This window comes from Zeugodacus cucurbitae, chromosome X, assembly GCF_028554725.1.
Source record: "Zeugodacus cucurbitae isolate PBARC_wt_2022May chromosome X, idZeuCucr1.2, whole genome shotgun sequence".
NCBI lineage: Eukaryota > Metazoa > Arthropoda > Insecta > Diptera > Tephritidae > Zeugodacus > Zeugodacus cucurbitae.
The window spans coordinates 18,179,797-18,249,518 of record NC_071672.1 but is presented as its reverse complement, the minus strand read 5'-3'; the positions used below and the strand labels follow the sequence as shown (position 1 = coordinate 18,249,518).

The window sequence follows — 69,722 nt, the reverse complement described above, 5'->3', positions numbered from 1 at the left end:
TCTTGTCTTGTCTTGTCATGTCGTGTGTTGTGTTGTTTTGTCTTGTCATGTCATGTCATGTCGTGTGTTGTGTTGTTTTGTCTTGTCTTGTTTTGTCTTGTCATGTCTTGTCTTGTCTTGTCTTGTCTTGTCTTGTCTTGTCTTGTCTTGTCTTGTCTTGTCTTGTCTTGTCTTGTCTTGTCTTGTCTTGTCTTGTCTTGTCTTCTCTTGTCTTGTCTTGTCTTGTCTTGCCTTGTCTTGTCTTGTCTTGTCTTTCTTGTCTTGTCTTGTCTTGTCTTGTCTTGTCTTGTCTTGTCTTGTCTTGTCTTGTCTTGTCTTGTCTTGTCTTGTCTTGTCTTGTCTTGTCTTGTCTTGTCTTGTCTTGTCTTGTTTTGTCTTGTCTTGTCTTGTTTTGTCTTGTCTTGTCTTGTCTTGTCTTGTCTTGTCTTGTCTTGTCTTGTTTTGTCATGTAATGTCATGTCGTGTGTTGTGTTGTTTTGTCTTGTCTTGTCTTCTCCTTGTCTTGTCTTGTCATGTCGTGTGTTGTGTTGTTTTGTCTTGTCATGTCTTATATTGTCTTGTCTTGTCTTGTCTTATCTTGTCTTGTCTTGTCTTGTCTTGTCTTGTCTTGTCTTGTCTTGTCTTGTCTTGTCTTGTCTTGTCTTGTCTTGTCTTGTCTTGTCTTGTCTTGTCTTGTCTTGTCTTGTCTTGTCTTGTCTTGTCTTGTCTTGTCTTGTCTTGTTTTGTCTTGTCTTGTCTTGTCTTGCCTTGTCTTGTCTTGCTTTTGTCTTGTCTTGTTTTGTCTTGTCTTGTCTTGTCTTGTCTTGTTTTGTCTTGTCTTGTCTTGTCTTGTCTTGTCATGTCGTGTGTTGTGTTGTTTTGTCTTGTCATGTCATGTCATGTCGTGTGTTGTGTTGTTTTGTCTTGTCTTGTTTTGTCTTGTCATGTCTTGTCTTGTCTTGTCTTGTCTTGTCTTGTCTTCTCTTGTCTTGTCTTGTCTTGTCTTGCCTTGTCTTGTCTTGTCTTGTCTTTCTTGTCTTGTCTTGTCTTGTCTTGTCTTGTCTTGTCATGTCATGTCATGTCATGTCATGTCGTGTGTTGTGTTGTTTAGTCTTGTCTTGTCTTGTTTTGTCTTGTCTTGTCTTGTCTTGTCTTGTCTTGTCTTGTCTTGTCTTGTCTTGTCTTGTCTTGTCTTGTCTTGTCTTGTCTTGTGATGTCATGTCGTGTGTTGTGTTGTTTTGTCTTGTCTTGTCTTGTCTTGCCTTGTCTTGTCTTGTCTTGTCTTTCTTGTCTTGTCTTGTCTTGTCTTGTCTTGTCTTGTCTTGTGATGTCATGTCGTGTGTTGTGTTGTTTTGTCTTGTCTTGTCTTGTCTTGTCTTGTCTTGTCTTGTCCTGTCATGTCTTGTCTTGTCTTGTCTTGTCTTGTCTTGTCTTGTCTTGTCTTGTCTTGTCTTGTCTTGCCTTGTCTTGTCTTGTCTTGTCTTGTCTTGTCTTGTCTTGTCTTGTCTTGTCTTGTCTTGTCTTCTCTTGTCTTGTCTTGTCTTGTCTTGCCTTGTCTTGTCTTGTCTTGTCTTTCTTGTCTTGTCTTGTCTTGTCTTGTCTTGTCTTGTCTTGTCTTGTCTTGTCTTGTCTTGTTTTGTCTTGTCTTGTATTGTCTTGTTTTCTCATGTAATGTCAGGTCGTGTGTTGTGTTGTTTTGTCTTGTGTTGTTTTGTCGTATCATGTCTTGTCTTGTCTTGTCCTGTCCTGTCGTATGTTGTGTTGTTTTGTCTTCTCTTGTCATGTCATGTCATGTCGTGTCTTGTGTTGCTTTGTCTTGTCTTGTCATGTCGTGTGTTGTGTTTTGTTTTGTCTTGTCTTGTTGTGTATTGTCATGTCTTATATTGTCTTGTCTTGTCTTGTCTTGTCTTGTCTTGTCTTGTCTTGTCTTGTCTTGTCTTGTCTTGTCTTGTCTTGTCTTGTCTTGTCTTGTCTTGTCTTGTCTTGTTTTGTCTTGTCTTGTCTTGTTTTGTCGTGTCTTGTCTTGTCTTGTCATGTCATGTCATGTCATGTCATGTCGTGTGTTGTGTTGTTTAGTCTTGTCTTGTCTTGTTTTGTCTTGTCTTGTCTTGTCTTGTCCTGTCTTGTCTTGTCTTGTCTTGTCTTGTCTTGTCTTGTCTTGTCTTGTTTTGTCTTGTCTTGTCTTGTTTTGTCTTGTCTTGTTTTGTCATGTAATGTCATGTCGTGTGTTGTGTTGTTTTGTCTTTTCTTGTCTTCTCCTGTCTTCTCCTTGTCTTGTCTTGTCATGTCGTGTGTTGTGTTGTTTTGTCTTGTCTTGTCTTCTCCTTGTCTTGTCTTGTCATGTCGTGTGTTGTGTTGTTTTGTCTTGTCATTTCTTATATTCTCTTGTCTTGTCTTGTCTTGTCTTGTCTTGTTTTGTCATGTAATGTCATGTCGTGTGTTGTGTTGTTTTGTCTTGTCTTGTCTTCTCCTTGTCTTGTCTTGTCATGTCGTGTGTTGTGTTGTTTTGTCTTGTCATGTCTTATATTGTCTTGTCTTGTCTTGTCTTGTGATGTCATGTCGTGTGTTGTGTTGTTTTGTCTTGTCTTGTCTTGTCTTGTGTTGTCTTGTCCTGTCATGTCTTGTCTTGTCTTGTCTTGTCTTGTCTTGTTTTGTCTTGTCATGTCTTGTCTTGTCTTGTCTTGTCTTGTCTTGTCTTGTCTTGTCTTGTCTTGTCTTGTCTTGTCTTGTCTTGTCTTGTCTTGTCTTGTCTTGTTTTGTCTTGTCTTGTCTTCTCCTTGCCTTGTCTTGTCATGTCGTGTGTTGTGTTGTTTTGTCTTGTCATGTCTTATATTGTCTTGTCTTGCCTTGTGATGTCATGTCGTGTGTTGTGTTGTTTTGTCTTGTCTTGTCTTGTCTTGTCTTGTCTTGTCTTGTCTTGTCTTGTCTTGTCTTGTCTTATCTTGTCTTGTCTTGTCTTGTCTTGTCTTGTCTTGTCTTGTCTTGTCTTGTCTTGTCTTGTCTTGTCTTGTCTTGTCTTGTCTTGTCCTGTCCTGACGTGTGTTGTGTTGTTTTGTCTTGTCTTGTCTTGTCTTGTCTTGTTTTGTCTTGTCTTGTATTGTCTTGTTTTCTCATGTAATGTCATGTCGTGTGTTGTGTTGTTTTGTCTTGTGTTGTTTTGACGTATTATGTCTTGTCTTGTCTTGTCTTGTCTTGTCTTGTCTTGTCTTCTCCTTGTCTTGTCTTGTCATGTCGTGTGTTGTGTTGTTTTGTCTTGTCATGTCTTATATTGTCTTGTCTTGTCTTGTGATGTCATGTCGTGTGTTGTGTTGTTTTGTCTTGTCTTGTCTTGTCTTGTCTTGTCTTGTCTTGTCTTGTCTTGTCTTGTCTTGTCTTGTCTTGTCTTGTCTTGTCTTGTCTTGTCCTGTCCTGACGTGTGTTGTGTTGTTTTGTCTTGTCTTGTCATGTCTTGTCTTGTTTTGTCTTGTCTTGTATTGTCTTGCTTTCTCATGTAATGTCATGTCGTGTCTTGTGTTGTTTTGTCGTGTCATGTCTTGTCTTGTCTTGTCCTGTCCTGTCGTGTGTTGTTTTGTCTTGTCTTGTCATGTCATGTCTTGTCCTGTCTTGTCTTGTCTTGTATTGTCTTGTCTTGTCATGTCATGTCTTGTCTTGTCTTGTCTTGTGATGTCATGTCGTGTGTTGTGTTGTTTTGTATTGTCTTGCTTTGTCTTATCATGTCTTATCTTGTCTTGTCTTGTCTTGTTTTGTCTTGTCTTGTCTTGTCTTGTCTTGTCATGTCGTGTGTTGTGTTGTTTTGTCTTGTCATGTCTTATATTGTCTTGTCTTGTCTTGTGATGTCATGTCGTGTGTTGTGTTGTTTTGTATTGTCTTGCTTTGTCTTATCATGTCTTATCTTGTCTTGTCTTGTCTTGTCTTGTCTTGTCTTGTCTTGTCTTGTCTTGTCTTGTCTTGTCTTGTCTTGTCTTGTCTTGTCTTGTCTTGTCTTGTCTTGTCTTGTCTTGTCTTGTCTTGTCTTGTCTTGTCTTGTCTTGTCTTGTCTTGTCTTGTCTTGTCCTGTCCTGTCTTGTCTTGTCTTGTCATATTTTGTCTTGTCTTGTCTTGTCTTGTCTTGCTTTGTCTTGCCATGTCTTATCTTGTCTTGTCTTGTCTTGTCTTGTCTTGTCCTGTCCTGTCGTGTGTTGTTTTGTTTTGTTTTGTCTTGTCTTGTGTTGTTTTGTCGTGTCATGTCTTGTCTTGTCTTGTCTTGTCTTGTCTTGTCTTGTCTTGTCTTGTCCTGTCTTGTCTTGTCTTGTCATATTTTGTCTTGTCTTGTCTTGTCTTGTCTTGCTTTGTCTTGCCATGTCTTATCTTGTCTTGTCTTGTCTTGTCTTGTCCTGTCCTGTCGTGTGTTGTTTTGTTTTGTCTTGTCTTGTGTTGTTTTGTCGTGTCATGTCTTGTCTTGTCTTGTCCTGTCCTGTCGTGTGTTGTGTTGTTTTGTCTTGTCTTGTCTTGTCTTGTCATGTCATGTCATGTCGTGTCTTGTGTTGCTTTGTCTTGTCTTGTCTTGTCTTGTCTTGTTTTGTCTTGTCTTGTCTTGTCTTGTCTTGTCATGTCGTTTGTTGTGTTGTTTTGTCTTGTCATGTCATGTCATGTCGTGTGTTGTGTTGTTTTGTCTTGTCTTGTTTTGTCTTGTCATGTCTTGTCTTGTCTTGTCTTGTCTTGTCTTGTCTTGTCTTGTCTTGTCTTGTCTTGTCTTGTCTTGTCTTGTCATGTCTTGTCTTGTCTTGTCTTGTATTGTCTTGTCTTGTTTTGTCTTGTCTTGTCTGGTCTTGTCTTGTCTTGTCTTGTCTTGTCATGTCATGTCATGTCATATCGTGTGTTGTGTTTTTTTGTCTTGTCTTGTGTTGTTTTGTCGTGTCATGTCTTGTCTTGTCTTGTCTTGTCCTGTCCTGTCTTGTCTTGTCTTGTCCTGTCCTGTCTTGTCTTGTCTTGTCATATTTTGTCGTGTCATGTCTTATCTTGTCGTGTCTTGTCTTGTCTTGTCTTGTCTTGTCTTGTCTTGTCTTGTCTTGTCTTGTCTTGTCTTGTCTTGTCTTGTCTTGTCTTGTCTTGTCTTGTCTTGTCTTGTCTTGTCTTGTTTTGTCTTGTCTTGTCTTCTCCTTGTCTTGTCTTGTCATGTCGTGTGTTGTGTTGTTTTGTCTTGTCATGTCTTATATTGTCTTGTCTTGTCTTGTGATGTCATGTCGTGTGTTGTGTTGTTTTGTCTTGTCTTGTCTTGTCTTGTCTTGTCTTGTCTTGTCTTGTCTTGTCTTGTCTTGTCTTGTCTTGTCTTGTCTTGTCTTGTCTTGTCTTGTCTTGTCTTGTCTTGTCTTGTCTTGTCTTGTTTTGTCTTGTCTTGTATTGTCTTGTTTTCTCATGTAATGTCATGTCGTGTGTTGTGTTGTTTTGTCTTGTCATGTCTTATATTGTCTTGTCTTGTCTTGTCTTGTGATGTCATGTCGTGTGTTGTGTTGTTTTGTCTTGTCTTGTCTTGTCTTGTCTTGTCTTGTCTTGTCCTGTCCTGTCCTGTCCTGTCCTGTCTTGTCTTGTCTTGTCTTGTCTTGTCTTGTCTCGTCTTGTCTTGTCTTCTCCTGTCCTGACGTGTGTTGTGTTGTTTTGTCTTGTCTTGTTTTGTCTTGTCTTGCTTTGTCTTGTCATGTCTTATCTTGTCTTGTCTTGTCTTGTCTTGTCCTGTCCTGTCGTGTGTTGTGTTGTTTTGTCTTGTCTTGTCTTGTCTTGTCATGTCGTGTGTTGTGTTGTTTTGTCTTGTCATGTCTTGTCTTGTCATGTCCTGTCGTGTGTTGTGTTGCTTTGTCTTGTCTTGTCTTGTCTTGTCTTGTCATGTCGTGTGTTGTGTTGTTTTGTCTTGTCTTGTGTTGTTTTGTCGTGTCATGTCTTGTCTTGTCTTGTCCTGTCGTGTGTTGTGTTGTTTTGTCATGTCTTGTCGTATCTTGTGTTGCTTTGTCTTGTCTTGTCATGTCGTGTGTTGTGTTGTTTTGTCTTGTCATGTCTTGTCTTGTCATGTCATGTCATGTCGTGTGTTGTGTTGTTTTGTCTTGTCTTGTTTTGTCTTGTCATGTCTTGTCTTGTCTTGACTTGTCTTGTCTTGTCATGTCTTGTCTTGTCTTGTCTTGTCTTGTCATGTCTTGTCTTGTCTTGTATTGTCTTTTCTTGTTTTGTTTTGTTTTGTTTTGTCTTTTCTTGTCTTGTCTTGTCTTGTCTTGTCATGTCATGCCATGTCATACGTGTGTTGTGTTGTTTTGTCTTGTCTTATTTTGTCTTGTCATGTCTTATCTTGTCTTGTCTTATCTTGTCTTCTATTGTCTTGTCTTTTCTTGTCTTGTCTTGTCTTGTCTTGTCGTGTCTTGTCTTGTCTTGTCTTGTCTTGTCTTGTCTTGTCCTGTCCTGTCCTGTCTTGTCTTGTCTTGTCTTGTCATGTCGTGTGTTGTGTTGTTTTGTCTTGTCTTGTTGTGTATTGTCATGTCTTATATTGTCTTGTCTTGTCTTGTCATGTCATGTCATGTCGTGTGTTGTGTTGTGTTGTCTTGTTTTGTCTTGTCATGTCATGTCATGTCTTGTCTTGTCTTGTCTTGTCTTGTTTTGTCTGGTCATGTCTTGTCTTGTCTTGTCTTGTTTTTTCTTGTCATGTCTTGTCTTGACTTGTCTTGTCTTGTCTTGTCTTGTCTTGTCTTGTCTTGTCATGTAATGTCATGTCGTGTGTTGTGTTGTTTTGTCTTGTCTTGTCTTCTCCTTGTCTTGTCTTGTCATGTCGTGTGTTGTGTTGTTTTGTCTTGTCTTGTCTTATATTGTCTTGTCTTGTCTTGTGATGTCATGTCGTGTGTTGTGTTGTTTTGTCTTGTCTTGTTTTGTCTTGTCCTGTCTTGGCTTGTCATGTCATGTCATGTGTTGTGTTGTGTTGTTTTGTCTTGTCTTGTCTTGTCTTGTCTTGTCTTGTCTTGTCTTGTCTTGTCTTGTCTTGTCTTGTCTTGCCTTATCTTGCCTTGTCTGGTCTTGTCTTGTCTTGTCTTGTCTTGTCATGTCTTGTCTTGTCTTGTTTTGTCTTGTCTTGTATTGTCTTGTTTTCTCATGTAATGTCATGTCGTGTGTTGTGTTGTTTTGTCTTGTCTTGTGTTGTTTTGTCGTGTCATGTCTTGTCTTGTCTTGTCCTGTCCTGTCGTGTGTTGTGTTGTTTTGTCTTGTCTTGTCATGTCATGTCATGTCGTGTCTTGTGTTGCTTTGTCTTGTCTTGTCTTGTCATGTCGTGTGTTGTGTTGTTTCGTCTTGTCTTGTTGTGTATTGTCATGTCTTTTATTTTCTTGTCTTGTCTTGTCTTGTCATGTCATGTAATGTCATGTCGTGTGTTGTGTTGTTTTGTCTTGTCTTGTGTTCTCCTTGTCTTGTCTAGTCTTGTCTTGTCTTGTCTTGTCTTGTCTTGTCTTGTCTTGTCATGTCGTGTGTTGTGTTGTTTTGTCTTGTCTTGTTGTGTATTGTCATGTCTTTTATTGTCTTGTCTTGTCTTGGTTTGTCATGTAATGTCATGTCGTGTGTTGTGTTGTTTTGTCTTGTCTTGTCTTCTCCTTGTCTTGTCTAGTCTTGTCTTGTCTCTTCTTGTCTTGTCTTGTGTTGCTTTGTCTTGTCTTGTCATGTCGTGTGTTGTGTTGTTTTGTCTTGTCTTGTTGTGTATTGTCATGTCTTTTATTGTCTTGTATTGTCTTGTCATGTCATGTAATGTCATGTCGTGTATTATGTTGTTTTGTCTTGTCCTGTCTTCTCCTTGTCTTGTCTTGTCATGTCGTGTGTTGTGTTGTTTTGTCTTGTCTTGTCTTATATTGTCTTGTCTTGTCTTGTGATGTCATGTCATGTCGTGTCTTGTGTTGCTTTGTCTTGTCTTGTCATGTCTTATATTGTCTTGTCTTGTCTTGTCTTGTGATGTCATGTCGTGTGTTGTGTTGTTTTGTCTTGTATTGTCTTGTCTTGTCTAGTCTTGTTTTGTCTTGTCTTGTCTTGTCTTGTCTTGTCTTGTCTTGTCTTGTCTTGTCTTGTCTTGTCATGTCATGTCATGTCATACGTTTGTTGTGTTGTTTTGTCTTGTCTTATTTTGTCTTGTCATGTCTTATCTTGTCTCGTCTTGTCTTGTCTTGTATTGTCTTGTCTTTTCTTGTCTTGTCTTGTCTTGTCGTGTCTTGTCTTGTCTTGTCTTGTCTTGTCTTGTCTTGTCCTGTCCTGTCCTGTCCTGTCCTGTCCTGTCTTGTCTTGTCTTGTCATGTCATGTCATGTCATACGTGTGTTGTGTTGTTTTGTCTTGTCTTGTATTGTCTTTTCTTTTCTTGTCTTGTCTTGTCTTGTCTTGTCGTGTCTTGTCTTGTCTTGTCTTGTCTTGTCTTGTCTTGTCTTGTCTTGTGATGTCATGTCGTGTGTTGTGTTGTTTTGTCTTGTCTTGTTTTGTCTTGTCTTGCTTTGTCTTGTCATGTCTTATCTTGTCTTGTCTTGTCTTGTCCTGTCCTGTCGTGTGTTGTGTTGTTTTGTCTTGTCTTATGTTGTTTTGTCGTGTCATGTCTTGTCTTGTCTTGTCCTGTCCTGTCGTGTGTTGTGTTGTTTTGTCTTGTCTTGTCTTGTCATGTCATGTTATGTCGTGTCTTGTGTTGCTTTGTCTTGTCTTGTCTTGTCTTGTCTTGTCTTGTCATGTCGTGTGTTGTGTTGTTTTGTCTTGTCTTGTATTGTCTTGTCTTGTCTTGTTTTGTCTTGTCTTGTCTTGTCTTGTCATGTCGTGTGTTGTGTTGTTTTGTCTTGTCATGTCTTATATTGTCTTGTCTTGTCTTGTCTTGTGATGTCATGTCGTGTGTTGTGTTGTTTTGTCTTGTATTGTCTTGTCTTGTCTAGTCTTGTTTTGTCTTGTCTTGTCTTGTCTTGTCTTGTCTTGTCTTGTCTTGTCTTGTCTTGTCTTGTCATGTCATGTCATACGTGTGTTGTGTTGTTTTGTCTTGTCATGTCTTATCTTGTCTTGTCTTATCTTGTCTTCTATTGTCTTGTCTTTTCTTGTCTTGTCTTGTCTTGTCGTGTCTTGTCTTGTCTTGTCATGTCTTGTCTTGTCTTGTATTGTCTTGTCTTGTTTTGTTTTGTTTTGTCTTGTCTTGTCTTGTCTTGTCATGTCATGCCATGTCATACGTGTGTTGTGTTGTTTTGTCTTGTCATGTCTTATCTTGTCTTGTCTTATCTTGTCTTCTATTGTCTTGTCTTTTCTTGTCTTGTCTTGTCTTGTCGTGTCTTGTCTTGTCTTGTCATGTCTTGTCATGTCTTGTCTTGTCTTGTATTGTCTTGTCTTGTTTTGTTTTTTTTTGTCTTGTCTTGTCTTGTATTGTCTTGTCTTGTTTTGTTTTGTTTTGTCTTTTCTTGTCTTGTCTTGTCTTGTCGTGTCGTGTCTTGTCTTGTCTTGTCTTGTCTTGTCTTGTCCAGTCCTGTCCTGTCTTGTCTTGTCTTGGCATGTCATGTCATGTCATGTCGTGTGTTGTGTTGTCTTGTCTTGTTTTGTCATGTCTTATCTTGTCTTGTCATGTCATGTCTTGTCTTGTCTTGTCTTGTCTTGTCTTGTCATGTCGTGTGTTGTCTTGTCTTGTCTTGTGATGTCGTGTGTTGTGTTGTTTTGTCTTGTCTTGTCTTATATTGTCTTGTCTTGTCTTGTGATGTCATGTCATGTCGTGTCTTGTCATGTCTTGTCTTGTCTTGTCATGTCGTGTTTTGTGTTGTTTTGTCTTGTCATGTCTTATATTGTCTTGTCTTGTCTTGTCTTGTGATGTCATGTCGTGTGTTGTGTTGTTTTGTCTTGTATTGTCTTGTCTTGTCTAGTCTTGTTTTGTTTTGTCTTGTCTTGTCTTGTCTTGTCTTGTCTTGTCATGTCATGTCATGTCATACGTGTGTTGTGTTGTTTTGTCTTGTCTTATTTTGTCTTGTCATGTCTTATCTTGTCTCGTCTTGTCTGTCCTGTCCTGTCTTGTCTTGTCATGTCATGTCATGTCATGTCATGTCGTGTGTTGTGTTGTGTTGTTTTGTCTTGTCTTGTCTTGTCTTGTCCTGTCCTGTCCTGTCTTGTCTTGTCTTGTCTTGTCTTGTCTTGTCTCGTCTTGTCTTGTCTTGTCTTCTCCTGTCCTGACGTGTGTTGTGTTGTTTTGTCTTGTCTTGTTTTGTCTTGTCTTGCTTTGTCTTGTCATGTCTTATCTTGTCTTGTCTTGTCTTGTCCTGTCCTGTCGTGTGTTGTGTTGTTTTGTCGTGTCATGTCTTGTCTTGTCTTGTCCTGTCCTGTCGTGTGTTGTGTTGTTTTGTCTTGTCTTGTCTTGTCATGTCATGTCATGTCGTGTCTTGTGTTGCTTTGTCTTGTCTTGTCTTGTCTTGTCTTGTCTTGTCTTGTCTTGTCTTGTCTTGTCATGTCGTGTGTTGTGTTGTTTTGTCTTGTCTTGTATTGTCTTGTCTTGTCTTGTTTTGTCTTGTCTTGTCTTGTCTTGTCTTGTCATGTCATGCCATGTCATACGTGTGTTGTGTTGTTTTGTCTTGTCTTATTTTGTCTTGGTATGTCTTATCTTGTCTTGTCTTGTCTTGTCTTGTCTTGTCATGTCGTGTCTTGTGTTGTTTTGTCTTGTCTTGTATTGTCTTGTCTTGTCTTGTTTTGTCTTGTCTTGTCTTGTCTTGTCATGTCATGCCATGTCATACGTGTGTTGTGTTGTTTTGTCTTGTCTTGTCTTGTCTTGTCCTGTCCTATCGTGTGTTGTGTTGTTTTGTCTTGTCTTGTCTTGTCCTGTCCTGTCCTGTCTTGTCTTGTCTTGTCATGTCATGTCATGTCATGTCATGTCGTGTGTTGTGTTGTCTTGTTTTGTCATGTCTTATCTTGTCTTGTCTTGTCATGTCATGTCATGTGTTGTGTTGTGTTGTTTTGTCTTGTCTTGTCTTGTCATGTCTTGTCTTGTCTTGTGTTGTGATGTCATGTCGTGTGTTGTGTTGTTTTGTCTTGTCTTGTCTTGTCTTGTCTTGTCTTGTCTTGTCTTGTCTTGTCTTGTCTTGTCTTGTCTTGTCTTGTCTTGTCTTGTCTTGTCTTGTCTTGTCTTGTCTTATCTTGTCTTGTCTTGTCTTGTCTTTTCTTGTCTTGTCGTGTCTTGTCTTGTCTTGTGTTGTGATGTCATGTCGTGTGTTGTGTTGTTTTGTCTTGTCTTGTCTTGTCTTGTCTTGTCTTGTCTTGTCTTGACTTGTCTTGTCTTGTCTTGTCTTGTCTTGTCTTGTCTTGACTTGTCTTGTCTTGTCTTGTCTTGTCTTGTCTTGTCTTGTCTTGTCTTGTCTTGTCTTGTCTTGTCTTGTCTTGTCTTGTCTTGTCTTGTTTTGTCATGTCTTATCTTGTCTTGTCTTGTCTTGTCTTGTCTTGTCTTGTCTTGTCTTGTCTTGACTTGTCTTGTCTTGTCTTGTCTTGTCTTGTCTTGTCTTGTCTTGTCTTGTCTTGCCTTGTCTTGTCATGTCATGTCATGTCGTGTATTGTGTTGTTTTGTCTTGTCTTGTCTTGTCATGTCATGTCATGTGTTGTAAACGTTCTGGTTGATATCCTCATCCTAAAATTAAAAATAAAGTAGGAATTAAACTACTTTCAAAAAATAAATAAAATATAAATAAATTTATACTTCTAAAAGTCAAAACTAAAAAAATCAATAAAATTAATACATTAAACAAAAATAATCTTTTATAATTATTATATTTATTAACAGACTCACTAGCTGTCAACATTAATGTACAAATTCAAAAACTTAATAAAATTAATCCATAAGAAATTACATCAAATCCTAAAAAATAAGAAATATTTACAAAATAATTAGTACAATAATTTAATATAATGAAAATAAAAGTAACAACAAATAATAAATTTTGTACCATTCAAAACAACCCATTAATAAAACAAATAGGACTAATAAAAAGTATTATAAAAATTAATTTTAACATTGTAAAATATTAAATGATTGAAAATAATCATTTCCATGAGTACGAATTATAGAAACTAAAATAGAAAGGCCTAAAGCACCTTCACACACTCTAAAGGTCAGAAATATTATACTAAAAAATCTTCTATAATCTATCAAATTTAAAAAAATAAATAAAAGAAAAAATAAATTTAGTACAATATACTCTAAACTCAAAAGTATTGATAATAAATGCTTACGATTAGAGACAAAAACAAAAATCCCTATTAAAAACAAAAAACAAGGTAGCCCTCAATATAAACTTATTAACATTAGTTTTAATAGTTTAATAAAAACATTGGTCTTGTAAACCAAAAATAAGATTAAGTCTTTTAAAACTTCAAGAGAAAAGAAATTACTTTATCATTAATCCCCAAAATTAATATTTTAATTAAACTACCTCCTGATATTATACAACTATTTTTATACACATCTACATTAATTTCAAGACTTATTTTTATTCAAATAAACCATCCTTTAGCTATAGGGTTAATATTATTAATCCAAACTTTACAAATTTGTTTATTAACAGGATTAATAGCAAAAAGATTTTGATTTTCTTATATTCTATTTCTAATCTTCCTGGGAGGAATACTAGTTTTATTTATTTATGTAACCTCTCTAGCTTCAAACGAAATATTTTCTTTATCTATAAAATTAACTACTATTTGTGTAATAGCTACAGCAACTCTTATACTAATCTCCGTATTTATAGATAAATCATCAACAACATGCTTTATACAAAATCTAGAAATACAACCGTTTAACCAAATAAAAAGTATTAAATCTACATAAACTATATAACTTCCCCACAAATATAATCACCATTCTATTAATAAACTACCTTTTAGTTACTTTAATTGCTGTAGTAAAAATTACTAAATTATTTTATGGTCCTCTTCGGCCAATAAACTAATGAACAAACCTTTACGAACCCAACACCCCTTATTTAAAATTGCAAATAATGCTTTAGTGGATCTACCAGCTCCTGTAAATATTTCAGCTTGATGAAATTTCGGCTCCCTACTAGGATTATGTTTAATTATTCAAATTATAACAGGATTATTCTTAGCTATACATTATACAGCTGATATTAATTTAGCTTTCAATAGAGTAAACCACATTTGTCGTGATGTAAATTATGGTTGATTATTACGAACCCTTCATGCTAATGGAGCATCATTTTTCTTTATTTGTATCTACCTACACGTTGGACGAGGTATTTATTACGGATCCTATTTATTCACACCTACTTGATTAGTAGGAGTACTAATTCTATTTTTAGTAATAGCAACAGCCTTTATAGGATATGTCTTACCTTGAGGACAAATATCATTCTGAGGGGCCACAGTTATTACTAACCTTTTATCAGCTATTCCATACTTAGGTATTGATTTAGTACAATGAGTATGGGGAGGATTCGCTGTTGACAACGCAACCCTTACTCGATTCTTCACCTTTCATTTTATTTTACCATTTATCGTACTAGCAATAACTTTAATTCATTTATTATTCTTACATCAAACAGGATCTAATAATCCAATTGGATTAAATTCTAATATTGATAAAATCCCCTTCCACCCATATTTCTCATTCAAGGATATCGTAGGATTCATCGTAATAATTGCAGCCCTTCTTCTTCTTACATTAATCAACCCTTACTTACTTGGAGACCCAGATAATTTCATCCCAGCAAATCCTTTAGTAACTCCAGTCCACATTCAACCCGAATGATACTTCCTTTTCGCTTATGCAATCTTACGTTCTATTCCTAACAAGCTTGGAGGAGTAATTGCATTAGTCTTATCAATTGCTATTTTAGCTATTTTGCCTTTTTATCATTTAAGAAAATTTCGGGGAATCCAATTCTATCCTATTAATAAAATCTTATTTTGATCTATAGTAGTGACAGTTATCCTATTAACATGAATTGGTGCTCGTCCAGTAGAAGATCCGTACGTCCTAGTAGGGCAAATTTTAACTATTATCTACTTCCTTTATTATATTATTAACCCACTAGTTAATAAATGATGAGATAATCTAATCAACTAGTTAATGAGCTTGAATAAGCATATGTTTTGAAAACATAAGATAGAAATCAAATTTTCTATTGACTTTACTAATTTTTATTAACCACATGTAACAAATTAATAATAGTTTAAATCCAATAATAAATAATAAAAAATTTAATGAAAAAGGTAAAAAACTCTTTCAAGCCAAATATATTAATTTATCATACCGAAACCGAGGTAAAGTACCACGAGCTCAAATAAATAAAAAAGAAATAAATGTTAACTTAACATAAAATATAATATTAAATAAATCACACCCTAAAAAAATTACACAAAACAATATTCTTATAAACAAAATACTAGCATATTCAGCCATAAAAATCAAAGCAAATCCCCCTCTTCTATATTCAATATTAAACCCAGATACTAATTCAGATTCTCCTTCAGCAAAATCAAAAGGAGTCCGATTAGTTTCTGCTAGACAAATACAAAACCAAACTAATCTAATAGGAAATAAAATAACCAAAAATCAAATTCTTTTTTGATAATAAAAAAAATCTAAAATATTATACCCCCCAATTAAAAAAACAAAAGACAATAAAACCAATGCTATACTAACTTCATAAGAAATTGTTTGAGCAACAGCCCGAAGTCCCCCTAATAAAGCATAGTTAGAATTAGAAGATCACCCAGCCACCATAACAGTATAAACACCTAAACTAGTACAACATAAAAAAAACAATAATCCTAAATTAAAAGAAAATACCTTTACAAATAAAGGAATACACAACCAAGCTACTAAAGAAAGAAATAAAGAAAAAATAGGAGAAAAATAATAAGAAATATAATTTGACAAAAGAGGATAAGTTTGTTCCTTAGTAAATAACTTAATCGCATCACAAAAGGGTTGAGGAATACCTATTAATCCAACCTTATTAGGTCCCTTACGAATTTGAATATAGCCTAATACTTTACGCTCCAAAAGAGTTAAAAAAGCAACTCTCACTAAAACACAGATTACTAAAATTAAGCTGCCAATAATTGATAAAATTAATTCTATAAAAAACAAGTACTATTTGTAATATAAACTACATAAATAAATTCTAAATTTATTGCACTAATCTGCCAAAATAGTTATTTAAATTAATCATATTCTAATTTTAAAATATAATTATTTTAATACCTGGTCCTTTCGTACTAAGGTATTACAACTTACTAAAGATAGAAACCAACCTGGCTTACGCCGGTCTGAACTCAGATCATGTAAGAATTTAAAAGTCGAACAGACTTAGCATTTAAGCGGCTACACCTAAAATTATATCTTAATCCAACATCGAGGTCGCAAACTTTTTTATCGATATGAACTCTCCAAAAAAATTACGCTGTTATCCCTAAAGTAACTTAATCTTATAATCACTACTAATGGATCAATAACTCATAAATTAATGATTTTTATAATTAAAAGTTCATTAAATTTTAACATCACCCCAACAAAATATTCTCCATTATAAAAATAAAATAAATCCAAAAAATTTAAATAAAAAAAAATATAAAGATTTATAGGGTCTTCTCGTCTTTTAATAATATTTTAGCTTTTTGACTAAAATATAAAATTCTATTATAAATTTATATGAAACAGCTTATACCTCGTCCAACCGTTCATACCAGCCTTCAATTAAAAGACTAATGATTATGCTACCTTTGCACAGTTAGAATACTGCGGCCATTTAAAAATTTCAGTGGGCAGGTCAGACTTTAAAAATAACTCAAAAAGACATGTTTTTGTTAAACAGGCGGGTAAAAAATTTGCCGAGTTCTTTATACAAACTTATCATACAAAATTACTTAAACATTAAATATACTAATTCTATCATTATTACTTTTTATAAATTATTAATAAAAAAATTTTTATAAATAAATTAAAATATAATAAATAATATAAACTATAAAATAATTTATAACAAACTTTATAATGATTGCTAATTCTAAGCATACATTTTATATTAAAATTATTAATTTTTAACAATTTATCTTAAAGCTTATCCCTTAAGATATTCAAATTAATAAATTTTTTAATTAAACAAATAACTAAAAAATTAAAAATTCGTAAATTAAATTTATTTCTAAAAAAACTAGATACCTTTATAAACGAATAACATTTCATTTCTAATAACTTATTTAAAATAATTTTGACACATTAACTTTCATAAATTATTAACTCTTATAAAATCGAGATTAATAAATAATTATTAATTATTTGATAAACCCTGATACACAAGGTACAATAAATAAAATTTTCTTTTAAAACAAAAATTTTTCAAAATATTTCAGTAATCTTTCACAATACTAATTAACTATTATTATTATTATTTTTTCATTAAAAATTACTAAAACATTAAATTATATAATTATTTTTAATAAATTAATTTTAAAACAAAAAAAATTAATAAACAAATATTGCTCAGTTTATATTGATTTGCACAAAAATCTTTTCAATGTAAATGAAACGCTTTACTAAATAAGCTTTAAACTGTCATTCTAGATACACCTTCCGGTACATCTACTATGTTACGACTTATCTTACCTTAATAGTAAGAGCGACGGGCGATGTGTGCATATTCTAGAGCTAAAATCAAATTCACAATCTTTAAAATTTTACTATCAAATCCACCTTCACTAAAAATATTTCATAATTAGATCCGTTTAAATATATTTATTGTAACCCATCTCTACTCAAATATAAGCTACACCTTGATCTGATATACATTCCTATTAAAATTATAGAAAATTATTATTCTAATAAAATATTCTGATAACGACGGTATATAAACTGAAAGACAAACTTAAGTAAGGTTCATCGTGGATTATCAATTACAGGACAGGTTCCTCTGAATAGACTAAAATACCGCCAAATTTTTTAAGTTTCAAGAACATAACTACTACTACCTTAGTGTTAACAATTACATTTTAAATAATAGGGTATCTAATCCTAGTTTATATCCAAAATTTACAAGCTTCAAAATCCTACAATTTAAAAATTACTAAATTTAAAATTTCACCTAATAAATTTAATTTTATTTTAAAATCAATCATCTTAACTCACACTGAACAAATTTTATTCGCATTATTTGTGTAACCGCGGCTGCTGGCACAAATTTAGCCAATACTTTATGAAATTACTATTTCCAAGTTTCCTTGATTAATAAAGCTATTTACTGAGATTATAATTAAAATTTATTTATTATTAAAATAAATAAAAATACACGCAAAAACTTACATATAAAATAAATCAATAATAAAATTCAAAGCTAAAATAAAACTTTAATATTAATTTATTAAAAAACTATACATATATTACCTAACAAACCATATTAAACCTTAATAACTAACTTAAAGTACAACTTTAATAAAGTAAAAATATACAAAAATAAAATAACTTAGTACTTCGGTCTGCATCAGTCATTACCCCCTAAGTAATTAACCGTTTTTCATTGTAAAAAATTAGATGAAAACAGCCTATTATAAAAAATTTCGTTTTCATTAAATTCAACTGGTAATAATTAATTGTTTATTATTAATTTAATAATAAAATATAATTATTACTTAATAACATAAAAAAATAAATTAATAATTGAAATAATAATTAAATAAGATAACAAAAAATTATCATATCTGTATAAAAAGATTTAGTAAATAATTAATTTTATACAAATTTTTTTTTTTTTTTTTTTAAATTATAAAATTTATAAAATATTAAAATTTAAAATAGATTTTCATTCAAAAATTTATTTTTATATAGTCTTAAAAATTTTAAAATATTAGTTAAAGATAAATTAACGATATACCAGTTAAGATTAATAAATATCTATATGTATATAAATATTTAATTAATTAATATATGCCTATTAATTATGTCAAAAAAAACCCTAGAATTCAGAGATCTATAACAATTAGATCAATTGATTAGTAGATAAAATCATCTGTAGTTAGACATTTGTATAAATAAATAATAAAAATAACTCTTTGTTATTCATCTATCTATTTATCTATGAGTTGTACTTTTAACTCTCGGAAATGTCTATATTGGAATTTACTGTTAACTACTAGTAAAAAATACAATTTAAATAAGTTTACTAATTTAACTTATTTAGATAAAATTAATTTATATATAATTATTTTATCTAACTTAATTAAAATTAACTATAGAAAAAAAAAAAAAAAAAAAATTAGATGAAAACAGCCTATTATAAATGAAATAAGCTGTTTTCATTGAATGAATTGCCTGACGAAAAGGGTTACCTTGATAGGGTAAATTATGTAATAATATTACATTCATTATATTTAATAGAATTAAACTATTTCTAAAAGTATCAAAAACTTTTGTGCATCATACACCAAAATATATCAATTATAAAAAGATAAGCTAATCAAGCTACTGGGTTCATACCCCATTTATAAAGGTCCTAATCCTTTTCTTTTTAATTTTTAATAATTCAGCTAAAATTATATTCTTCTTTATCTTAATTACAGGTACAATAATCACAGTATCATCTAATTCTTGATTGGGAGCTTGAATAGGTCTAGAAATTAATTTATTATCTTTTATCCCCCTAATAAATAGTAATAATTTAATATCTACAGAAGCCTCTCTTAAGTATTTCCTAACTCAAGCCTTAGCCTCAGCAGTATTATTATTTGCTATTATAATGAGATATTTAAACAATTTTCCTGTCACACAAGAAAATTCTTTATATAATGACTTAATTATTACATCATCACTATTATTAAAAAGAGGGGCAGCCCCCTTTCATTTCTGATTTCCAAATGTTATAGAAGGCTTATCGTGAATAAACGCTTTAACTTTAATAACCTGACAAAAAATTGCCCCTCTTATATTAATCTCCTACATTTCGCCAAACAATTTTATTCTTTTAGTAATCTTTACATCAACCATTGTAGGATCTTTAGGAGGATTAAATCAAACTTCCTTACGAAAGTTAATAGCCTTCTCCTCTATCAATCACCTAGGTTGAATATTAGCGGCTATACAAACTAGTGAATCCATATGATTAATTTATTTTTCATTTTATTCATTTTTATCCTTCAGTCTAACCTTCATATTCAACAATTTTAAAATATTCCACATCAATCAACTATTCGATTCATTTTTTAGATCAAAAATTTTAAAATTTATATTATTCCTTAATCTTCTATCCTTAGGTGGGCTACCTCCATTCATTGGGTTTCTACCTAAATGGTTGGTTATTCAGATATTAGTTCTAAAAAGACAATACATTTTAGTAACCATCATAACTGTAATAACTTTAATTACATTATTTTTTTATCTACGACTATGTTTTGCAGCTTTTATACTAAACTACTACGAAAATAATTGAACGGTAAATATATTCATCAACAATTTTTCTTTTAAAACTATACTTGTTTTATCTTTCATCTCTACATTTAGATTAGTACTAGTTTCCCTAGTCTACCTATTCTTGTAAATTTATAGAATAAGGCTTTAAGTTAAATAAACTAATAGCCTTCAAAGCTATAAATATAAGTATAGTCTTTTAAGCCTTAGTAAGTTTTTACTCCTTTAGAATTGCAGTCTAATGTCATTATTGACTATAAAGCCTTGATTAAAAAGAATAAATTCTTATAAATAGATTTACAGTCTATTGCCTAAACTTCAGCCATTTAATCGCGACAATGGCTATTTTCAACGAACCATAAAGATATCGGAACATTATATTTTATTTTCGGAGCTTGAGCAGGTATAGTGGGAACATCTCTTAGAATCTTAGTCCGGGCAGAACTGGGTCACCCAGGAGCTTTAATCGGAGATGATCAAATCTATAATGTCATCGTAACAGCTCATGCATTTGTTATGATTTTTTTCATAGTGATACCTATTATAATTGGAGGATTTGGAAATTGACTAGTACCCCTAATACTAGGAGCGCCAGATATAGCATTCCCTCGAATGAATAATATAAGATTTTGATTATTACCTCCCTCTCTTACATTACTTTTAGTGAGCAGTATAGTAGAAAACGGAGCTGGTACAGGTTGAACTGTTTATCCTCCCCTTTCATCAATTATCGCTCATGGTGGAGCCTCAGTTGATTTAGCTATTTTTTCTCTACATTTAGCTGGTATTTCATCAATTTTAGGGGCCGTAAATTTCATTACTACAGTAATTAATATGCGATCAACAGGAATCACATTTGACCGGATACCTTTATTCGTTTGAGCCGTAGTATTGACAGCTCTTCTTTTACTTCTATCTCTACCTGTATTAGCCGGAGCTATTACTATACTTTTAACAGACCGAAATTTAAACACCTCTTTCTTCGACCCGGCTGGTGGTGGAGACCCTATTTTATACCAACATTTATTTTGATTCTTTGGACACCCTGAAGTTTATATTTTAATTTTACCAGGATTCGGTATAATTTCTCATATTATTAGACAAGAATCGGGTAAAAAGGAAACATTTGGTTCCTTAGGGATAATTTACGCTATAATAGCAATTGGATTACTTGGATTTATTGTATGAGCCCACCATATATTTACAGTAGGTATAGATGTTGATACTCGAGCTTACTTCACTTCAGCTACAATAATTATTGCTGTTCCTACTGGAATTAAAATTTTCAGATGACTAGCCACTCTTCATGGAACACAATTAAATTATTCCCCAGCTATGCTATGAGCTTTAGGTTTTGTATTTTTATTCACAGTTGGGGGACTAACTGGAGTAGTATTAGCCAACTCTTCTGTTGATATTATTCTTCATGACACTTACTACGTAGTAGCTCATTTCCATTATGTTTTATCAATAGGAGCAGTATTTGCTATTATAGCTGGATTTGTACACTGATACCCATTATTTACTAGGTTAGTTTTAAACCCTAAGTGATTAAAAAGTCAATTTATTATTATATTTATTGGTGTAAACTTAACTTTCTTCCCTCAACACTTCTTAGGATTAGCGGGAATACCTCGACGTTACTCCGACTACCCAGATGCTTACACAACGTGAAACGTAGTTTCTACAATTGGTTCATCAATTTCTTTACTAGGAATTCTTTTCTTTTTATTTATTATTTGAGAAAGATTAGTTACTCAACGTCAAGTAATTTACCCAATGCAACTTAGTTCTTCAATTGAATGACTTCAAAATACACCACCTGCTGAACATAGTTATTCAGAATTACCTCTTTTAACTAATTTCTAATATGGCAGATTAGTGCAATGGATTTAAGCTCCATATATAAAGTATTTTACTTTTATTAGAAACTAATGACAACATGAGCTGCCCTTGGCCTTCAAGATAGTGCCTCTCCTCTTATAGAACAACTTACATTTTTTCATGATCATGCTCTTATAATTTTAGTAATAATTACAACTCTTGTAGGTTATTTAATATTTATATTGTTCTTCAATACTTACACAAACCGAAACCTCCTTCACGGTCAAACCATTGAAATAATTTGAACTATTCTTCCAGCAATTGTTCTGCTATTTATTGCTTTCCCCTCTCTACGCCTACTTTACTTATTGGATGAAATTAATGAACCTTCAGTAACTTTAAAGGCTATCGGACACCAATGATACTGAAGTTACGAATATTCAGATTTCATAAATGTAGAATTTGACTCATATATAATCCCTACTAATGAATTAGCTACAGATGGATTTCGTTTATTAGACGTAGATAACCGAGTAGTTTTACCTATAAATTCACAAATTCGAATTTTAGTGACAGCCGCAGATGTAATCCACTCTTGAACAATCCCATCGTTAGGAGTAAAAGTTGATGGAACTCCAGGTCGATTAAACCAAACTAATTTTTTAATAAACCGCCCAGGTTTATTCTATGGTCAATGTTCTGAAATTTGCGGAGCTAATCACAGTTTTATACCTATTGTAATCGAAAGAATCCCTGTTAATCATTTTATTAAATGAGTTACTAACAGAGCTAACTCATAATTTATCATTAGATGACTGAAAGCAAGTACTGGTCTCTTAAACCATTTTATAGTAAATTAGCACTTACTTCTAATGAAAAAAAATTAGTTAAAATATAACATTAGTATGTCAAACTGAAATTACTGAATTAATTAGTATTTTTTAATTCCACAAATAGCTCCTATCGGTTGATTAAGTTTATTTATTATCTTCTCAATTACTTTTATTTTGTTTAGTATAATAAATTATTATTCTGTACTTCCACAAACCCCTAAATCTCAAATCTCAAAGAAGTATTCATCTACACCCCTTAACTGAAAATGATAACAAATTTATTCTCTGTATTCGATCCCTCATCAAGCATTTTCAATTTATCATTAAATTGAATAAGAACATTCCTAGGATTATTGTTAATCCCATCAGCTTACTGATTAATACCATCACGATGACATATTTTTTGAAATTCTATTTTACTAACACTACATAAGGAATTCAAAACCTTACTAGGTCCCTCAGGTCATTCAGGTTCAACCTTCATTTTCGTTTCATTATTTTCTCTAATTCTATTTAATAATTTTATAGGTTTATTCCCTTATATCTTCACAAGTACAAGTCATTTAACATTGACCCTTACCTTGGCTCTTCCTCTATGATTATGTTTTATATTATACGGATGAATTAACCACACTCAACACATATTCGCCCATCTAGTGCCTCAAGGAACTCCAGCAGTACTAATACCATTCATGGTATGTATTGAAACTATTAGTAATATTATTCGGCCAGGAACTTTAGCTGTTCGACTAGCGGCTAATATAATCGCAGGACACTTATTATTAACCCTATTGGGAAATACTGGCCCTTCGTTATCTTACATTATTGTATCCTTTTTATTAATTGGACAAATTGCTTTATTAGTACTTGAATCAGCTGTAGCTATTATTCAGTCATATGTATTTGCTGTTTTAAGTACTTTATACTCTAGTGAAGTAAATTAATGTCAACACACTCAAATCACCCATTCCATTTAGTAGATTATAGCCCATGACCTTTAACAGGAGCTATCGGAGCTATAACATCAGTATCAGGTTTAGTTAAATGATTCCACCAATACGACATTTCGCTATTTCTATTAGGAAATGTAATTACTATCCTAACAGTCTATCAATGATGACGAGACGTCTCACGAGAAGGAACATTTCAAGGATTACATACCCTACCAGTTACATTAGGTCTTCGATGAGGAATAATTTTATTTATTTTATCAGAAGTCTTATTCTTTGTATCCTTCTTTTGAGCATTTTTCCATAGCAGACTATCACCTGCCATCGAATTAGGTGCTTCATGACCCCCTGCTGGTATTCAACCATTCAATCCATTCCAAATTCCTTTGTTAAATACAGCAATTCTTTTATCATCTGGAGTTACAGTAACTTGAGCTCACCATAGATTAATAGAGGGTAATCATTCTCAAGCCACACAAGGATTATTTTTTACAGTTTTATTAGGAGTTTACTTCACTATCCTACAAGCCTATGAATATATCGAAGCACCTTTTACTATTGCAGATTCAGTTTACGGTTCTACATTCTTTATAGCAACAGGCTTCCATGGAATTCACGTATTAATTGGGACAACTTTCCTTTTAGTCTGTTTAATCCGACATTTAAATAATCATTTTTCTAAAACTCATCATTTCGGATTTGAAGCAGCCGCATGATACTGACATTTCGTTGATATTGTATGATTATTCCTCTATATCTCAATTTATTGATGAGGAGGTTAATTAATTATCTGTATAGTATATAAGTATATTTGACTTCCAATCATAAGGTCTACTAATCAGTAGTATAGATAATCTTTTCAATCATTATTATAGGGTTAATTCTAATAACAATCACCAGAATTGTAATAATTTTAGCTTCAGTACTTTCAAAAAAAGCTCTTACAGATCGAGAAAAATGTTCTCCATTTGAATGTGGGTTTGATCCAAAGTCATCTTCACGCCTACCTTTTTCACTTCGATTCTTCCTAATCACTATTATTTTTCTAATTTTCGATGTAGAAATTGCTCTTATTTTACCTATAGTTCTAATTATCTCTACTTCAGACATCTTCATATGAACAATTACCTCAATTATTTTCATTATTATTCTAATTATTGGATTATATCATGAATGAAATCAAGGAATATTAAACTGATCAAACTAAACCTAGGGTTGTAGTTAATTATAACATTTGATTTGCATTCAAAAAGTATTGATATTCTCAATCTACCTTAAACAGAATATGAAGCGATTTATTGCAATTAGTTTCGACCTAATCTTAGGTATTTAATACCCTTATTCTCTAAATGTATAAAATTAATTATTTACTAAATCTTTTTAATTGAAGCCAAAAAGAGGCTTATCACTGTTAATGATAGAATTGAGGTTATTCTCCAATTAAGGAAGTATGACGTTCAAGAAAAAGCTGCTAACTTTTATCTTTTAATGGTTAAACTCCATTTGTACTTCTGTTTATATAGTTTAGCAAAAACATTACATTTTCATTGTAAAAACAAAATTTTACTATTTTTATAAATTACTAAAACTAATTCACTATATCCAAAAATTACATAATTACCCTAACATCTTCAGTGTTATGCTCTACATTTAAGCTATTTGAATAAAATATTAAAAAGAAAGAAAACAAGAAAGTAATTCATAAAACAAATAATAAAAGATAAATCTTCAAATTATTATTATGTATAACAAATATATGCTGAGAATATTTCCCTAATTCATTATATAAATTTTGACCCCCTAAAAATTCTGATCAACCCTGATCAAAAGATTTGCATACTCTTCCTCCTAAAATCAAAGGATAATTAATAATCCCATACGTAGAAATATAAGGTATAAATCATATAGAACCAAAAAAATAACTGCTAACATAATTACTTAAAGATTTATTAAAATAAAATAGAGAAACATTTGAAATTAAATAGCCTAATACACCTCCCACAATACAAACAAACAAAGTTAACAACTTCAAATAACTAGGCAAACAAATTATATATGGTGTAGGAAAAATCAATCAACTTAACATACTACCTCCCACAATTCTCATTACTAGTAAACCTCTCATCCCACGAAGCATAATTCATCCCTCATCTCTTAACATATTTAAAGAACCACAATTTAATTCACCTGTTATTGAATAATAGACCAATCGAAAAGAATAGCAAACAGTTAAACCAGTAGAAAAAAAATATAGAAAGAAAGAAAATAGATTAATATAACTTAAAGAAACAGTCTCAAGAATTATGTCCTTAGAATAAAACCCAGCTAAAAAAGGCATACCACACAACGCTAAATTAGCAACATTAAAACAACCAGATGTTAATGGTATATAAATACCAAGCCCTCCTATCAAACGAATATCTTGAGAATTATTCATATTATGAATAATAGCTCCAGCACATATAAATAAAAGAGCCTTAAATAAAGCATGAGTTAACAAATGAAAAAAAGCTAATTTATAAAATCCTATAGATAAAATTCTTATTATTAATCCTAATTGTCTTAAAGTAGATAGAGCAATAATCTTTTTTAGGTCAAATTCAAAATTAGCCCCCAATCCAGCTATAAATATAGTCAAACCAGATAATAATAATAATAAATCCCCTAATCATCTACCTCTCAACAAAATATTAAATCGAATTAATAAATAAACCCCAGCAGTCACCAAAGTAGAAGAATGAACTAAAGCAGAAACTGGTGTAGGAGCCGCTATAGCAGCAGGTAATCAAGATGAAAATGGAATCTGAGCACTCTTAGTTATAGCAGCTAATATAATCAAAGCCCCAATAATTTCCATTTCTACTCTATTTTTCATAACTTCTAAATAAAAAATATAGTTTCAACTCCCGTAATTTAACATTCAAGCAATAGCTAATAAAAATGCGACATCCCCAATCCGATTGGATAAAGCTGTCAATATACCAGCATTATATGACTTAACATTTTGAAAATAAATAACTAAACAATAAGATACTAACCCTAACCCATCTCATCCTAATAAAATTCTAATCAAATTTGGACTAATAATTAATAATATTATAGATATAACAAATATAAGAACTAATATAATAAAACGATTAATATTTAAATCACCTCTCATATACTCCTTTCTATAATAAATAACTAAAGAAGCAATTAATAGCACAAAAGATATAAATAATAAACTTATTCAATCAAATAAAAAGGTTATTACAATTCTAGTTGAATTTAAACTTACAACTTCTCACTCCAAAAAGATAGTATAATCATTTATTAAAAATAACAAACTAGACAAAAAAAAATTGATTCTAATAGAAATTAAAACCAAAAATCTAATTCTACAAATTGATAAATATTTCACGATCTAAAATGACTAACTCATATCATTGACACCACAAATCAATATTTTAAATAAACTATTTAGATTAATTAAAGTCAAAATAAACAAATATCTCTCTTTAAAATTAATAAATTTAAAGGAAACCAATGAAGAAATAATAACAAATATTCCCGAATCTTACCCCCTCTAAATGAATATACGCCAGAAAATACCTTACCATGTTGACTATAAGCATATAAATATAATGTATATGCAGCTCTAAAAAAAGATAGTAAAGATAAAGAAATTATAGTAACTCAAGATCAACTAACAATTCTATTCAATAAAGAAATTTCACCTAATAAATTCAACGAAGGAGGGGCCGCTATGTTACAAGCTCTTAGTAAAAATCACCATAATGTTATAGAAGGTATAAAATTTAATAACCCCTTATTAATTAATAAACTTCGACTCCCTAACCGTTCATAAGTAATATTGGCCAAACAAAACAACCCTGAAGAACATAATCCATGAGCAATTATCAAAGTATAAGATCCACAAAGACCTCAATAAGTTAAAGTTATAAGACCCCCTAATACAATACCTATATGAGCTACAGAAGAATAAGCAATAAGAGCCTTTAAATCAGTTTGACGTAAACAAACCAAACTAATCAATACCCCCCCTACTAATCTAATACTGACTCAAATATAATTATATTTAATGCCTCTCATTTGTATAAAAGAAAACACCCGTAATAGCCCATATCCTCCTAACTTCAATATAATGCCAGCTAAAATTATTGACCCTGAAACTGGAGCCTCTACATGAGCTTTAGGTAGCCATAAATGAACCAAAAATATTGGTATCTTAACTAAAAAGGCTAAAATTAAACTTAAATACAACAAATCATAATTAAATATATAATTACCCAATAAATAAAAATTTATAGTATTTAAAGTATTATATAAATAAAAAATCCCAACCAATATAGGTAAAGAAACTAATAAAGTGTAAAATAATAAATAAACACCAGCCTGTAAACGTTCTGGTTGATATCCTCATCCTAAAATTAAAAATAAAGTAGGAATTAAACTACTTTCAAAAAATAAATAAAATATAAATAAATTTATACTTCTAAAAGTCAAAACTAAAAAAATCAATAAAATTAATACATTAAACAAAAATAATCTTTTATAATTATTATATTTATTAACAGACTCACTAGCTGTCAACATTAATGTACAAATTCAAAAACTTAATAAAATTAATCCATAAGAAATTACATCAAATCCTAAAAAATAAGAAATATTTACAAAATAATTAGTACAATAATTTAATATAATGAAAATAAAAGTAACAACAAATAATAAATTTTGTACCATTCAAAACAACCCATTAATAAAACAAATAGGACTAATAAAAAGTATTATAAAAATTAATTTTAACATTGTAAAATATTAAATGATTGAAAATAATCATTTCCATGAGTACGAATTATAGAAACTAAAATAGAAAGGCCTAAAGCACCTTCACACACTCTAAAGGTCAGAAATATTATACTAAAAAATCTTCTATAATCTATCAAATTTAAAAAAATAAATAAAAGAAAAAATAAATTTAGTACAATATACTCTAAACTCAAAAGTATTGATAATAAATGCTTACGATTAGAGACAAAAACAAAAATCCCTATTAAAAACAAAAAACAAGGTAGCCCTCAATATAAACTTATTAACATTAGTTTTAATAGTTTAATAAAAACATTGGTCTTGTAAACCAAAAATAAGATTAAGTCTTTTAAAACTTCAAGAGAAAAGAAATTACTTTATCATTAATCCCCAAAATTAATATTTTAATTAAACTACCTCCTGATATTATACAACTATTTTTATACACATCTACATTAATTTCAAGACTTATTTTTATTCAAATAAACCATCCTTTAGCTATAGGGTTAATATTATTAATCCAAACTTTACAAATTTGTTTATTAACAGGATTAATAGCAAAAAGATTTTGATTTTCTTATATTCTATTTCTAATCTTCCTGGGAGGAATACTAGTTTTATTTATTTATGTAACCTCTCTAGCTTCAAACGAAATATTTTCTTTATCTATAAAATTAACTACTATTTGTGTAATAGCTACAGCAACTCTTATACTAATCTCCGTATTTATAGATAAATCATCAACAACATGCTTTATACAAAATCTAGAAATACAACCGTTTAACCAAATAAAAAGTATTCTTCCAGAAAACGCTCTAAATCTACATAAACTATATAACTTCCCCACAAATATAATCACCATTCTATTAATAAACTACCTTTTAGTTACTTTAATTGCTGTAGTAAAAATTACTAAATTATTTTATGGTCCTCTTCGGCCAATAAACTAATGAACAAACCTTTACGAACCCAACACCCCTTATTTAAAATTGCAAATAATGCTTTAGTGGATCTACCAGCTCCTGTAAATATTTCAGCTTGATGAAATTTCGGCTCCCTACTAGGATTATGTTTAATTATTCAAATTATAACAGGATTATTCTTAGCTATACATTATACAGCTGATATTAATTTAGCTTTCAATAGAGTAAACCACATTTGTCGTGATGTAAATTATGGTTGATTATTACGAACCCTTCATGCTAATGGAGCATCATTTTTCTTTATTTGTATCTACCTACACGTTGGACGAGGTATTTATTACGGATCCTATTTATTCACACCTACTTGATTAGTAGGAGTACTAATTCTATTTTTAGTAATAGCAACAGCCTTTATAGGATATGTCTTACCTTGAGGACAAATATCATTCTGAGGGGCCACAGTTATTACTAACCTTTTATCAGCTATTCCATACTTAGGTATTGATTTAGTACAATGAGTATGGGGAGGATTCGCTGTTGACAACGCAACCCTTACTCGATTCTTCACCTTTCATTTTATTTTACCATTTATCGTACTAGCAATAACTTTAATTCATTTATTATTCTTACATCAAACAGGATCTAATAATCCAATTGGATTAAATTCTAATATTGATAAAATCCCCTTCCACCCATATTTCTCATTCAAGGATATCGTAGGATTCATCGTAATAATTGCAGCCCTTCTTCTTCTTACATTAATCAACCCTTACTTACTTGGAGACCCAGATAATTTCATCCCAGCAAATCCTTTAGTAACTCCAGTCCACATTCAACCCGAATGATACTTCCTTTTCGCTTATGCAATCTTACGTTCTATTCCTAACAAGCTTGGAGGAGTAATTGCATTAGTCTTATCAATTGCTATTTTAGCTATTTTGCCTTTTTATCATTTAAGAAAATTTCGGGGAATCCAATTCTATCCTATTAATAAAATCTTATTTTGATCTATAGTAGTGACAGTTATCCTATTAACATGAATTGGTGCTCGTCCAGTAGAAGATCCGTACGTCCTAGTAGGGCAAATTTTAACTATTATCTACTTCCTTTATTATATTATTAACCCACTAGTTAATAAATGATGAGATAATCTAATCAACTAGTTAATGAGCTTGAATAAGCATATGTTTTGAAAACATAAGATAGAAATCAAATTTTCTATTGACTTTACTAATTTTTATTAACCACATGTAACAAATTAATAATAGTTTAAATCCAATAATAAATAATAAAAAATTTAATGAAAAAGGTAAAAAACTCTTTCAAGCCAAATATATTAATTTATCATACCGAAACCGAGGTAAAGTACCACGAGCTCAAATAAATAAAAAAGAAATAAATGTTAACTTAACATAAAATATAATATTAAATAAATCACACCCTAAAAAAATTACACAAAACAATATTCTTATAAACAAAATACTAGCATATTCAGCCATAAAAATCAAAGCAAATCCCCCTCTTCTATATTCAATATTAAACCCAGATACTAATTCAGATTCTCCTTCAGCAAAATCAAAAGGAGTCCGATTAGTTTCTGCTAGACAAATACAAAACCAAACTAATCTAATAGGAAATAAAATAACCAAAAATCAAATTCTTTTTTGATAATAAAAAAAATCTAAAATATTATACCCCCCAATTAAAAAAACAAAAGACAATAAAACCAATGCTATACTAACTTCATAAGAAATTGTTTGAGCAACAGCCCGAAGTCCCCCTAATAAAGCATAGTTAGAATTAGAAGATCACCCAGCCACCATAACAGTATAAACACCTAAACTAGTACAACATAAAAAAAACAATAATCCTAAATTAAAAGAAAATACCTTTACAAATAAAGGAATACACAACCAAGCTACTAAAGAAAGAAATAAAGAAAAAATAGGAGAAAAATAATAAGAAATATAATTTGACAAAAGAGGATAAGTTTGTTCCTTAGTAAATAACTTAATCGCATCACAAAAGGGTTGAGGAATACCTATTAATCCAACCTTATTAGGTCCCTTACGAATTTGAATATAGCCTAATACTTTACGCTCCAAAAGAGTTAAAAAAGCAACTCTCACTAAAACACAGATTACTAAAATTAAGCTGCCAATAATTGATAAAATTAATTCTATAAAAAACAAGTACTATTTGTAATATAAATTACATAAATAAATTCTAAATTTATTGCACTAATCTGCCAAAATAGTTATTTAAATTAATCATATTCTAATTTTAAAATATAATTATTTTAATACCTGGTCCTTTCGTACTAAGGTATTACAACTTACTAAAGATAGAAACCAACCTGGCTTACGCCGGTCTGAACTCAGATCATGTAAGAATTTAAAAGTCGAACAGACTTAGCATTTAAGCGGCTACACCTAAAATTATATCTTAATCCAACATCGAGGTCGCAAACTTTTTTATCGATATGAACTCTCCAAAAAAATTACGCTGTTATCCCTAAAGTAACTTAATCTTATAATCACTACTAATGGATCAATAACTCATAAATTAATGATTTTTATAATTAAAAGTTCATTAAATTTTAACATCACCCCAACAAAATATTCTCCATTATAAAAATAAAATAAATCCAAAAAATTTAAATAAAAAAAAATATAAAGATTTATAGGGTCTTCTCGTCTTTTAATAATATTTTAGCTTTTTGACTAAAATATAAAATTCTATTATAAATTTATATGAAACAGCTTATACCTCGTCCAACCGTTCATACCAGCCTTCAATTAAAAGACTAATGATTATGCTACCTTTGCACAGTTAGAATACTGCGGCCATTTAAAAATTTCAGTGGGCAGGTCAGACTTTAAAAATAACTCAAAAAGACATGTTTTTGTTAAACAGGCGGGTAAAAAATTTGCCGAGTTCTTTATACAAACTTATCATACAAAATTACTTAAACATTAAATATACTAATTCTATCATTATTACTTTTTATAAATTATTAATAAAAAAATTTTTATAAATAAATTAAAATATAATAAATAATATAAACTATAAAATAATTTATAACAAACTTTATAATGATTGCTAATTCTAAGCATACATTTTATATTAAAATTATTAATTTTTAACAATTTATCTTAAAGCTTATCCCTTAAGATATTCAAATTAATAAATTTTTTAATTAAACAAATAACTAAAAAATTAAAAATTCGTAAATTAAATTTATTTCTAAAAAAACTAGATACCTTTATAAACGAATAACATTTCATTTCTAATAACTTATTTAAAATAATTTTGACACATTAACTTTCATAAATTATTAACTCTTATAAAATCGAGATTAATAAATAATTATTAATTATTTGATAAACCCTGATACACAAGGTACAATAAATAAAATTTTCTTTTAAAACAAAAATTTTTCAAAATATTTCAGTAATCTTTCACAATACTAATTAACTATTATTATTATTATTTTTTCATTAAAAATTACTAAAACATTAAATTATATAATTATTTTTAATAAATTAATTTTAAAACAAAAAAAATTAATAAACAAATATTGCTCAGTTTATATTGATTTGCACAAAAATCTTTTCAATGTAAATGAAACGCTTTACTAAATAAGCTTTAAACTGTCATTCTAGATACACCTTCCGGTACATCTACTATGTTACGACTTATCTTACCTTAATAGTAAGAGCGACGGGCGATGTGTGCATATTCTAGAGCTAAAATCAAATTCACAATCTTTAAAATTTTACTATCAAATCCACCTTCACTAAAAATATTTCATAATTAGATCCGTTTAAATATATTTATTGTAACCCATCTCTACTCAAATATAAGCTACACCTTGATCTGATATACATTCCTATTAAAATTATAGAAAATTATTATTCTAATAAAATATTCTGATAACGACGGTATATAAACTGAAAGACAAACTTAAGTAAGGTTCATCGTGGATTATCAATTACAGGACAGGTTCCTCTGAATAGACTAAAATACCGCCAAATTTTTTAAGTTTCAAGAACATAACTACTACTACCTTAGTGTTAACAATTACATTTTAAATAATAGGGTATCTAATCCTAGTTTATATCCAAAATTTACAAGCTTCAAAATCCTACAATTTAAAAATTACTAAATTTAAAATTTCACCTAATAAATTTAATTTTATTTTAAAATCAATCATCTTAACTCACACTGAACAAATTTTATTCGCATTATTTGTGTAACCGCGGCTGCTGGCACAAATTTAGCCAATACTTTATGAAATTACTATTTCCAAGTTTCCTTGATTAATAAAGCTATTTACTGAGATTATAATTAAAATTTATTTATTATTAAAATAAATAAAAATACACGCAAAAACTTACATATAAAATAAATCAATAATAAAATTCAAAGCTAAAATAAAACTTTAATATTAATTTATTAAAAAACTATACATATATTACCTAACAAACCATATTAAACCTTAATAACTAACTTAAAGTACAACTTTAATAAAGTAAAAATATACAAAAATAAAATAACTTAGTACTTCGGTCTGCATCAGTCATTACCCCCTAAGTAATTAACCGTTTTTCATTGTAAAAAATTAGATGAAAACAGCCTATTATAAAAAATTTCGTTTTCATTAAATTCAACTGGTAATAATTAATTGTTTATTATTAATTTAATAATAAAATATAATTATTACTTAATAACATAAAAAAATAAATTAATAATTGAAATAATAATTAAATAAGATAACAAAAAATTATCATATCTGTATAAAAAGATTTAGTAAATAATTAATTTTATACAAATTTTTTTTTTTTTTTTTTTTAAATTATAAAATTTATAAAATATTAAAATTTAAAATAGATTTTCATTCAAAAATTTATTTTTATATAGTCTTAAAAATTTTAAAATATTAGTTAAAGATAAATTAACGATATACCAGTTAAGATTAATAAATATCTATATGTATATAAATATTTAATTAATTAATATATGCCTATTAATTATGTCAAAAAAACCCTAGAATTCAGAGATCTATAACAATTAGATCAATTGATTAGTAGATAAAATCATCTGTAGTTAGACATTTGTATAAATAAATAATAAAAATAACTCTTTGTTATTCATCTATCTATTTATCTATGAGTTGTACTTTTAACTCTCGGAAATGTCTATATTGGAATTTACTGTTAACTACTAGTAAAAAATACAATTTAAATAAGTTTACTAATTTAACTTATTTAGATAAAATTAATTTATATATAATTATTTTATCTAACTTAATTAAAATTAACTATAGAAAAAAAAAAAAAAAAAAAAATTAGATGAAAACAGCCTATTATAAATGAAATAAGCTGTTTTCATTGAATGAATTGCCTGACGAAAAGGGTTACCTTGATAGGGTAAATTATGTAATAATATTACATTCATTATATTTAATAGAATTAAACTATTTCTAAAAGTATCAAAAACTTTTGTGCATCATACACCAAAATATATCAATTATAAAAAGATAAGCTAATCAAGCTACTGGGTTCATACCCCATTTATAAAGGTCCTAATCCTTTTCTTTTTAATTTTTAATAATTCAGCTAAAATTATATTCTTCTTTATCTTAATTACAGGTACAATAATCACAGTATCATCTAATTCTTGATTGGGAGCTTGAATAGGTCTAGAAATTAATTTATTATCTTTTATCCCCCTAATAAATAGTAATAATTTAATATCTACAGAAGCCTCTCTTAAGTATTTCCTAACTCAAGCCTTAGCCTCAGCAGTATTATTATTTGCTATTATAATGAGATATTTAAACAATTTTCCTGTCACACAAGAAAATTCTTTATATAATGACTTAATTATTACATCATCACTATTATTAAAAAGAGGGGCAGCCCCCTTTCATTTCTGATTTCCAAATGTTATAGAAGGCTTATCGTGAATAAACGCTTTAACTTTAATAACCTGACAAAAAATTGCCCCTCTTATATTAATCTCCTACATTTCGCCAAACAATTTTATTCTTTTAGTAATCTTTACATCAACCATTGTAGGATCTTTAGGAGGATTAAATCAAACTTCCTTACGAAAGTTAATAGCCTTCTCCTCTATCAATCACCTAGGTTGAATATTAGCGGCTATACAAACTAGTGAATCCATATGATTAATTTATTTTTCATTTTATTCATTTTTATCCTTCAGTCTAACCTTCATATTCAACAATTTTAAAATATTCCACATCAATCAACTATTCGATTCATTTTTTAGATCAAAAATTTTAAAATTTATATTATTCCTTAATCTTCTATCCTTAGGTGGGCTACCTCCATTCATTGGGTTTCTACCTAAATGGTTGGTTATTCAGATATTAGTTCTAAAAAGACAATACATTTTAGTAACCATCATAACTGTAATAACTTTAATTACATTATTTTTTTATCTACGACTATGTTTTGCAGCCTTTATACTAAACTACTACGAAAATAATTGAACGGTAAATATATTCATCAACAATTTTTCTTTTAAAACTATACTTGTTTTATCTTTCATCTCTACATTTAGATTAGTACTAGTTTCCCTAGTCTACCTATTCTTGTAAATTTATAGAATAAGGCTTTAAGTTAAATAAACTAATAGCCTTCAAAGCTATAAATATAAGTATAGTCTTTTAAGCCTTAGTAAGTTTTTACTCCTTTAGAATTGCAGTCTAATGTCATTATTGACTATAAAGCCTTGATTAAAAAGAATAAATTCTTATAAATAGATTTACAGTCTATTGCCTAAACTTCAGCCATTTAATCGCGACAATGGCTATTTTCAACGAACCATAAAGATATCGGAACATTATATTTTATTTTCGGAGCTTGAGCAGGTATAGTGGGAACATCTCTTAGAATCTTAGTCCGGGCAGAACTGGGTCACCCAGGAGCTTTAATCGGAGATGATCAAATCTATAATGTCATCGTAACAGCTCATGCATTTGTTATGATTTTTTTCATAGTGATACCTATTATAATTGGAGGATTTGGAAATTGACTAGTACCCCTAATACTAGGAGCGCCAGATATAGCATTCCCTCGAATGAATAATATAAGATTTTGATTATTACCTCCCTCTCTTACATTACTTTTAGTGAGCAGTATAGTAGAAAACGGAGCTGGTACAGGTTGAACTGTTTATCCTCCCCTTTCATCAATTATCGCTCATGGTGGAGCCTCAGTTGATTTAGCTATTTTTTCTCTACATTTAGCTGGTATTTCATCAATTTTAGGGGCCGTAAATTTCATTACTACAGTAATTAATATGCGATCAACAGGAATCACATTTGACCGGATACCTTTATTCGTTTGAGCCGTAGTATTGACAGCTCTTCTTTTACTTCTATCTCTACCTGTATTAGCCGGAGCTATTACTATACTTTTAACAGACCGAAATTTAAACACCTCTTTCTTCGACCCGGCTGGTGGTGGAGACCCTATTTTATACCAACATTTATTTTGATTCTTTGGACACCCTGAAGTTTATATTTTAATTTTACCAGGATTCGGTATAATTTCTCATATTATTAGACAAGAATCGGGTAAAAAGGAAACATTTGGTTCCTTAGGGATAATTTACGCTATAATAGCAATTGGATTACTTGGATTTATTGTATGAGCCCACCATATATTTACAGTAGGTATAGATGTTGATACTCGAGCTTACTTCACTTCAGCTACAATAATTATTGCTGTTCCTACTGGAATTAAAATTTTCAGATGACTAGCCACTCTTCATGGAACACAATTAAATTATTCCCCAGCTATGCTATGAGCTTTAGGTTTTGTATTTTTATTCACAGTTGGGGGACTAACTGGAGTAGTATTAGCCAACTCTTCTGTTGATATTATTCTTCATGACACTTACTACGTAGTAGCTCATTTCCATTATGTTTTATCAATAGGAGCAGTATTTGCTATTATAGCTGGATTTGTACACTGATACCCATTATTTACTGGGTTAGTTTTAAACCCTAAGTGATTAAAAAGTCAATTTATTATTATATTTATTGGTGTAAACTTAACTTTCTTCCCTCAACACTTCTTAGGATTAGCGGGAATACCTCGACGTTACTCCGACTACCCAGATGCTTACACAACGTGAAACGTAGTTTCTACAATTGGTTCATCAATTTCTTTACTAGGAATTCTTTTCTTTTTATTTATTATTTGAGAAAGATTAGATTGTCTTGTCTTGTCATGTCGTGTGTTGTGTTGTTTTGTCTTGTCTTGTATTGTCTTGTCTTGTCTTGTTTTGTCTTGTCTTGTCTTGTCTTGTCTTGTCATGTCATGCCATGTCATACGTGTGTTGTGTTGTTTTGTCTTGTCTTATTTTGTCTTGGTATGTCTTATCTTGTCTTGTCTTGTCTTGTCTTGTCTTGTCATGTCGTGTCTTGTGTTGTTTTGTCTTGTCTTGTATTGTCTTGTCTTGTCTTGTTTTGTCTTGTCTTGTCTTGTCTTGTCATGTCATGCCATGTCATACGTGTGTTGTGTTGTTTTGTCTTGTCTTGTCTTGTCTTGTCCTGTCCTATCGTGTGTTGTGTTGTTTTGTCTTGTCTTGTCTTGTCCTGTCCTGTCCTGTCTTGTCTTGTCTTGTCATGTCATGTCATGTCATGTCATGTCGTGTGTTGTGTTGTCTTGTTTTGTCATGTCTTATCTTGTCTTGTCTTGTCATGTCATGTCATGTGTTGTGTTGTGTTGTTTTGTCTTGTCTTGTCTTGTCATGTCTTGTCTTGTCTTGTGTTGTGATGTCATGTCGTGTGTTGTGTTGTTTTGTCTTGTCTTGTCTTGTCTTGTCTTGTCTTGTCTTGTCTTGTCTTGTCTTGTCTTGTCTTGTCTTGTCTTGTCTTGTCTTGTCTTGTCTTGTCTTGTCTTGTCTTATCTTGTCTTGTCTTGTCTTGTCTTTTCTTGTCTTGTCTTTTCTTGTCTTGTCGTGTCTTGTCTTGTCTTGTGTTGTGATGTCATGTCGTGTGTTGTGTTGTTTTGTCTTGTCTTGTCTTGTCTTGTCTTGACTTGTCTTGTCTTGTCTTGTCTTGTCTTGACTTGTCTTGTCTTGTCTTGTCTTGTCTTGTCTTGTCTTGTCTTGTCTTGTCTTGTCTTGTCTTGTCTTGTCTTGTCTTGTTTTGTCATGTCTTATCTTGTCTTGTCTTGTCTTGTCTTGTCTTGTCTTGTCTTGTCTTGACTTGTCTTGTCTTGTCTTGTCTTGTCTTGTCTTGTCTTGTCTTGTCTTGTCTTGCCTTGTCTTGTCATGTCATGTCATGTCGTGTATTGTGTTGTTTTGTCTTGTCTTGTCTTGTCATGTCATGTCATGTGTTGTGTTGTTTTGTCTTGTCTTGTCTTGTCATGTCTTGTCTTGTCTTGTGTTGTGATGTCATGTCGTGTGTTGTGTTGTTTTGTCTTGTCTTGTCTTGTCTTGTCTTGTCTTGTCTTGTCTTGACTTGTCTTGTCTTGTCTTGTCTTGTCTTGTCTTGACTTGTCTTGTCTTGTCTTGTCTTGTCTTGTCTTGTCTTGTCTTGTCTTGTCTTGTCTTGTCTTGTCTTGTCTTGTCTTGTCTTGTCTTGTCTTGTTTTGTCATGTCTTATCTTGTCTTGTCTTGTCATGTCATGTCATGTGTTGTGTTGTGTTGTGTTGTTTTGTCTTGTCTTGTCTTGTCATGTCTTGTCTTGTCTTGTGTTGTGATGTCATGTCGTGTGTTGTGTTGTTTTGTCTTGTCTTGTCTTGTCTTGTCTTGTCTTGTCTTGTCTTGTCTTGTCTTGTCTTGTCTTGTCTTGTCTTGTCTTGTCTTGTCTTGTCTTGTCTTGTCTTGTCTTGTCATGTCATGTCATGTCGTGTATTGTGTTGTTTTGTCTTGTCTTGTTTTGTCTTGTCATGTCTTGTCTTGTCTTGACTTGTCTTGTCTTGTCTTGTCTTGTCTTGTCTTGTCTTGTCTTGTCTTGTCTTGTCTTGTCTTGTCATGTCTTGTCTTGTCTTGTATTGTCTTGTCTTGTCTTTTTTTGTTTTGTCTTGTCTTGTCTTGTCTTGTCTTGTCATGTCATGCCATGTCATACGTGTGTTGTGTTGTTTTGTCTTGTCTTATTTTGTCTTGTCATGTCTTATCTTGTCTTGTCTTGTCTTGTCTTTTCTTGTCTTGTCGTGTCTTGTCTTGTCTTGTCTTGTCTTGTCTTGTCTTGTCCTGTCCTGTCCTGTCTTGTCTTGTCTTGGCATGTCATGTCATGTCATGTCATGTTGTGTGTTGTGTTGTCTTGTCTTGCTTTGTCATGTCTTATCTTGTCTTGTCATGTCTTGTCTTGTCATGTCTTGTCTTGTCTTGTCTTGTCTTGTCTTGTCTTGTCTTGTCTTGTCATGTCTTGTCTTGTCTTGTCTTGTCATGTCTTGTCTTGTCTTGTCATGTCTTATATTGTCTTGTTTTGTCTTGTCTTGTCTTGTCTTGTCTTGTCTTGTCTTGTCTTGTCTTGTCTTGTCTTGTCTTGTCTTGTCTTGTCTTGTCTTGTCTTGTCTTGTCTTGTCTTGTCTTGTCTTGTCTTGTCTTTTCTTGTCTTGTCTTGTCTTGTCTTGTCTTGTCTTGTCTTGTCTTGTCTTGTCTTGTCTTGTCTTGTCTTGTCTTGTCTTGTCTTGTCTTGTCTTGTCTTGCCTTGTCTTGTCTTGCCTTGTCTTGTCTTGTCTTGTCTTGTCTTGTCTTGTCTTGTCTTGTCTTGTCTTGTCATGTCGTGTGTTGTGTTGTTTTGTCTTGTCTTGTTGTGTATTGTCATGTCTTATATTGTCTTGTCTTGTCTTGTCATGTCATGTCATGTCGTGTGTTGTGTTGTGTTGTCTTGTTTTGTCTTGTCATGTCATGTCATGTCTTGTCTTGTCTTGTCTTGTCTTGTCTTGTCTTGTTTTGTCTTGTCATGTCTTGTCTTGTCTTGACTTGTCTTGTCTTGTCTTGTCTTGTCTTGTCTTGTCATGTAATGTCATGTCGTGTGATGTGTTGTTTTGTCTTGTCTTGTCTTCTCCTTGTCTTGTCTTGTCATGTCGTGTGTTGTGTTGTTTTGTCTTGTCTTGTTGTGTATTGTCATGTCTTTTATTGTATTGTCTTGTCATGTCATGTCGTGTGTTATGTTGTTTTGTCTTGTCTTGTCTTCTCCTTGTCTTGTCTAGTCTTGTCTTGTCTTGTCTTGTCTTGTCTTGTCTTGTCTTGTCATGTCTTATATTGTCTTGTCTTGTCATGTCATGTCGTGTGTTGTGTTGTTTTGTCTTGTCTTGTTGTGTATTGTCATGTCTTATATTGTCTTGTCTTGTCTTGTCATGTCATGTCATGTCATGTCATGTCGTGTGTTGTGTTGTTTTGTCTTGTCTTGTCTTCTCCTTGTCTTGTCTAGTCTTGTCTTGTCTTGTCTTGTCTTGTTTTGTCTTGTCTTGTCTTGTCTTGTGTTGCTTTGTCTTGTCTTGTCATGTCATGTGTTGCGTTGTGTTGTTTTGTCTTGTCTTGTCTTGTCATGTCATGTCATGTCGTGTCTTGTTTTGCTTTGTCTTGTCTTGTCATGTCGTGTGTTGTGTTGTTTTGTCTTGTCATGTCTTATATTGTCTTGTCTTGTCTTGTCTTGTGATGTCATGTCGTGTGTTGTGTTGTTTTGTCTTGTATTTTCTTGTCTTGTCTTGTCTTGTCTTGTCTTGTTTTGTCTTGTCTTGTCTTGTCTTGTCTTGTCTTGTCTTGTCTTGTCTTGTCATGTCATGTCATGTCATACGTGTGTTGTGTTGTTTTGTCTTGTCTTATTTTGTCTTGTCATGTCTTGTCTTGTCTTGTCATGTCTTATATTGTCTTGTTTTGTCTTGTCTTGTCTTGTCTTGTCTTGTCTTGTCTTGTCTTGTCTTGTCTTGTCTTGTCTTGTCTTGTCTTGTCTTGTCTTGTCTTGTCTTGTCTTGTCTTGTCTTGTCTTGTCTTGTCTTGTCTTGTCTTGTCTTGTCTTGTCATGTCATGTCTTGCGTTGTGTTGTTTTGTCTTGTCTTGTCATGTCATGTCATGTCGTGTCTTGTGTTGCTTTGTCATGTCTTGTCATGTCGTGTGTTATGTTGTTTTGTCTTGTCTTGTCTTCTCCTTGTCTTGTCTAGTCTTGTCTTGTCTTGTCTTGTCTTGTCTTGTCTTGTCATGTCTTATATTGTCTTGTCATGTCGTGTGTTGTGTTGTTTTGTCTTGTCTTGTTGTGTATTGTCATGTCTTATATTGTCTTGTCTTGTCTTGTCATGTCGTGTGTTGTGTTGTTTTGTCTTGTCTTGTTGTGTATTGTCATGTCTTATATTGTCTTGTCTTGTCTTGTGATGTCATGTCGTGTGTTGTGTTGTTTTGTCTTGACTTGTCTTCTCCTTGTCTTGTCTAGTCTTGTCTTGTCTTGTCTTGTCTTGTCTTGTCATGTCATGTCTTGTCTTGTCTTGTCTTGTCTTGTCTTGTCATGTCGTGTGTTGTCTTGTCTTGTCTTGTGATGTCGTGTGTTGTGTTGTTTTGTCTTGTCTTGTCTTATATTGTCTTGTCTTGTCTTGTGATGTCATGTCATGTCGTGTCTTGTCATGTCTTGTCTTGTCTTGTCATGTCGTGTGTTGTGTTGTTTTGTCTTGTCATGTCTTATATTGTCTTGTCTTGTCTTGTCTTGTGATGTCATGTCGTGTGTTGTGTTGTTTTGTCTTGTATTGTCTTGTCTTGTCTAGTCTTGTTTTGTTTTGTCTTGTCTTGTCTTGTCTTGTCTTGTCTTGTCATGTCATGTCATGTCATACGTGTGTTGTGTTGTTTTGTCTTGTCTTATTTTGTCTTGTCATGTCTTATCTTGTCTCGTCTTGTCTTGTCTTGTATTGTCTTGTCTTTTCTTGTCTTGTCTTGTCGTGTCTTGTCTTGTCTTGTCTTGTCTTGTCTTGTCTTGTCCTGTCCTGTCCTGTCCTGTCCTGTCTTGTCTTGTCATGTCATGTCATGTCATGTCATGTCGTGTGTTGTGTTGTGTTGTTTTGTCTTGTCTTGTCTTGTCTTGTCCTGTCCTGTCCTGTCTTGTCTTGTCTTGTCTTGTCTTGTCTTGTCTCGTCTTGTCTTGTCTTGTCTTCTCCTGTCCTGACGTGTGTTGTGTTGTTTTGTCTTGTCTTGTTTTGTCTTGTCTTGCTTTGTCTTGTCATGTCTTATCTTGTCTTGTCTTGTCTTGTCCTGTCCTGTCGTGTGTTGTGTTGTTTTGTCGTGTCATGTCTTGTCTTGTCTTGTCCTGTCCTGTCGTGTGTTGTGTTGTTTTGTCTTGTCTTGTCATGTCATGTCATGTCGTGTCTTGTGTTGCTTTGTCTTGTCTTGTCTTGTCTTGTCTTGTCTTGTCTTGTCATGTCGTGTGTTGTGTTGTTTTGTCTTGTCTTATATTGTCTTGTCTTGTCTTGTTTTGTCTTGTCTTGTCTTGTCTTGTCTTGCCATGTCATGCCATGTCATACGTGTGTTGTGTTGTTTTGTCTTGTCTTATTTTGTCTTGGTATGTCTTATCTTGTCTTGTCTTGTCTTGTCTTGTCTTGTCTTGTCTTGTCATGTCGTGTCTTGTGTTGTTTTGTCTTGTCTTGTATTGTCTTGTCTTGTCTTGTTTTGTCTTGTCTTGTCTTGTCTTGTCATGTCATGCCATGTCATACGTGTGTTGTGTTGTTTTGTCTTGTCTTGTCTTGTCTTGTCCTGTCCTATCGTGTGTTGTGTTGTTTTGTCTTGTCTTGTCTTGTCCTGTCCTGTCCTGTCTTGTCTTGTCTTGTCATGTCATGTCATGTCATGTCATGTCATGTCGTGTGTTGTGTTGTCTTGTTTTGTCATGTCTTATCTTGTCTTGTCTTGTCTTGTCATGTCATGTCATGTGTTGTGTTGTGTTGTTTTGTCTTGTCTTGTCTTGTCATGTCTTGTCTTGTCTTGTGTTGTGATGTCATGTCGTGTGTTGTGTTGTTTTGTCTTGTCTTGTCTTGTCTTGTCTTGTCTTGTCTTGTCTTGTCTTGTCTTGTCTTGTCTTGTCTTGTCTTGTCTTGTCTTGTCTTGTCTTGTCTTGTCTTGTCTTGTCTTGTCTTGTCTTGTCTTGTCTTGTCTTGTCTTGTCTTGTCTTGTCTTGTCATGTCTTGTCTTGTGTTGTGATGTCATGTCGTGTGTTGTGTTGTTTTGTCTTGTCTTGTCTTGTCTTGTCTTGTCTTGTCTTGTCTTGACTTGTCTTGTCTTGTCTTGTCTTGTCTTGTCTTGTCTTGCCTTGTCTTGTCTTGTCTTGTCTTGTCTTGTCTTGTCTTGTCTTGTCTTGTCTTGTCTTGTCTTGTTTTGTCATGTCTTATCTTGTCTTGTCTTGTCTTGTCTTGTCTTGTCTTGTCTTGTCTTGACTTGTCTTGTCTTGTCTTGTCTTGTCTTGTCTTGTCTTGTCTTGTCTTGCCTTGTCTTGTCATGTCATGTCATGTCGTGTATTGTGTTGTTTTGTCTTGTCTTGTCTTGTCATGTCATGTCATGTGTTGTGTTGTGTTGTTTTGTCTTGTCTTGTCTTGTCATGTCTTGTCTTTTCTTGTGTTGTGATGTCATGTCGTGTGTTGTGTTGTTTTGTCTTGTCTTGTCTTGTCTTGTCTTGTCTTGTCTTGTCTTGACTTGTCTTGTCTTGTCTTGTCTTGTCTTGTCTTGTCTTGACTTGTCTTGTCTTGTCTTGTCTTGTCTTGTCTTGTCTTGTCTTGTCTTGTCTTGTCTTGTCTTGTCTTGTCTTGTCTTGTCTTGTCTTGTCTTGTCTTGTTTTGTCATGTCTTATCTTGTCTTGTCTTGTCATGTCATGTCATGTGTTGTGTTGTGTTGTGTTGTTTTGTCTTGTCTTGTCTTGTCATGTCTTGTCTTGTCTTGTGTTGTGATGTCATGTCGTGTGTTGTGTTGTTTTGTCTTGTCTTGTCTTGTCTTGTCTTGTCTTGTCTTGTCTTGTCTTGTCTTGTCTTGTCTTGTCTTGTCTTGTCTTGTCTTGTCTTGTCTTGTCTTGTCATGTCTTGTCTTGTCATGTCATGTCATGTCGTGTATTGTGTTGTTTTGTCTTGTCTTGTTTTGTCTTGTCATGTCTTGTCTTGTCTTGACTTGTCTTGTCTTGTCTTGTCTTGTCTTGTCTTGTCTTGTCTTGTCTTGTCTTGTCTTGTCTTGTCATGTCTTGTCTTGTCTTGTATTGTCTTGTCTTGTCTTTTTTTGTTTTGTCTTGTCTTGTCTTGTCTTGTCTTGTCATGTCATGCCATGTCATACGTGTGTTGTGTTGTTTTGTCTTGTCTTATTTTGTCTTGTCATGTCTTATCTTGTCTTGTCTTGTCTTGTCTTTTCTTGTCTTGTCGTGTCTTGTCTTGTCTTGTCTTGTCTTGTCTTGTCTTGTCTTGTCTTGCTTTGTCATGTCTTATCTTGTCTTGTCTTGTCTTGTCTTGTCTTGTCTTGTCTTGTCTTGTCTTGTCTTGTCTTGTCTTGTCTTGTCTTGTCTTGTCATGTCTTGTCTTGTCTTGTCTTGTCATGTCTTGTCTTGTCTTGTCATGTCTTATATTGTCTTGTTTTGTCTTGTCTTGTCTTGTCTTGTCTTGTCTTGTCTTGTCTTGTCTTGTCTTGTCTTGTCTTGTCTTGTCTTGTCTTGTCTTGTCTTGTCTTGTCTTGTCTTGTCTTGTCTTGTCTTGTCTTGTCTTGTCTTGTCTTGTCTTGTCTTGTCTTGTCTTGTCTTGTCTTGTCTTGTCTTGTCTTGTCTTGTCTTGTCTTGTCTTGTCTTGTCTTGTCTTGTCTTGTCTTGTCTTGTCTTGTCTTGTCTTGTCTTGTCTTGTCTTGCCTTGTCTTGTCTTGCCTTGTCTTGTCTTGTCTTGTCTTGTCTTGTCTTGTCTTGTCTTGTCATGTCGTGTGTTGTGTTGTTTTGTCTTGTCTTGTTGTGTATTGTCATGTCTTATATTGTCTTGTCTTGTCTTGTCATGTCATGTCATGTCGTGTGTTGTGTTGTGTTGTCTTGTTTTGTCTTGTCATGTCATGTCATGTCTTGCCTTGTCTTGTCTTGTCTTGTTTTGTCTTGTCATGTCTTGTCTTGTCTTGTCTTGTCTTGTCTTGTCTTGTTTTGTCTTGTCATGTCTTGTCTTGTCTTGACTTGTCTTGTCTTGTCTTGTCTTGTCTTGTCTTGTCATGTAATGTCATGTCGTGTGATGTGTTGTTTTGTCTTGTCTTGTCTTCTCCTTGTCTTGTCTTGTCATGTCGTGTGTTGTGTTGTTTTGTCTTGTCTTGTTGTGTATTGTCATGTCTTTTATTGTATTGTCTTGTCATGTCATGTAATGTCATGTCGTGTGTTATGTTGTTTTGTCTTGTCTTGTCTTCTCCTTGTCTTGTCTAGTCTTGTCTTGTCTTGTCTTGTCTTGTCTTGTCTTGTCTTGTCATGTCTTATATTGTCTTGTCTTGTCATGTCATGTCGTGTGTTGTGTTGTTTTGTCTTGTCTTGTTGTGTATTGTCATGTCTTATATTGTCTTGTCTTGTCTTGTCATGTCATGTCATGTCATGTCATGTCGTGTGTTGTGTTGTTTTGTCTTGTCTTGTCTTCTCCTTGTCTTGTCTAGTCTTGTCTTGTCTTGTCTTGTCTTGTTTTGTCTTGTCTTGTCTTGTCTTGTGTTGCTTTGTCTTGTCTTGTCATGTCATGTGTTGCGTTGTGTTGTTTTGTCTTGTCTTGTCTTGTCATGTCATGTCATGTCGTGTCTTGTTTTGCTTTGTCTTGTCTTGTCATGTCGTGTGTTGTGTTGTTTTGTCTTGTCATGTCTTCTATTGTCTTGTCTTGTCTTGTCTTGTGATGTCATGTCGTGTGTTGTGTTGTTTTGTCTTGTATTTTCTTGTCTTGTCTTGTCTTGTCTTGTCTTGTTTTGTCTTGTCTTGTCTTGTCTTGTCTTGTCTTGTCTTGTCTTGTCTTGTCTTGTCATGTCATGTCATGTCATACGTGTGTTGTGTTGTTTTGTCTTGTCTTATTTTGTCTTGTCATGTCTTGTCTTGTCTTGTCATGTCTTATATTGTCTTGTTTTGTCTTGTCTTGTCTTGTCTTGTCTTGTCTTGTCTTGTCTTGTCTTGTCTTGTCTTGTCTTGTCTTGTCTTGTCTTGTCTTGTCTTGTCTTGTCTTGTCTTGTCTTGTCTTGTCTTGTCTTGTCTTGTCTTGTCTTGTCTTGTCTTGTCTTGTCTTGTCTTGTCTTGTCTTGTCTTGTCTTGTCTTGTCTTGTCATGTCATGTCTTGCGTTGTGTTGTTTTGTCTTGTCTTGTCATGTCATGTCATGTCGTGTCTTGTGTTGCTTTGTCATGTCTTGTCATGTCGTGTGTTATGTTGTTTTGTCTTGTCTTGTCTTCTCCTTGTCTTGTCTAGACTTGTCTTGTCTTGTCTTGTCTTGTCTTGTCATGTCTTATATTGTCTTGTCATGTCGTGTGTTGTGTTGTTTTGTCTTGTCTTGTTGTGTATTGTCATGTCTTATATTGTCTTGTCTTGTCTTGTCATGTCGTGTGTTGTGTTGTTTTGTCTTGTCTTGTTGTGTATTGTCATGTCTTATATTGTCTTGTCTTGTCTTGTGATGTCATGTCGTGTGTTGTGTTGTTTTGTCTTGTCTTGTCTTCTCCTTGTCTTGTCTAGTCTTGTCTTGTCTTGTCTTGTCTTGTCTTGTCTTGTCATGTCTTGTCTTGTCTTGTCTTGTCATGTCTTGTCTTGTCTTGTCATGTCTTATATTGTCTTGTTTTGTCTTGTCTTGTCTTGTCTTGTCTTGTCTTGTCTTGTCTTGTCTTGTCTTGTCTTGTCTTGTCTTGTCTTGTCTTGTCTTGTCTTGTCTTGTCTTGTCTTGTCTTGTCTTGTCTTGCCTTGTCTTGCCTTGTCTTGTCTTGTCTTGTCTTGTCTTGTCTTGTCTTGTCTTGTCATGTCGTGTGTTGTGTTGTTTTGTCTTGTCTTGTTGTGTATTGTCATGTCTTATATTGTCTTGTCTTGTCTTGTCATGTCATGTCATGTCGTGTGTTGTGTTGTGTTGTCTTGTTTTGTCTTGTCATGTCATGTCATGTCTCGCCTTGTCTTGTCTGGTCTTGTTTTGTCTTGTCATGTTTTGTCTTGTCTTGTCTTGTCTTGTCTTGTTTTGTCTTGTCATGTCTTGTCTTGTCTTGACTTGTCTTGTCTTGTCTTGTCTTGTCTTGTCTTGTCATGTAATGTCATGTCGTGTGTTGTGTTGTTTTGTCTTGTCTTGTCTTCTCCTTGTCTTGTCTTGTAATGTCGTGTGTTGTGTTGTTTTGTCTTGTCTTGTTGTGTATTGTCATGTCTTTTATTGTATTGTCTTGTCATGTCATGTAATGTCATGTCGTGTGTTATGTTGTTTTGTCTTGTCTTGTCTTCTCCTTGTCTTGTCTAGTCTTGTCTTGTCTTGTCTTGTCTTGTCATGTCTTATATTGTCTTGTCTTGTCATGTCATGTCGTGTGTTGTGTTGTTTTGTCTTGTCTTGTTGTGTATTGTCATGTCTTATATTGTCTTGTCTTGTCTTGTGATGTCATGTCGTGTGTTGTGTTGTTTTGTCTTGTCTTGTCTTCTCCTTGTCTTGTCTAGTCTTGTCTTGTCTTGTCTTGTCTTGTCTTGTCTTGTCATGTCTTGTCTTGTCTTGTCTTGTCATGTCTTGTCTTGTCTTGTCATGTCTTATATTGTCTTGTCTTATATTGTCTTGTCTTGTCATGTCATGTCGTGTGTTGTGTTGTTTTGTCTTGTCTTGTTGTGTATTGTCATGTCTTATATTGTCTTGTCTTGTCCTGTCATGTCATGTCATGTCATGTCGTGTGTTGTGTTGTTTTGTCTTGTCTTGTCTTCTCCTTGTCTTGTCTAGTCTTGTCTTGTCTTGTCTTGTCTTGTCTTGTCTTGTTTTGTCTTGTCTTGTCTTGTCTTGTGTTGCTTTGTCTTGTCTTGTCATGTCATGTGTTGCGTTGTGTTGTTTTGTCTTGTCTTGTCATGTCATGTCATGTCGTGTCTTGTGTTGCTTTGTCTTGTCTTGTCATGTCTTATATTGTCTTGTCTTGTCTTGTCTTGTGATGTCATGTCGTGTGTTGTGTTGTTTTGTCTTGTATTTTCTTGTCTTGTCTTGTCTTGTCTTGTCTTGTCTTGTTTTGTCTTGTCTTGTCTTGTCTTGTCTTGTCTTGTCTTGTCTTGTCATGTCATGTCATGTCGTACGTGTGTTGTGTTGTTTTGTCTTGTCTTATTTTGTCTTGTCATGTCTTATCTTGTCTTGTCCTGTCCTGTCCTGTCTTGTCTTGTCATGTCATGTCATGTGTTGCGTTGTGTTGTTTTGTCTTGTCTTGTCATGTCATGTCATGTCGTGTCTTGTGTTGCTTTGTCTTGTCTTGTCATGTCGTGTGTTATGTTGTTTTGTCTTGTCTTGTCTTCTCCTTGTCTTGTCTAGTCTTGTCTTGTCTTGTCTTGTCTTGTCTTGTCTTGTCATGTCTTATATTGTCTTGTCTTGTCTTGTCATGTCGTGTGTTGTGTTGTTTTGTCTTGTCTTGTTGTGTATTGTCATGTCTTATATTGTCTTGTCTTGTCTTGTCATGTCATGTCATGTCATGTCGTGTGTTGTGTTGTTTTGTCTTGTCTTGTCTTCTCCTTGTCTTGTCTAGTCTTGTCTTGTCTTGTCTTGTCTTGTCTTGTCTTGTCTTGTCTTGTCTTGTCTTGTCTTGTCTTGTCTTGTCTTGTCTTGTCTTGTCTTGTCTTGTCTTGTCTTGTCTTGTCTTGTCTTGTCTTGTCTTGTCTTGTCTTGTCTTGTCTTGTCTTGTGTTGCTTTGTCTTGTCTTGTCATGTCATGTGTTGCGTTGTGTTGTTTTGTCTTGTCTTGTCATGTCATGTCATGTCGTGTCTTGTGTTGCTTTGTCTTGTCTTGTCATGTCGTGTGTTGTGTTGTTTTGTCTTGTCATGTCTTATATTGTCTTGTCTTGTCTTGTCTTGTGATGTCATGTCGTGTGTTGTGTTGTTTTGTCTTGTATTGTCTTGTCTTGTCTTGTCTTGTCTTGTCTTGTCTTGTCTTGTCTTGTCTTGTTTTGTCTTGTCTAGTCTTGTCTTGTCTTGTCTTGTCTTGTCTTGTCTTGTCTTGTCTTGTCATGTCGTGTGTTGTGTTGTTTTGTCTTGTCTTGTTGTGTATTGTCGTGTCTTTTATTGTCTTGTCTTGTCTTGTTTTGTCATGTAATGTCATGTCGTGTGTTGTGTTGTTTTGTCTTGTCTTGTCTTCTCCTTGTCTTGTCTAGTCTTGTCTTGTCTTGTCTTGTCTTGTCTTGTCATGTCTTATATTGTCTTGTCTTGTCTTGTCATGTCGTGTGTTGTGTTGTTTTGTCTTGTCGTGTCTTTTATTGTCTTGTCTTGTCTTGTTTTGTCATGTAATGTCATGTCGTGTGTTGTCTTGTCTTGTCTTGTCTTGTCTTGTCTTGTCTTGTTTTGTCTTGTCATGTCTTGTCTTGTCTTGTCTTGTCTTGTTGTGTATTGTCATGTCTTATATTGTCTTGTCTTGTCTTGTGATGTCATGTCGTGTGTTGTGTTGTTTTGTCTTGTCTTGTTTTGTCTTGTCCTGTCTTGTCTTGTCATGTCATGTCATGTGTTGTGTTGTGTTGTTTTGTCTTGTCTTGTCTTGTCTTGTCTTGTCTTGTCTTGTCTTGTCATGTCATGTCATGTCGTGTGTTGTGTTGTGTTGTCTTGTTTTGTCTTGTAATGTCATGTCATGTCTTGTCTTGTCTTGTCTTGTCTTGTCTTGTCTTGTCTTGTTTTGTCTTGTCATGTCTTGTCTTGTCTTGTCTTGTCTTGTTTTGTCTTGTCATGTCTTGTCTTGACTTGTCTTGTCTTGTCTTGTCTTGTCTTGTCTTGTCATGTAATGTCATGTCGTGTGTTGTGTTGTTTTGTCTTGTCTTGTCTTCTCCTTGTCTTGTCTTGTCATGTCGTGTGTTGTGTTGTTTTGTCTTGTCTTGTCTTATATTGTCTTGTCTTGTCTTGTGATGTCATGTCGTGTGTTGTGTTGTTTTGTCTTGTCTTGTTTTGTCTTGTCCTGTCTTGTCTTGTCATGTCATGTCATGTGTTGTGTTGTGTTGTTTTGTCTTGTCTTGTCTTGTCTTGTCTTGTCTTGCCTTATCTTGCCTTGTCTTGTCTTGTCTTGTCTGGTCTTGTCTTGTCTTGTCTTGTCATGTCTTGTCATGTCTTGTCTTGACTTGTCTTGTCTTGTCTTGTCTTGTCTTGTCTTGTCTTGTCTTGTCTTGTCATGTAATGTCATGTCGTGTGTTGTGTTGTTTTGTCTTGTCTTGTCTTCTCCTTGTCTTGTCTTGTCATGTCGTGTGTTGTGTTGTTTTGTCTTGTCTTGTCTTATATTGTCTTGTCTTGTCTTGTGATGTCATGTCGTGTGTTGTGTTGTTTTGTCTTGTCTTGTTTTGTCTTGTCCTGTCTTGTCTTGTCATGTCATGTCATGTGTTGTGTTGTGTTGTTTTGTCTTGTCTTGTCTTGTCTTGTCTTGTTTTGTCTTGCCTTATCTTGCCTTGTCTTGTCTTGTCTTGTCTGGTCTTGTCTTGTCTTGTCTTGTCATGTCTTGTCTTGTCTTGTTTTGTCTTGTCTTGTATTGTCTTGTTTTCTCATGTAATGTCATGTCGTGTGTTGTTTTGTCTTGTCTTGTGTTGTTTTGTCTTGTCTTGTCATGTCATGTCATGTCGTGTCTTGTGTTGCTTTGTCTTGTCTTGTCTTGTCTTGTCATGTCGTGTGTTGTGTTGTTTTGTCTTGTCTTGTTGTGTATTGTCATGTCTTATATTGTCTTGTCTTGTCTTGTCTTGTCATGTCATGTCATGTCGTGTGTTGTGTTGTTTTGTCTTGTCTTGTTTTGTCTTGTCATGTCTTGTCTTCTCTTGTCTTGTTTTGTCTTGTCATGTCTTGTCTTGTCCTGTCTTGTCTTGTCTTGTCTTGTCTTGTCTTGTCTTGTCTTGTCTTGTCTTGTCTTGTCTTGTCTAGTCTTGTCTTGTCTTGTCTTGTCTTGTCTTGTCTTGTCATGTCGTGTGTTGTGTTGTTTCGTCTTGTCTTGTTGTGTATTGTCATGTCTTTTATTGTCTTGTCTTGTCTTGTCTTGTCATGTCATGTAATGTCATGTCGTGTGTTGTGTTGTTTTGTCTTGTCTTGTCTTCTCCTTGTCTTGTCTAGTCTTGTCTTGTCTTGTCTTGTCTTGTCTTGTCTTGTCTTGTCTTGTCATGTCGTGTGTTGTGTTGTTTTGTCTTGTCTTGTTGTGTATTGTCATGTCTTTTATTGTCTTGTCTTGTCTTGTTTTGTCATGTAATGTCATGTCGTGTGTTGTGTTGTTTTGTCTTGTCTTGTCTTCTCCTTGTCTTGTCTAGTCTTGTCTTGTCTTGTCTTTTCTTGTCTTGTGTTGCTTTGTCTTGTCTTGTCATGTCGTGTGTTGTGTTGTTTTGTCTTGTCTTGTTGTGTATTGTCATGTCTTTTATTGTCTTGTCTTGTCTTGTCATGTCATGTAATGTCATGTCGTGTGTTATGTTGTTTTGTCTTGTCTTGTCTTCTCCTTGTCTTGTCTAGTCTTGTCTTGTCTTGTCTTGTCTTGTCTTGTCTTGTCTTGTCTTGTCTTGTCATGTCTTATATTGTCTTGTCTTGTCTTGTCATGTCGTGTGTTGTGTTGTTTAGTCTTGTCTTGTTGTGTATTGTCATGTCTTATATTGTCTTGTCTTGTCTTGTCATGTCATGTCATGTCATGTCGTGTGTTGTGTTGTTTTGTCTTGTCTTGTCTTCTCCTTGTCTTGTCTAGTCTTGTCTTGTCTTGTCTTGTCTTGTCTTGTCTTGTGTTGCCTTGTCTTGTCTTGTCATGTCATGTGTTGCGTTGTGTTGTTTTGTCTTGTCTTGTCTTGTCTTGTCCTGTCCTGTCCTGTCTTGTCTTGTCTTAGCATGTCATGTCATGTCATGTCATGTCGTGTGTTGTGTTGTCTTGTCTTGTTTTGTCATGTCTTATCTTGTCTTGTCATGTCATGTCTTGTCTTGTCTTGTTTTGTCTTGTCATGTCTTGTCTTGTCTTGTCATGTCTTATATTGTCTTGTCTTGTTTTGTCTTGTCTTGTCTTGTTTTGTCTTGTGTTGCTTTGTCTTGTCTTGTCATGTCGTGTGTTGTGTTGTTTTGTCTTGTCTTGTTGTGTATTGTCATGTCTTTTATTTTATTGTCTTGTCTTGTCTTGTCTTGTCATGTCATGTCATGTCGTGTGTTGTGTTGTTTTGTCTTGTCTTGTCTTCTCCTTGTCTTGTCTAGTCTTGTCTTGTCTTGTCTTGTCTTGTGTTGCTTTGTCTTGTCTTGTCATGTCATGTGTTGCGTTGTGTTGTTTTGTCTTGTCTTGTCATGTCATGTCATGTCGTGTCTTGTGTTGCTTTGTCTTGTCTTGTCATGTCGTGTGTTGTGTTGTTTTGTCTTGTCATGTCTTATATTGTCTTGTCTTGTCTTGTCTTGTGATGTCATGTCGTGTGTTGTGTTGTTTTGTCTTGTATTGTCTTGTCTTGTCTTGTCTTGTCTTGTTTTGTCTTGTCTTGTCTTGCCTTGTCTTGTCTTGTCTTGTCTTGTCATGTCATGTCATGTCATACGTGTGTTGTGTTGTTTTGTCTTGTCTTATTTTGTCTTGTCATGTCTTATCTTGTCTTGTCCCGTCCTGTCATGTCTTGTCATGTCATGTCATGTCATGTCATGTCGTGTGTTGTGTTGTCTTGTCTTGTTTTGTCATGTCTTATCTTGTCTTGTCTTGTCATGTCATGTCATGTGTTGTGTTGTGTTGTTTTGTCTTGTCTTGTCTTGTCATATCTTGTCTTGTCTTGTCTTGTCATGTCTTATATTGTCTTGTCTTGTCTTGTGTTGTGATGTCATGTCGTGTGTTGTGTTGTTTTGTCTTGTCTTGTCTTGTCTTGTCCTGTCCTGTCCTGTCCTGTCTTGTCTTGTCTTCTCCTGTCCTGACGTGTGTTGTGTTGTTTTGTCTTGTCTTGTTTTGTCTTGTCTTGCTTTGTCTTGTCATGTCTTATCTTGTCTTGTCTTGTCCTGTCCTGTCGTGTGTTGTGTTGTTTTGTTTTGTCGTGCCATGTCTTGTCTTGTCTTGTTTTGTCTTGTCTTGTCTTGTTTTGTCTTGTCATGTCTTGTCTTGTCTTGTCTTGTCATGTCTTGTCTTGTCTTGTCTTGTATTGTCTTGTCTTGTCTTCTCCTTGTCTTGTCTAGTCTTGTCTTGTCTTGTCTTGTCTTTTCTTGTCTTGTCATGTCGTGTGTTGTGTTGTTTTGTCTTGTCTTGTTGTGTATTGTCATGTCTTTTATTGTCTTGTCTTGTCTTGTTTTGTCTTGTCTTGTCTTGTCCTGTCCTGTCGTGTGTTGTGTTGTTTTGTCTTGTCTTGTCTTGTCATGTCATGTCATGTCGTGTCTTGTGTTGCTTTGTCTTGTCTTGTCTTGTCTTGTCTTGTCTTGTCATGTCTTGTCTTGTCTTGTATTGTCTTGTCTTGTCTTGTCTTGTTTTGTCTTGTCTTGTCTTGTCTTGTCTTGTCTTGTCATGTCTTGTCTTGTCTTGTATTGTCTTGTCTTGTCTTGTCTTGTCTTGTCTTGTCTTGTCTTGTCATGTCTTGTCTTGTCATGTCTTGTCTTGTCTTGTTTTGTCTTGTCTTGTATTGTCTTGTTTTCTCATGTAATGTCATGTCGTGTGTTGTGTTGTTTTGTCTTGTCTTGTGTTGTTTTGTCGTGTCATGTCTTGTCTTGTCTTGTCCTGTCTTGTCGTGTGTTGTGTTGTGTTGTTTTGTCTTGTCTTGTCATGTCATGTCATGTCGTGTCTTGTGTTGCTTTGTCTTGTCTTGTCTTGTCTTGTCATGTCGTGTGTTGTGTTGTTTTGTCTTGTCTTGTTGTGTATTGTCATGTCTTATATTGTCTTGTCTTGTCTTGTCTTGTCATGTCATGTCATGTCGTGTGTTGTGTTTTTTTGTCTTGTCTTGTTTTGTCTTGTCATGTCTTGTCTTGTCTTCTCTTGTCTTGTTTTGTCTTGTCATGTCTTGTCTTGTCTTGTCTTGTCTTGCCTTGTCTTGTCTTGTCTTGTCTTGTCTTGTCTTGTCTTGTCTTGTCTTGTCTTGTCTTGTCTTGTCTTGTCTTGTCTTGTCTTGTCTTGTCTTGTCTTGTCTTGTCTTGTCTTGTCTTGTCTTGTCTTGTCTTGTCTTGTCTTGTCTAGTCTTGTCTTGTCTTGTCTTGTCTTGTCTTGTCTTGCCTTGTCTTGTCTTGTCTTGTCTTGTGTTGCTTTGTCTTGTCTTGTCATGTCGTGTGTTGTGTTGTTTCGTCTTGTCTTGTTGTGTATTGTCATGTCTTTTATTGTCTTGTCTTGTCTTGTCTTGTCATGTCATGTAATGTCATGTCGTGTGTTGTGTTGTTTTGTCTTGTCTTGTCTTCTCCTTGTCTTGTCTAGTCTTGTCTTGTCTTGTCTTGTCTTGTCTTGTCTTGTCTTGTCATGTCGTGTGTTGTGTTGTTTTGTCTTGTTTTGTTGTGTATTGTCATGTCTTTTATTGTCTTGTCTTGTCTTGTTTTGTCATGTAATGTCATGTCGTGTGTTGTGTTGTTTTGTCTTGTCTTGTCTTCTCCTTGTCTTGTCTAGTCTTGTCTTGTCTTGTCTTTTCTTGTATTGTGTTGCTTTGTCTTGTCTTGTCATGTCGTGTGTTGTGTTGTTTTGTCTTGTCTTGTTGTGTATTGTCATGTCTTTTATTGTCTTGTCTTGTCTTGTCATGTCATGTAATGTCATGTCGTGTGTTATGTTGTTTTGTTTTGTCTTGTCTTCTCCTTGTCTTGTCTAGTCTTGTCTTGTCTTGTCTTGTCTTGTCTTGTCTTGTCTTGTCTTGTCTTGTCATGTCTTATATTGTCTTGTCTTGTCTTGTCATATCGTGTGTTGTGTTGTTTAGTCTTGTCTTGTTGTGTATTGTCATGTCTTATATTGTCTTGTCTTGTCTTGTCATGTCATGTCATGTCATGTCGTGTGTTGTGTTGTTTTGTCTTGTCTTGTCTTCTCCTTGTCTTGTCTAGTCTTGTCTTGTCTTGTCTTGTCTTGTCTTGTGTTGCTTTGTCTTGTCTTGTCATGTCATGTGTTGCGTTGTGTTGTTTTGTCTTGTCTTGTCTTGTCTTGTCTTGTCTTGTCTTGTCTTGTCTTGTCTTGTCTTGCCTTGTCTTGTCTTGCCTTGTCTTGTCTTGTCTTGTCTTGTCTTGTCTTGTCTTGTCTTGTCTTGTCTTGTCTTGTCATGTCGTGTGTTGTGTTGTTTTGTCTTGTCTTGTTGTGTATTGTCATGTCTTATATTGTCTTGTCTTGTCTTGTCATGTCATGTCATGTCGTGTGTTGTGTTGTGTTGTCTTGTTTTGTCTTGTCATGTCATGTCATGTCTTGCCTTGTCTTGTCTTGTCTTGTTTTGTCTTGTCATGTCTTGTCTTGTCTTGTCTTGTCTTGTCTTGTCTTGTTTTGTCTTGTCATGTCTTGTCTTGTCTTGACTTGTCTTGTCTTGTCTTGTCTTGTCTTGTCTTGTCATGTAATGTCATGTCGTGTGATGTGTTGTTTTGTCTTGTCTTGTCTTCTCCTTGTCTTGTCTTGTCATGTCGTGTGTTGTGTTGTTTTGTCTTGTCTTGTTGTGTATTGTCATGTCTTTTATTGTATTGTCTTGTCATGTCATGTAATGTCATGTCGTGTGTTATGTTGTTTTGTCTTGTCTTGTCTTCTCCTTGTCTTGTCTAGTCTTGCCTTGTCTTGTCTTGTCTTGTCTTGTCTTGTCATGTCTTATATTGTCTTGTCTTGTCATGTCATGTCGTGTGTTGTGTTGTTTTGTCTTGTCTTGTTGTGTATTGTCATGTCTTATATTGTCTTGTCTTGTCTTGTCATGTCATGTCATGTCATGTCATGTCGTGTGTTGTGTTGTTTTGTCTTGTCTTGTCTTCTCCTTGTCTTGTCTAGTCTTGTCTTGTCTTGTCTTGTCTTGTTTTGTCTTGTCTTGTCTTGTCTTGTGTTGCTTTGTCTTGTCTTGTCATGTCATGTCATGTCGTGTCTTGTTTTGCTTTGTCTTGTCTTGTCATGTCGTGTGTTGTGTTGTTTTGTCTTGTCATGTCTTATATTGTCTTGTCTTGTCTTGTCTTGTGATGTCATGTCGTGTGTTGTGTTGTTTTGTCTTGTATTTTCTTGTCTTGTCTTGTCTTGTCTTGTCTTGTTTTGTCTTGTCTTGTCTTGTCTTGTCTTGTCTTGTCTTGTCATGTCATGTCATGTCATACGTGTGTTGTGTTGTTTTGTCTTGTCTTATTTTGTCTTGTCATGTCTTGTCTTGTCTTGTCATGTCTTGTCTTGTCTTGTCATGTCTTATATTGTCTTGTCTTGTCTTGTCTTGTCTTGTCTTGTCTTGTCTTGTCTTGTCTTGTCTTGTCTTGTCTTGTCTTGTCTTGTCTTGTCTTGTCTTGTCTTGTCTTGTCTTGTCTTGTCTTGTCTTGTCTTGTCTTGTCTTGTCTTGTCTTGTCTTGTCTTGTCTTGTCTTGTCTTGTCTTGTCTTGTCATGTCATGTCTTGCGTTGTGTTGTTTTGTCTTGTCTTGTCATGTCATGTCATGTCGTGTCTTGTGTTGCTTTGTCATGTCTTGTCATGTCGTGTGTTATGTTGTTTTGTCTTGTCTTGTCTTCTCCTTGTCTTGTCTAGTCTTGTCTTGTCTTGTCTTGTCTTGTCTTGTCATGTCTTATATTGTCTTGTCATGTCGTGTGTTGTGTTGTTTTGTCTTGTCTTGTTGTGTATTGTCATGTCTTATATTGTCTTGTCTTGTCTTGTCATGTCGTGTGTTGTGTTGTTTTGTCTTGTCTTGTTGTGTATTGTCATGTCTTATATTGTCTTGTCTTGTCTTGTGATGTCATGTCGTGTGTTGTGTTGTTTTGTCTTGTCTTGTCTTCTCCTTGTCTTGTCTAGTCTTGTCTTGTCTTGTCTTGTCTTGTCTTGTCTTGTCTTGTCTTGTCTTGTCATGTCTTGTCTTGTCTTGTCTTGTCATGTCTTGTCTTGTCTTGTCATGTCTTATATTGTCTTGTTTTGTCTTGTCTTGTCTTGTCTTGTCTTGTCTTGTCTTGTCTTGTCTTGTCTTGTCTTGTCTTGTCTTGTCTTGTCTTGTCTTGTCTTGTCTTGTCTTGTCTTGTCTTGTCTTGTCTTGTCTTGTCTTGTCTTGTCTTGTCTTGCCTTGTCTTGCCTTGTCTTGTCTTGTCTTGTCTTGTCTTGTCTTGTCTTGTCTTGTCATGTCGTGTGTTGTGTTGTTTTGTCTTGTCTTGTTGTGTATTGTCATGTCTTATATTGTCTTGTCTTGTCTTGTCATGTCATGTCATGTCGTGTGTTGTGTTGTGTTGTCTTGTTTTGTCTTGTCATGTCATGTAATGTCTCGCCTTGTCTTGTCTGGTCTTGTTTTGTCTTGTCATGTTTTGTCTTGTCTTGTCTTGTCTTGTCTTGTTTTGTCTTGTCATGTCTTGTCTTGTCTTGACTTGTCTTGTCTTGTCTTGTCTTGTCTTGTCTTGTCATGTAATGTCATGTCGTGTGTTGTGTTGTTTTGTCTTGTCTTGTCTTCTCCTTGTCTTGTCTTGTAATGTCGTGTGTTGTGTTGTTTTGTCTTGTCTTGTTGTGTATTGTCATGTCTTTTATTGTATTGTCTTGTCATGTCATGTAATGTCATGTCGTGTGTTATGTTGTTTTGTCTTGTCTTGTCTTCTCCTTGTCTTGTCTAGTCTTGTCTTGTCTTGTCTTGTCATGTCTTATATTGTCTTGTCTTGTCATGTCATGTCGTGTGTTGTGTTGTTTTGTCTTGTCTTGTTGTGTATTGTCATGTCTTATATTGTCTTGTCTTGTCTTGTCATGTCATGTGATGTCATGTCGTGTGTTGTGTTGTTTTGTCTTGTCTTGTCTTCTCCTTGTCTTGTCTAGTCTTGTCTTGTCTTGTCTTGTCTTGTCTTGTTTTGTCTTGTCTTGTCTTGTCTTGTGTTGCTTTGTCTTGTCTTGTCATGTCATGTGTTGCGTTGTGTTGTTTTGTCTTGTCTTGTCATGTCATGTCATGTCGTGTCTTGTGTTGCTTTGTCTTGTCTTGTCATGTCTTATATTGTCTTGTCTTGTCTTGTCTTGTGATGTCATGTCGTGTGTTGTGTTGTTTTGTCTTGTATTTTCTTGTCTTGTCTTGTCTTGTCTTGTCTTGTCTTGTTTTGTCTTGTCTTGTCTTGTCTTGTCTTGTCTTGTCTTGTCTTGTCATGTCATGTCATGTCGTACGTGTGTTGTGTTGTTTTGTCTTGTCTTATTTTGTCTTGTCATGTCTTATCTTGGCTTGTCCTGTCCTGTCCTGTCTTGTCTTGTCATGTCATGTCATGTGTTGCGTTGTGTTGTTTTGTCTTGTCTTGTCATGTCATGTCATGTCGTGTCTTGTGTTGCTTTGTCTTGTCTTGTCATGTCGTGTGTTATGTTGTTTTGTCTTGTCTTGTCTTCTCCTTGTCTTGTCTAGTCTTGTCTTGTCTTGTCTTGTCTTGTCTTGTCTTGTCATGTCTTATATTGTCTTGTCTTGTCTTGTCATGTCGTGTGTTGTGTTGTTTTGTCTTGTCTTGTTGTGTATTGTCATGTCTTATATTGTCTTGTCTTGTCTTGTCATGTCATGTCATGTCATGTCGTGTGTTGTGTTGTTTTGTCTTGTCTTGTCTTCTCCTTGTCTTGTCTAGTCTTGTCTTGTCTTGTCTTGTCTTGTCTTGTCTTGTCTTGTCTTGTCTTGTCTTGTCTTGTCTTGTCTTGTCTTGTCTTGTCTTGTCTTGTCTTGTCTTGTCTTGTCTTGTCTTGTCTTGTCTTGTCTTGTCTTGTCTTGTCTTGTCTTGTCTTGTCTTGTCTTGTCTTGTCTTGTGTTGCTTTGTCTTGTCTTGTCATGTCATGTGTTGCGTTGTGTTGTTTTGTCTTGTCTTGTCATGTCATGTCATGTCGTGTCTTGTGTTGCTTTGTCTTGTCTTGTCATGTCGTGTGTTGTGTTGTTTTGTCTTGTCATGTCTTATATTGTCTTGTCTTGTCTTGTCTTGTGATGTCATGTCGTGTGTTGTGTTGTTTTGTCTTGTATTGTCTTGTCTTGTCTTGTCTTGTCTTGTCTTGTCTTGTCTTGTTTTGTCTTGTCTAGTCTTGTCTTGTCTTGTCTTGTCTTGTCTTGTCTTGTCTTGTCTTGTCATGTCGTGTGTTGTGTTGTTTTGTCTTGTCTTGTTGTGTATTGTCGTGTCTTTTATTGTCTTGTCTTGTCTTGTTTTGTCATGTAATGTCATGTCGTGTGTTGTGTTGTTTTGTCTTGTCTTGTCTTCTCCTTGTCTTGTCTAGTCTTGTCTTGTCTTGTCTTGTCTTGTCTTGTCATGTCTTATATTGTCTTGTCTTGTCTTGTCATGTCGTGTGTTGTGTTGTTTTGTCTTGTCGTGTCTTTTATTGTCTTGTCTTGTCTTGTTTTGTCATGTAATGTCATGTCGTGTGTTGTCTTGTCTTGTCTTGTCTTGTCTTGTCTTGTCTTGTCTTGTTTTGTCTTGTCATGTCTTGTCTTGTCTTGTCTTGTCTTGTTGTGTATTGTCATGTCTTATATTGTCTTGTCTTGTCTTGTGATGTCATGTCGTGTGTTGTGTTGTTTTGTCTTGTCTTGTTTTGTCTTGTCCTGTCTTGTCTTGTCATGTCATGTCATGTGTTGTGTTGTGTTGTTTTGTCTTGTCTTGTCTTGTCTTGTCTTGTCTTGTCTTGTCTTGTCATGTCATGTCATGTCGTGTGTTGTGTTGTGTTGTCTTGTTTTGTCTTGTAATGTCATGTCATGTCTTGTCTTGTCTTGTCTTGTCTTGTCTTGTCTTGTCTTGTTTTGTCTTGTCATGTCTTGTCTTGTCTTGTCTTGTCTTGTTTTGTCTTGTCATGTCTTGTCTTGACTTGTCTTGTCTTGTCTTGTCTTGTCTTGTCTTGTCATGTAATGTCATGTCGTGTGTTGTGTTGTTTTGTCTTGTCTTGTCTTCTCCTTGTCTTGTCTTGTCATGTCGTGTGTTGTGTTGTTTTGTCTTGTCTTGTCTTATATTGTCTTGTCTTGTCTTGTGATGTCATGTCGTGTGTTGTGTTGTTTTGTCTTGTCTTGTTTTGTCTTGTCCTGTCTTGTCTTGTCATGTCATGTCATGTGTTGTGTTGTGTTGTTTTGTCTTGTCTTGTCTTGTCTTGTCTTGTCTTGCCTTATCTTGCCTTGTCTTGTCTTGTCTTGTCTGGTCTTGTCTTGTCTTGTCTTGTCATGTCTTGTCATGTCTTGTCTTGACTTGTCTTGTCTTGTCTTGTCTTGTCTTGTCTTGTCATGTAATGTCATGTCGTGTGTTGTGTTGTTTTGTCTTGTCTTGTCTTCTCCTTGTCTTGTCTTGTCATGTCGTGTGTTGTGTTGTTTTGTCTTGTCTTGTCTTATATTGTCTTGTCTTGTCTTGTGATGTCATGTCGTGTGTTGTGTTGTTTTGTCTTGTCTTGTTTTGTCTTGTCCTGTCTTGTCTTGTCATGTCATGTCATGTGTTGTGTTGTGTTGTTTTGTCTTGTCTTGTCTTGTCTTGTCTTGTTTTGTCTTGCCTTATCTTGCCTTGTCTTGTCTTGTCTTGTCTGGTCTTGTCTTGTCTTGTCTTGTCATGTCTTGTCTTGTCTTGTTTTGTCTTGTCTTGTATTGTCTTGTTTTCTCATGTAATGTCATGTCGTGTGTTGTTTTGTCTTGTCTTGTGTTGTTTTGTCTTGTCTTGTCATGTCATGTCATGTCGTGTCTTGTGTTGCTTTGTCTTGTCTTGTCTTGTCTTGTCATGTCGTGTGTTGTGTTGTTTTGTCTTGTCTTGTTGTGTATTGTCATGTCTTATATTGTCTTGTCTTGTCTTGTCTTGTCATGTCATGTCATGTCGTGTGTTGTGTTGTTTTGTCTTGTCTTGTTTTGTCTTGTCATGTCTTGTCTTGTCTTCTCTTGTCTTGTTTTGTCTTGTCATGTCTTGTCTTGTCCTGTCTTGTCTTGTCTTGTCTTGTCTTGTCTTGTCTTGTCTTGTCTTGTCTTGTCTTGTCTAGTCTTGTCTTGTCTTGTCTTGTCTTGTCTTGTCTTGCCTTGTCTTGTCTTGTCTTGTCTTGTGTTGCTTTGTCTTGTCTTGTCATGTCGTGTGTTGTGTTGTTTCGTCTTGTCTTGTTGTGTATTGTCATGTCTTTTATTGTCTTGTCTTGTCTTGTCTTGTCATGTCATGTAATGTCATGTCGTGTGTTGTGTTGTTTTGTCTTGTCTTGTCTTCTCCTTGTCTTGTCTAGTCTTGTCTTGTCTTGTCTTGTCTTGTCTTGTCTTGTCTTGTCTTGTCATGTCGTGTGTTGTGTTGTTTTGTCTTGTCTTGTTGTGTATTGTCATGTCTTTTATTGTCTTGTCTTGTCTTGTTTTGTCATGTAATGTCATGTCGTGTGTTGTGTTGTTTTGTCTTGTCTTGTCTTCTCCTTGTCTTGTCTAGTCTTGTCTTGTCTTGTCTTTTCTTGTCTTGTGTTGCTTTGTCTTGTCTTGTCATGTCGTGTGTTGTGTTGTTTTGTCTTGTCTTGTTGTGTATTGTCATGTCTTTTATTGTCTTGTCTTGTCTTGTCATGTCATGTAATGTCATGTCGTGTGTTATGTTGTTTTGTCTTGTCTTGTCTTCTCCTTGTCTTGTCTAGTCTTGTCTTGTCTTGTCTTGTCTTGTCTTGTCTTGTCTTGTCTTGTCTTGTCTTGTCTTGTCTTGTCTTGTCATGTCTTATATTGTCTTGTCTTGTCTTGTCATGTCGTGTGTTGTGTTGTTTAGTCTTGTCTTGTTGTGTATTGTCATGTCTTATATTGTCTTGTCTTGTCTTGTCATGTCATGTCATGTCATGTCGTGTGTTGTGTTGTTTTGTCTTGTCTTGTCTTCTCCTTGTCTTGTCTAGTCTTGTCTTGTCTTGTCTTGTCTTGTCTTGTCTTGTCTTGTGTTGCTTTGTCTTGTCTTGTCATGTCATGTGTTGCGTTGTGTTGTTTTGTCTTGTCTTGTCTTGTCTTGTCCTGTCCTGTCCTGTCTTGTCTTGTCTTAGCATGTCATGTCATGTCATGTCATGTCGTGTGTTGTGTTGTCTTGTCTTGTTTTGTCATGTCTTATCTTGTCTTGTCATGTCATGTCTTGTCTTGTCTTGTTTTGTCTTGTCATGTCTTGTCTTGTCTTGTCATGTCTTATATTGTCTTGTCTTGTTTTGTCTTGTCTTGTCTTGTTTTGTCTTGTGTTGCTTTGTCTTGTCTTGTCATGTCGTGTGTTGTGTTGTTTTGTCTTGTCTTGTTGTGTATTGTCATGTCTTTTATTTTATTGTCTTGTCTTGTCTTGTCTTGTCATGTCATGTCATGTCGTGTGTTGTGTTGTTTTGTCTTGTCTTGTCTTCTCCTTGTCTTGTCTAGTCTTGTCTTGTCTTGTCTTGTCTTGTGTTGCTTTGTCTTGTCTTGTCATGTCATGTTTTGCGTTGTGTTGTTTTGTCTTGTCTTGTCATGTCATGTCATGTCGTGTCTTGTGTTGCTTTGTCTTGTCTTGTCATGTCGTGTGTTGTGTTGTTTTGTCTTGTCATGTCTTATATTGTCTTGTCTTGTCTTGTCTTGTGATGTCATGTCGTGTGTTGTGTTGTTTTGTCTTGTATTGTCCTGTCTTGTCTTGTCTTGTCTTGTCTTGTCTTGTCTTGTTTTGTCTTGTCTTGTCTTGCCTTGTCTTGTCTTGTCTTGTCTTGTCATGTCATGTCATGTCATACGTGTGTTGTGTTGTTTTGTCTTGTCTTATTTTGTCTTGTCATGTCTTATCTTGTCTTGTCCCGTCCTGTCTTGTCTTGTCATGTCATGTCATGTCATGTCATGTCGTGTGTTGTGTTGTCTTGTCTTGTTTTGTCATGTCTTATCTTGTCTTGTCTTGTCATGTCATGTCATGTGTTGTGTTGTGTTGTTTTGTCTTGTCTTGTCTTGTCATGTCTTGTCTTGTCTTGTCTTGTCATGTCTTATATTGTCTTGTCTTGTCTTGTGTTGTGATGTCATGTCGTGTGTTGTGTTGTTTTGTCTTGTCTTGTCTTGTCTTGTCCTGTCCTGTCCTGTCCTGTCTTGTCTTGTCTTCTCCTGTCCTGACGTGTGTTGTGTTGTTTTGTCTTGTCTTGTTTTGTCTTGTCTTGCTTTGTCTTGTCATGTCTTATCTTGTCTTGTCTTGTCCTGTCCTGACGTGTGTTGTGTTGTTTTGTCTTGTCTTGTTTTGTCTTGTCTTGCTTTGTCTTGTCATGTCTTATCTTGTCTTGTCTTGTCTTGTCATGTCGTGTGTTGTGTTGTTTTGTCTTGTCTTGTTGTGTATTGTCATGTCTTTTATTTTATTGTCTTGTCTTGTCTTGTCTTGTCTTGTCTTGTCTTGTCTTGTGTTGCTTTGTCTTGTCTTGTCATGTCATGTGTTGCGTTGTGTTGTTTTGTCTTGTCCTGTCATGTCATGACATGTCGTGTCTTGTGTTGCTTTGTCTTGTCTTGTCATGTCGTGTGTTGTGTTGTTTTGTCTTGTCATGTCTTATATTGTCTTGTCTTGTCTTGTCTTGTGATGTCATGTCGTGTGTTGTGTTGTTTTGTCTTGTATCGTCTTGTCTTGTCTTGTCTTGTCTTGTCTTGTCTTGTCTTGTCTTGTCTTGTCTTGTCTTGTTTTGTTTTGTCTTGTCTTGTCTTGCCTTGTCTTGTCTTGTCTTGTCTTGTCATGTCATGTCATGTCATACGTGTGTTGTGTTGTTTTGTCTTGTCTTATTTTGTCTTGTCATGTCTTATCTTGTCTTGTCCTGTCCTGTCTTGTCTTGTCATGTCATGTCGTATGTTGTGTTGTTTTGTCTTGTTTTGTCATGTCTTATCTTGTCTTGTCTTGTCATGTCATGTCATGTGTTGTGTTGTGTTGTTTTGTCTTGTCTTGTCTTGTCATGTCTTGTCTTGTCTTGTCTTGTCATGTCTTATATTGTCTTGTCTTGTCTTGTGTTGTGATGTCATGTCGTGTGTTGTGTTGTTTTGTCTTGTCTTGTCTTGTCTTGTCCTGTCCTGTCCTGTCCTGTCTTGTCTTGTCTTCTCCTGTCCTGACGTGTGTTGTGTTGTTTTGTCTTGTCTTGTTTTGTCTTGTCTTGCTTTGTCTTGTCATGTCTTATCTTGTCTTGTCTTGTCCTGTCCTGTCGTGTGTTGTGTTGTTTTGTTTTGTCGTGCCATGTCTTGTCTTGTCTTGTCCTGTCCTGTCGTGTGTTGTGTTTTTTTTTGTCTTGTCTTGTCTTGTCATGTCATGTCATGTCGTGTCTTGTGTTGCTTTGTCTTGTCTTGTCTTGTCTTGTCTTGTCTTGTCTTGTCATGTCGTGTGTTGTGTTGTTTTGTCTTGTCTTGTATTGTCTTGTCTTGTCTTGTTTTGTCTTGTCTTGTCGTGTCATGCCATGTCATACGTGTGTTGTGTTGTTTTGTCTTGTCTTATTTTGTCTTGTCATGTCTTATCTTGTCTTGTCATGTCATGTCGTGTGTTGTGTTGTTTTGTCTTGTTTTGTCTTCTCCTTGTCTTGTCTAGTCTTGTCTTGTCTTGTCTTGTCTTGTCTTGTCTTGTCTTGTCTTGTCTTGTCTTGTCTTGTCTTGTCTTGTCTTTTCTTGTCTTGTCTTGTCTTGTCTTGTCTTGTCTTGTCTTGTCTTGTCTTGTGTTGCTTTGTCTTGTCTTGTCATGTCATGTGTTGCGTTGTGTTGTTTTGTCTTGTCTTGTCATGTCATGTCATTTCGTGTGTTGTGTTGCTTTGTCTTGTCTTGTCATGTCGTGTGTTGTGTTGTTTTGTCTTGTCTTGTTATGTATTGTCATGTCTTATATTGTCTTGTCTTGTCTTGTCATGTCATATCATGTCATGTCGTGTGTTGTGTTGTTTTTTCTTGTCATGTCTTGTCTTGTCTTGTCTTGTCTTGTCTTGTCATGTCTTGTCTTGTCTAGTCTTGTCTTGTCTTGTCTTGTCTTGTCTTGTCTTGTCTTGGCTTGTCTTGTCTTGTCTTGTCTTGTCTTGTCTTGTCTTGTCTTGTCTTGTCTTGTCTTGTCTTGTCTTGTCTTGTCTTGTCTTGTCTTGTCTTGTCTTGTCTTGTCTTGTCTTGTCTTGTCTTGTCTTGTCTTGTCTTGTCTTGTCTTGTCTTGTCTTGTCTTGTCTTGTCTTGTCTTGTCTTGTCTTGTCTTGTCTTGTCTTGTCTTGTCTTGTCTTGTCTTGTCTTGTCTTGTCTTGTCTTGTCTTGTCTTGTCTTGTCTTGTCTTGTCTTGTCTTGTCTTGTCTTGTCTTGTCTTGTCTTGTCTTGTCTTGTCTTGTCTTGTCTTGTCTTGTCTTGTCTTGTCTTGTCTTGTCTTGTCTTGTCTTGTCTTGTCTTGTCTTGTCTTGTCTTGTCTTGTCTTGTCTTGTCTTGTCTTGTCTTGTCTTGTCTTGTCTTGTCTTGTCTTGTCTTGTCTTGTCTTGTCTTGTCTTGTCTTGTCTTGTCTTGTCTTGTCTTGTCTTGTCTTGTCTTGTCTTGTCTTGTCTTGTCTTGTCTTGTTTTGTCTTGTCTTGTCTTGTCTTGTCTTGTTTTGTCTTGTCTTGTCTTGTTTTGTCATGCCATGTCATACGTGTGTTGTGTTGTTTTGTCTTGTCTTGTCTTGTCTTGTCCTGTCCTGTCGTGTGTTGTGTTGTTTTGTCTTGTCTTGTGTTGTTTTGTCGTGTCATGTCTTGTCTTGTCTTGTCCTGTCCTGTCGTGTGTTGTGTTGTTTTGTCTTGTCTTGTCTTGTCTTGTCATGTCATGTCATGTCACACGTGTGTTGTGTTGTTTTGTCTTGTCTTATTTTGTCTTGTCATGTCTTATCTTGTCTTGTCCTGTCCTGTCCTGTCTTGTCTTGTCATGTCATGTCATGTCATGTCATGTGTTGTGTTGTGTTGTTTTGTCTTGTCTTGTCTTGTCATGTCTTGTCTTGTCTTGTCTTGTCATGTCTTATATTGTCTTGTCTTGTCTTGTGTTGTGATGTCATGTCGTGTGTTGTGTTGTTTTGTCTTGTCTTGTCTTGTCTTGTCCTGTCCTGTCCTGTCCTGTCTTGTCTTGTCTTGTGTTGTGATGTCATGTCGTGTGTTGTGTTGTTTTGTCTTGTCTTGTCTTGTCTTGTTTTGTCTTGTCTTGTCTTGTCTTGTCTTGTCTTGTCTTGTCTTGTCTTGTCATGTCATGTCATGTCACACGTGTGTTGTGTTGTTTTGTCTTGTCTTATTTTGTCTTGTCATGTCTTATCTTGTCTTGTCCTGTCTTGTCTTGTCATGTCATGTCATGTCATGTCATGTCTTGTCTTGTCTTGTCTTGTCTTGTCTTGTCTTGTCCTGTCCTGTCGTGTGTTGTGTTGTTTTGTTTTGTCGTGTCATGTCTTGTCTTGTCTTGTCCTGTCCTGTCGTGTGTTGTGTTTTTTTTTGTCTTGTCTTGTCTTGTCATGTCATGTCATGTCGTGTCTTGTGTTGCTTTGTCTTGTCTTGTCTTGTCTTGTCTTCTCCTGTCCTGACGTGTGTTGTGTTGTTTTGTCTTGTCTTGTTTTGTCTTGTCTTGCTTTGTCTTGTCATGTCTTATCTTGTCTTGTCTTGTCCTGTCCTGTCGTGTGTTGTGTTGTTTTGTTTTGTCGTGTCATGTCTTGTATTGTCTTGTCCTGTCCTGTCGTGTGTTGTGTTTTTTTTTGTCTTGTCTTGTCTTGTCTTGTCTTGTCTTGTCATGTCGTGTGTTGTGTTGTTTTGTCTTGTCTTGTATTGTCTTGTCTTGTCTTGTTTTGTCTTGTCTTGTCGTGTCATGCCATGTCATACGTGTGTTGTGTTGTTTTGTCTTGTCTTATTTTGTCTTGTCATGTCTTATCTTGTCTTGTCATGTCATGTCGTGTGTTGTGTTGTTTTGTCTTGTCTTGTCTTGTCTTGTCTTCTCCTTGTCTTGTCTAGTCTTGTCTTGTCTTGTCTTGTCTTGTCTTGTCTTGTCTTGTCTTGTCTTGTCTTGTCATGTCTTGTCATGTCTTGTCTTGTCATGTCATGTCTTGGCTTGTCTTGTCTTGTCTTGTCTTGTCTTGTCTTGTCTTGTCTTGTCTTGTCTTGTCTTGTCTTGTCTTGTCTTGTCTTGTCTTGTCTTGTCTTGTCTTGTCTTGTCCTGTCTCGTCTTGTCTTGTCTTGTCTTGTCTTGTCTTGTCTTGTCTTGTCTTGTCTTGTCTTGTCTTGTCTTGTCTTGTCTTGTCTTGTCTTGTCTTGTCTTGTCTTGTCTTGTCTTGTCTTGTCTTGTCTTGTCTTGTCTTGTCTTGTCTTGTCTTGTCTTGTCTTGTCTTGTCTTGTCTTGTCTTGTCTTGTCTTATTTTGTCTTGTCTTGTCTTGTTTTGTCATGTCATGTCATGTCGTGTGTTGTGTTGTGTTGTCTTGTTTTGTCTTGTCATGTCATGTCATGTCTTGTCTTGTCTTGTCTTGTCTTGTTTTGTCTTGTCATGTCTTGTCTTGTCTTGTCTTGTCTTGTCTTGTTTTGTCTTGTCATGTCTTGTCTTGACTTGTCTTGTCTTGTCTTGTCTTGTCTTGTCTTGTCTTGTCTTGTTTTGTCTTGTCTTGTCTTGTCTTGTTTTATGTTGTCTTGTCTTGTCTTGTCATGTAATGTCATGTCGTGTGTTGTGTTGTTTTGTCTTGTCTTCTCTTCTCCTTGTCTTGTCTTGTCATGTCGTGTGTTGTGTTGTTTTGTCTTGTCTTGTCTTATATTGTCTTGTCTTGTCTTGTGATGTCATGTCGTGTGTTGTGTTGTTTTGTCTTGTCTTGTTTTGTCTTGTCCTGTCTTGGCTTGTCATGTCATGTCATGTGTGGTGTTGTGTTGTTTTGTCTTGTCTTGTCTTGTCTTGTCTTGTCTTGTCTTGTCTTGTCTTGTCTTGTCTTTTCTTGTCTTGTCTTGTCTTGCCTTATCTTGCCTTGTCTTGTCTTGTCTGGTCTGGTCTTGTCTTGTCTTGTCTTGTCTTGTCTTGTCTTGTCTTGTCTTGTCTTGTCTTGTCTTGTCTTGTCTTGTGTTGCTTTGTCTTGTCTTGTCTTGTCTTGTCTTGTGTTGCTTTGTCTTGTCTTGTCTTGTCTTGTCTTGTCTTGTGTTGCTTTGTCTTGTCTTGTCTTGTCTTGTCTTGTCTTGTGTTGCTTTGTCTTGTCTTGTCATGTCATGTGTTGCGTTGTGTTGTTTCGTCTTGTCTTGTCTTGTCTTGTCATGTCGTGTGTTGTGTTGTCTTGTCTAGTCTTGTCTTGTCTTGTCTTGTCTTGTCTTGTCTTGTCTTGTCTTGTCTTGTCTTGTCTTGTCTTGTCTTGTCTTGTCTTGTCTTGTCTTGTCTTGTCTTGTCTTGTCTTGTCTTGTCTTGTCTTGTCTTGTCTTGTCTTGTCTTGTCTTGTCTTGTCTTGTCTTGTCTTGTCTTGTCTTGTCTTGTCTTGTCTTGTGTTGCTTTGTCTTGTCTTGTCTTGTCTTGTCGTGTCTTGTGTTGCTTTGTCTTGTCTTGTCATGTCGTGTGTTGTGTTGTTTTGTCTTGTCTTGTCTTATCTTGTCATGTCTTGTCTTGTCTTGTCATGTCTTGTCTTGTCTTGTCATGTCTTATATTGTCTTGTCTTGTTTTGTCTTGTCTTGTCTTGTTTTGTCTTGTGTTGCTTTGTCTTGTCTTGTCATGTCGTGTGTTGTGTTGTTTTGTCTTGTCTTGTTGTGTATTGTCATGTCTTTTATTGTATTGTCTTGTCTTGTCTTGTCTTGTCATGTCATGTAATGTCATGTCGTGTGTTATGTTGTTTTGTCTTGTCTTGTCTTCTCCTTGTCTTGTCTAGTCTTGTCTTGTCTTGTCTTGTCTTGTCTTGTCTTGTCTTGTCTTGTCTTGTCATGTCTTATATTGTCTTGTCTTGTCATGTCGTGTGTTGTGTTGTTTTGTCTTGTCTTGTTGTGTATTGTCATGTCTTATATTGTCTTGTCTTGTCTTGTCTTGTCTTGTCTTGTCTTGTCTTGTCTTGTCTTGTCTTGTCTTGTCTTGTCTTATTTTGTCTTGTCTTGTCTTGTCTTGTCATGTCATGTCATGTCGTGTGTTGTGTTGTGTTGTCTTGTTTTGTCTTGCCATGTCATGTCATGTCATGTCTTGTCTTGTCTTGTCTTGTTTTGTCATGTCTTGTCTTGTCTTGTCTTGTCTTGTCTTGTCTTGTTTTGTCTTGTCATGTCTTGTCTTGACTTGTCTTGTCTTGTCTTGTCTTGTCTTGTTTTGTCTTGTCTTGTCTTGTCTTGTTTTATGTTGTCTTGTCTTGTCTTGTCATGTAATGTCATGTCGTGTGTTGTGTTGTTTTGTCTTGTCTTGTCTGCTCCTTGTCTTGTCTTGTGATGTCATGTCGTGTGTTGTGTTGTTTTGTCTTGTCTTGTTTTGTCTTGTCCTGTCTTGTCTTGTCATGTCATGTCATGTGTTGTGTTGTGTTGTTTTGTCTTGTCTTGTCTTGTCTTGTCTTGTCTTGTCTTGTCTTGTCTTGTCTTGTCTTGCCTTATCTTGCCTTGTCTTGTCTTGTCTGGTCTGATCTTGTCTTGTCTTCTCCTTGTCTTGTCTAGTCTTGTCTTGTCTTGTCTTGTCTTGTCTTGTCTTGTCTTGTCTTGTCTTGTCTTGTCTTGTCTTGTCTTGTCATGTCGTGTGTTGTGTTGTTTTGTCTTGTCTTGTTTTGTCATGTAATGTCATGTCGTGTGTTGTGTTGTTTTGTCTTGTCTTGTCTTCTCCTTGTCTTGTCTAGTCTTGTCTTGTCTTGTCTTGTGTTGCTTTGTCTTGTCATGTCATGTCATACGTGTGTTGTGTTGTTTTGTCTTGTCTTGTTGTGTATTGTCATGTCTTTTATTGTCTTGTCTTGTCTTGTCATGTCATGTAATGTCATGTCGTGTGTTATGTTGTTTTGTCTTGTCTTGTCTTCTCCTTGTCTTGTCTAGTCTTGTCTTGTCTTGTCTTGTCTTGTCTTGTCTTGTCTTGTCTTGTCT

The 69,722-nt window shown here is 34.5% G+C and overlaps 10 pseudogenes; 8 read left to right on the top strand and 2 right to left on the bottom strand.

Annotated features, from left to right (window-relative positions):
* The first annotated feature begins 12,320 nt into the window (after positions 1–12,320).
* Positions 12,321–14,035, top strand: LOC128923165 (NADH-ubiquinone oxidoreductase chain 6-like; annotated as a pseudogene).
* Positions 13,276–15,659, bottom strand: LOC128922982 (NADH-ubiquinone oxidoreductase chain 1-like; annotated as a pseudogene).
* Positions 15,660–18,070: 2,411 nt separating this feature from the next.
* On the top strand, positions 18,071–21,999 carry LOC128922981 (NADH-ubiquinone oxidoreductase chain 2-like; annotated as a pseudogene).
* On the top strand, positions 19,983–21,999 carry LOC128923160 (cytochrome c oxidase subunit 1-like; annotated as a pseudogene).
* On the top strand, positions 21,305–21,999 carry LOC128923163 (cytochrome c oxidase subunit 2-like; annotated as a pseudogene).
* A 971-nt stretch (positions 22,000–22,970) lies between these two features.
* Positions 22,971–23,766, top strand: LOC128923162 (cytochrome c oxidase subunit 3-like; annotated as a pseudogene).
* An 875-nt stretch (positions 23,767–24,641) lies between these two features.
* LOC128922980 (NADH-ubiquinone oxidoreductase chain 1-like) lies at positions 24,642–31,495 on the bottom strand (annotated as a pseudogene).
* On the top strand, positions 28,140–31,698 carry LOC128923164 (NADH-ubiquinone oxidoreductase chain 6-like; annotated as a pseudogene).
* A 2,208-nt stretch (positions 31,699–33,906) lies between these two features.
* LOC128922979 (NADH-ubiquinone oxidoreductase chain 2-like) lies at positions 33,907–35,697 on the top strand (annotated as a pseudogene).
* A 122-nt stretch (positions 35,698–35,819) lies between these two features.
* On the top strand, positions 35,820–36,970 carry LOC128923161 (cytochrome c oxidase subunit 1-like; annotated as a pseudogene).
* The last annotated feature ends 32,752 nt before the right edge of the window (positions 36,971–69,722 follow it).